The sequence below is a fragment of the Mixophyes fleayi genome, chromosome 5, assembly GCF_038048845.1.
Source record: "Mixophyes fleayi isolate aMixFle1 chromosome 5, aMixFle1.hap1, whole genome shotgun sequence".
NCBI classification, from domain to species: domain Eukaryota; kingdom Metazoa; phylum Chordata; class Amphibia; order Anura; family Limnodynastidae; genus Mixophyes; species Mixophyes fleayi.
In genome coordinates, this window is record NC_134406.1 from 40,895,214 (window position 1) to 40,967,302 (window position 72,089).

The following is a 72,089-nucleotide window of genomic DNA, read 5'->3' on the forward strand; positions in this document are numbered from 1 at the left end:
AGTATATATATATAGTAGTATACTATAATATTATTATTTATAAAAACCTTTGGCCACTACTTACTCTAAACTCTCTGACAATCTAAGTCTATTGATCATCAGCACACAATTCTAGCAGACTGATCTCTACATAAATAAAGTGCAGTAAAATAACAGCTTGCTTGATATCTAAATTGGCAATTTCACCCTGTCTAACCCTCTCCTCATGCGATTTTAAGAGCGAAGCACTGTAGCCAACTACCCCCCTATACGATAGCTCTCCAATAATGGCAGATGAGAACACGAGGAGGGCTATATGCGAAACATATTGATTAAAAACTCGCAACATCCAACATTTTCCCTGAAATTATGTTTTGCCTCATGTTGAGATCCGAAATTGATGCACGAAACCGAGGCCGGCTCGCTAACGGCTTCAAATTCCAAAACTTAGATCTGTCAGATTAGACAGAATCTGAACCGCTTATCTCTAGTTTCTGTTAATGGAAATTCTAAGCTGGGAGCATTTAGGTAACTTTTATAGCCTTCCCCTGCTCTGTAACAGTCAATTACTGTATCCTTATGTTCAAGTCCTCAGTTAGCTGTTTAGAGGATCCCGTTGCTGTCGAGAGTAGGCAGGTTAGAAGAAGGGTCAGAATCCTTATTCAATTTGTAATTGTGTTCACCTGGCTTCATTTGACCCTAAAAAGTATTAACAAATCAACTGTAAGGGAGTTCAAACTTTTGTATCTGCCATTAAATGTTTTTTATTTTTCTGGCCTTCTATTTTCAGATCTATATGTCCTGCAAACAATATCTCAAGAATCCAGAATTCCTTCCTTGGCTATTACTAAATTAGTACATCTCTGTTATTATTTATTTACACCACCATATTACACAGTGCTATTCAGAGATTATTAGATCATTCACATCAGTCCCTGTCCCATTGGACTATACAGTCAAAGTCCACTAACAAACATATACGCAAGGGCCAATTTTGTCTGAAACTCCACATAGTTAGTGCTCTGGTCAGAATCCAACCCGTGACCATAGCCCTCTGAAGCAGCGATGCTAACACTTGTGGCAATGGCATATAGTAGAAGAGGGGGCTATTGAAATCTAATGCCATGTAATTAATGCCTGCATTTGGCCAAACATTGACAAATTTTGGTTTGCAACACCAAAATTCCTAGCAACAAAACACTTACCTAATCATTATGTTAATTTTATTAGTTACCTTCTGATTTGCTTAATAATTTTGTATATTTTAGAAATTACATTAATAGTTTAAATTGGTATTTCTTAAACGCGTTAACAATTTCATAACAAATATAAAAATAATAATTGCACAATTTAATTTTGCCAATTTTAATGCCGAAAGATCTTTCATGCCTGATTAATTTTAAACCATTTTATTTTGCACATCATGAAGTAGTCTGTCAAGAAATAATGCCAATTTAAGTCCTGATTATTTATATGAGCGCTACAAGGATAGACGTGATGGTAAATTAATCTTCAAGCAGCACAAACCTTCTTAAAATAGATTTTCAATATGCTTTGGTAATGAACTACCGCTATCTCCACTGAACAGACCTATTTAAATAACTAGTTACAAAGTTGGTTAAAACATTTCTTTAAATTCCACTTCCAGGGAGTGAGTTTTTCCTTGTAGTAGAAAACAAGACACCCACTTTTATCCTTAGCTCAATAAACGGAAGTCATAAATCACTTTTGACTTATACATGCTTCCCTTTCGACCTTCGTCCTGATAATCATAATAACAAGCTTCCAGGAATCAATCACTTTTCATAAAGGCATTAGTCATCAAATTAATCTCACAATATTAATGCTACCAGTTGAAAAGACAAGAGGATCCACACCATGGATTTTAACACTATTTACGTCTCCAAAATAGTTCCCATGGATAATAAACAAATTTCCAATCTGATGAAGCCATAAATGTGTAGTCTTGATAAAAATGAATTTAAATGAATATGACTGTGAGGTTGGGATTGTAAAGATTAGAGAGACTCCTGTAGTTATAATTGCCTGTTCAGTTCATCTGCTGCTCTGTCACTCAACAGTGGCACAGCTGCATTAACTACTCTAATCATAATCTAATTCTCACATCAAATTCCCATCTTCAGAACATCCTTTAATAAAGCCCCTGCCCCCTGTCTTTTAGCATTAATTGTGGCTTCCTGTCTATTTCAATGACCAAAAGAATAAACAAAGAAATTATTTCTTTCTTGCTTAGCAACCACCTGTTAGAAGTAACTATACTCAAATGTTTCTGGTACATGTTAGAATGCAATGAGTTTGACATGTGGCTGTGTTTGCATGGAGAACCTATTACTTTCAATGCAGTCCAGTTTATCATCATCAACATTTATTTATATAGTATAGCGGCAGCAAATTCCGTAGTGCTTTACAATTGGATTATAAATGTTTGTGCTTAGCCTGCTAACAAGCAAAGATCAACACAGTATGTTCTTATATGGGTTTTTCACACATATTTGTGAATGTTACTTCAAGGCTTTTTGAATTTGTATTCATTTGTATTTTAGCTTTGCTGCTTCAATTAAATAAATAACAATATGTATGTATATTTGTATATACGGTTACTGTTACTCTGTCTAACCTCTCCCTTGCCCTCCTTTTCCCCTCTTCATGGTCCTTTTTCACTATCGTAGTATACCTCACCCTCATTCTTTTCCCGCTCCTCTTACTACCCGCTCCAAGGCAACCAATCAGACATTTGCGTTCATTGTCTAACTTGCACTAATTGCTGATAGTGTGCTGTAGTTCGGTGCATGTTGCACCTTTCACATACAATGTTAGTATTTGATATTTTTTTTTTATTATTTGTACGTGAGCTACCAGGCTGTTTGCTAAGGAAAATTAAATAGCATACATTGGGGTACATTTATCAACCTTTCACTAATGCAGATAGAACTAAAGAATATTATTTTGTTACTAATGTAAGCATAATATTTTAATAAGCATCACTCCCAGAAAATTTTAGATACAAATTGATTGTTACTTAAGAGTTCTAGGCCTATTCACCTAGCTGTGGGAAATTTCTTCGGCTGGTCTGTGACTTACAAAACAACTCATCTGGCTGAGTGCACAAGTGCATCAGCAAAATTGCCGTGTGTAATGTCAGCACACTTCCCTTACTTGCTGGTTGCTAATCATGTGGCATCAATTTCAGTAGGCTGTAAGCTTGTGGTTACATTCTTTCTGGCATTAGACTTGTGGGATCCAGATCAGACATCAGGCCTGTTACACAGTAGGAGTAACTTTCCAATTTTCTTTGCCACCATATCGTAGATGCAGTATCCACTAGACCACCAGGGAACTTGGTTTGGTGCTCCCAGGCCACCGAATCATGTACAGTGTTGTTTATGTCATCCTTGTTTTTCCCCATGGGTTTTTCTCTGCCCTATTTAATGTAACACTCCTTAGTCAGGTCCCCATTAAAGGTAGGCTTTTGATGTGCCCCTTTTTAGAGGACCCATTAGTCAGATCCTCAATAAAGGTAGCCTCTGATTTGTAATATATGTTTGTCTGAGTTGTTGTTGAATGGCTATTTTGTATTGTGAGTAGCCCATTGTCCCATAGATTGTAAGCTTGCGAGCAGGGCCTTCTCACCTCTTTGTCTGTTTTGCCCAGTTTGTTTATTAGTTTATTATGTTTGTCCCCAATTGTAAGGCGCTACGGAATATGTTGGCGCTATATAAATAAATGAAGATGATGATAGAGTAATATACTACACCAAGTGCTAGGAGTAATTGTTGTGCGACATTCCAGGCACATCGTACATTGATAGGATCAGGGTGCTGCTATTATTTTTATATGGTAGCTAGTGGGTGGTCAATATTACGAGAGCAATAGCTAGTCCTCTGGGAGTGCTGTTATTGTGTCACCAGATGGGTTTTGTACCAGCAAACAAAATTGGTAGTAATAAGCATACCAGATAGTCAAGGGTAAGATGTGAGTTTACAACTCTCGTCTTATCTGGATAGATTCTGGGTGAATTTCAGAAAGATTAGGGATGTACAAGGCTGGAATTAGTATAGTTTTATTCCAATCTCCAAGCCAGACACAGTCAATATAACAATATTTTTTTGGTATGAAGCAGTGCCCCCTCAGGACATTGTGATCAGGCTCAGGAGTCATTGTGATCTAGTGTCAGAAGAATTAAGTTAATGATGGTGTCTGGACTGGTGGTTGGAGGGTTTTGGTAAAACTGCGGCAGAATAACCATGTAACCCCACATCTGCCAAATCAATATTTATGGAAACCAGATAGTGCCAAAAAGAGTCAGTTTATTCCATGAAGTTAAGCAGTATATTTTTACATCTATTACAGTGGTTATGAATGACGGATGTAATGTTGTTAGGGTGTCAAGTGACTGATTCTTTGGCAAAATGTTGAATAGAGATTCCAAGGTCCTGAACAGGATTATTTTGCAAGTCGGTTTATGTGATGTTTTTGAACAGGATGGTAGAAAACCAGGCTTCCCTTACTCTTGTGCTGGAAGAAGTAGTAGAACATACCTAACTTTTGTGAGTCCTGCAGAAGATGTTAAGAAGATGAGTGAAAAATGATTTATTTTTTCTGATCATGTGGCCCTGTATTTCTGCCTGGGTCATAGAAAGCACCAGATGTGGGTAGAGGATTGTGGAGACTTAATGCTGGTCTGTTAGAGTATTCTGATGTAAAGGATCAGGTAAAATCCCTCTTTGAGCGACAGCAGGAAAGGCTGGATGTTTATGAGAGCACTGCAGATTGTAGGGAGGATGTCAAGAAGGATATTGTTTCTCTATTAAAGAGATTGTAAGTTAAATAGGGGAAAGAGTAAGTATAGTCATTATCTTAGACTTCATAAGGAATTGGAGTCACTTTATTCGGAGGGGAGGGATGCTGGACAAAAGACTAACTGGCTGAAGTCTGAGATAAGGCAGCAGCAGTACAGCAGATACAAATCTTTGATTATGGAAAGAGAATAGGGGTCCCCAAGGGCCCCTGATCCTTTTAAAACTTGCAGAAAGAGAGTGGCAAAAAATATAATAGCAGGTTTCATTGACTCCCAGGGTCATTTATAAGAGTCTTGAGTGGATATGTTGGGAATGGTAAAGTTATACTACGACTTATTTAAGTGAAAAGGTTTTGGATAAGGAAAAAATGGCCCAATTCTTGAAGGCCACTCCTAAACCTAATACTAAGAATTAGGATTTCTCCCCCAAAATTAATTGTGGAAGATGTTGCGTCAAAACATGGCACCAGGACCAGATGGTATAACAGCCGAGTTTTAATAAAAATGTATAGACCTCCTTGCTCCAATTCTGGTGGATGTGTATAAATGTTGTTTTGAAAAGTGCTGGATACCTCAGTCCATGAGAGTGTCATCGTTGATTCTGTTGTCCAAAGGTAAAGAGCCTGGTGACATCAAGAATTGGAGGCCAATAACCCTCTTGAATGCTGATAAGAATATTGTTGCAAAGATCTTGTTTTCAAGATTAGTGTGTTTGTCCCCAGCACTATTATCAGGCTGACACTTTGGCAGAGTAAAAAGGTGGAACTTTTTCTGGAGCAGTTATCTCAATAAGAAAGATGTTTGAGACATGCAAAACCTTGGGTGTGGGAAGTATGTTGTTGGTCTAGACCAGGCTTTATGGTTTTGGGCATTTTTTTTTATCACATTTGGAATAGAGTTTTGGCCTTATTTTTATTTTTTTCCCTCTACTTTGTAATATGTTGTGTACATTTTTTTCTAATTTATTTATGGTTTCTGGCTTTTTTTCTATACATTTGGAATAGGGTATGGACTTTTTTTTGGGTGCAACACTTGAAAGATTTTTTGGTTTAACTTTTTTAGGGGGAAGTATCACAGTGGGATCGTAAGCTTACATGACTGGATGGACCATTCAGAAGAAGAAAAGCAGACTTTTTAAGAAGTAGCATTGTTTTTTATTTTTAATTAAATGTTGTGGTATTAAAGAGGGTTGTGTGGTTTATTTACATTTTGGATTGTAATAACTTCATGGGTCTGCGGGCCCTGGGTGTCAGGGCATGGTGGCACTTGTGGATCTCCAAGTGCCAGCATGCTCTGGCTGCCATGGGTATGCTGGTGCTTGTAGTTCTACAAGCACCAGCATGCCTAGACTGTTAATGGTAGCCTGACCTGTTCCACAAGTCAAAATAGTGTTGTACACATTTTATACACACTTAATTAACAACCACCCACTGCTCCAGGGGGTGAGCCCTAGCACTGTCATCATGGGGCTGGGTATTTCTAGAAGGAGGCCCGCACATTTTTTTTGCAGACCCCACTCCCTAGGGAATCCAGCCCCGTGCTGACCAGCCTGGGGTTGGTTGTCATCATGGCAGGGGTCCCCCCTGCAGCAGGTTCTTCTGCTAATGCCAGCAATGTGATTATTGGCATTTTTACTGTCGGCAATCACACTGTCAGTATTTAATATGTGTCGGGATTTCTTCACTGTCAGTATTTGCAACTTTACATGTTTTCTGCTGTCAGTATTTTCCTTGTCAGCATTTCTTCCATGTCATTATTTATAACATTAGGCATATCCTCCTTTTCATGATTTTCATTGTCTTCATTTTCGTGTCAGTCATGTTTCCGTCTGTGTTTTCAGCATAGAAAATTCATACCCAACTCTGGAGGACATATATATGACAAAATAATAGTAGAGTCAGATTTAACGTACATATTTCGAAGTGGTTTAAAAGAATCTCTTTCCACAGCTAGCAGCCAGCTGACAGGATGTGCATGCAAACAAACAGAACACCTGCAGAGGACCCCTTTTTAAAGTGAAAGGTGGAAATGTCATCTGTCCATCAAATTAGGATTGTGGGAAGAGGTTAAACTATTTAAACCTGTCTTTTTCTTTTTTATAGCGTGACCAACACCAGACAGTGGCTGGTGTCTAAGGAGCTGGTCTCTGTTACTTTAGCGTTAGGGTTACAATTACTTTGCCATCTTGTTAATAAAAAGCAAAGTAAAAGCAAAAAGGGGTTTGTATGGGCATCACCAGAAGTGTGCTCGTGTCACAACATGTTATATTATAATGTAGTGATCTGTGTTATGTAATATGGTCACTTATTGCTCGGCTTTCCATATTTGATGTACCCTTACATTCTCCAAACAGGCCCCAAAATTCCATGATCCAGACAATACTGGCTGCTTTTTCATTTTGCTTTATTTTTGTACACAAAGGGGAGATTTCAATTGGCCGCTTTACTGCCGAAACGAACGCGGTCTGCATCACATTACTTTACGGAAATAGTGCGCATTATTACTGTTAATAAATACGGTAATATTTAACGCTGGCTTTTGCTCACTGCTCAGGTAGCCGCGAGCAGAAATCAGGGTTAAAATTTCTGTATGAATGGTAATGAATTTAGAGCCGCGTTACTCGCAGCAGAATTGAATTCCCCCCAAATACTTGATAGCTTTATTTTTACACTGAAATTTAAAATTGATCTATCTCAATTATAAATCTGTCCCCACATTTTAAATTTACCTCCCCCTCCAATGGAACATGTTTTTGCCAAGTTGCAAATTTGCTCCTTTTATATGCTCTGCTCCCCTTAATGACTCAGGCTCTAAGTGTACTAGATTACCCTGCAATAGCCTGGTGCTGGTCAGCGCTTTTATGGAGGAATACCAAGCTTGTCCCACCGTATTAGTGGTTAGCAGCTAAGGCAATAAGCTCTGGTGCTGATTCCACTTTTTAGGGGGCATGACTGCTTTAAAAAAATATTTATTTACTACTTCTTTTTTTACAACAGTAAAGAAACATGCTAATGATGATTCTCATTTGTATGTTTCTTTACACCGGGGGTAAATTTATCAAGCTGCAGGTTTGAAAAAGTGGAGATGTTGCCTATAGAAACCAATCAGATTCTAGCTGTCATTTTGTAGAATGTACTAAATAAATGATAACTAGGGGCCTGATTCATAAAGGATCTCAACTTGAGAAACTTCTTATTTCAGTCTCCTGGACAAAACCATGTTACAATGCAAGGGGTGCAAATTAGCATTCTGTTTTGCACATAAGTTAAATACTGACTGTTTTTTCATGTAGCACACAAATATCAACTTTAAATTTCAGTGTACAAATAAGCTATCAAGTATTTGTGTGCTACATGGAAAAACAGTCAGTATTTAACTTATGTGCAAAACAGAATGCTAATTTGCACCCCTTGCATTGTAACATGGTTTTGTCCAGGAGACTGAAATAAGAAGTTTCTCAAGTTAAGATCCTTAATGAATCAGGCCCTAGAATCTGATTGGTTGCTATAGACATCATCTCCACTTTTTGAAACACACAGCTTGATAAATTTACCCCATGGTCTCAAGTAGCTGTAAAAAATAGGCACCTTTCATATAGATATACACATTTACATGTGCATGCCCTTATTGTAGATCAGTTGCCTCTCCAACAGTAGGGGACCACACGCGCTGCTTACTCTAAACTGAAAATTCCATGTTTTTTTACTGCACATGTGCTGTAAAACACAGTGGAATTGTATACATTAAATTGAACTATCGTCCCACTCTAAACGATGCCTTATGTTTGTTGAACTACAGACATTAATTGAATTCCTATTTTAACCATTTTGTATTTGATCATTCATTTTTTTTACGTTACAACTACATTTTTGCTTAATTCCAAATTCATATTGTAATTGAAATGACTTTGTATAAAGAGACATGTCCTGTGACATTGCTGTTGCTTGAGACTCTAATAATTTCACATACTTTGTTCCTGTTTTTCTAGAAATTCAATCACAAACTGATTGAATAATATTGTGAAAGTTTAATTTATTAATAACTGCCCAGCTGTTAGGGATGTATGCTATGGCAACATTTTCTTGACCCCCTTCACCTATTTACATATCACATCTTAAAAATTATAGATCATTTTTTAAGTTAATTTTATAGCACAGTCATCCTTTTTGATTCAAATTAGGGCAGCCACCAATTTGCAAAAGCTGAGAGTGTGCAATTATATTAACTGGTTATTTCTTTTATACAAATGGATTAATATCTATTACAGATTACAAAAAGTTTAAAACATATCTTTTGGTTTGCCATTACATTGTCATTTTAGGACATTAAAGAGTCAATAAAAGTTTTTTGTGCTGTAACATAAAGTTATGTTTTTTTATTCATTGTCTTGCTATGTTTAGAAATATAGTCAAATACACGTATAGCTTAATAAGTTGTGAAGTTGCAATGCATGTTCTTTATTGCAGACACTATAACAAACTTAATTTTAATAAAATGAAAATAAGTTTTCTGGCTCCCCATGTCACCATTGTATATGCTTCCATGAAGTTTTCTTTTGCTAACTCCATATAATCATCTCAATCATATTGGGATTAACTCCTTAATTACCTGTGTATACTTTATTTGATGGGGGCGTTTTTCATTAACGCTGATTTTGAAAACAAATTAAAAATGCAATAAAGGAGCCAGAGAAAAAAAATTAATTAAAACGATCATCAACAGAGAATCCGCTTTTTAGCCTTGAACTTCATCAACTTTTCATACATTCACTCATTGCTTCCTTTTAATTTAAACATGCCAACAAGTGAAAGTTAGCTTAGCAAAGTAGGACATGTTTGTATGGTTTTCACACCTCATTTGGAAAGGAAATGTTACCCTGGCATGTTATAGTGCAAGGGTGGCCACTAGGCAAAAAATATCTATAGATACCCCAAAGAGTAATGCCATTCAGACTCTTCATAACTCCCCTCATCTGACTTCACCACATGCCCTGTATATGCCCATCAGGCCTCACATGTCATCAGACCTCACCATATGCCATCAGAGCTCTCCACATGCTATCCAACCTCACCATATGTCCCTTACATGATCATTGGACCTCCTCATGTGCCATAAGAGCTCCCCACAATACCATTACATGCCCATCAGACCTTACCCACATGCCTCTCACACCTCACCCATATGCTATTTCACACCTCCCACACTTAGATTCCGGCTGAAGCAAAGTGAAAGAGCACACTGCATCCCTCCTTCTAAGTATGCTCATGACCTCCCCGCATTGTGCAGAGGAGTTTGCGTGAGTCAGAAGTCGACTTTATAACAAATTAGAGAATAAATCAGTTAACGAGCAGCCGGCTGGGAACTGGAGCATCTGCAGATGTGAGTCATATTTACAAATGCAAATATGAGTCAAGCGTCGCCCACTGCTGTTAGAGTGTGTCTGACTAGCTGTTATTTACATGACATGATATGTCCTGGTAGTAAGGTCTCTGTTTCAACATATATGACCAAACCAATTTTCACATTTTATGTATTAGCTAGTTTCACTGGGAATAAAGTTTTAGTAGTCTGCACAACTGAATTTTCAACTTTTTTTTAATCCAAGGCAAAATGAACTTTCTGTTGCTAGCACATATACAGAGGAACCTGCCAAAAATAGGAAGCATAAAATGCACGTAACCGTTGTATTATTTAAATATATCTTTATTTAACTAGCGTAGCCTTGCAGATTCAACAAATGGTCAAGAAACTGTATTGCTTTGCTAGGATGAGTAAGCAAAAATACATTTGGGAGAATGGTAAAAGAAACTCACATGACATTTATACATTGTTGAGATTTTGCACATAATAGCAAAACAGAACAAGGAGATGAAGGAGTAATTTCTTTAAAACAGCATAGAGGAGTAGTTGAAAGAGTGTAATCCTGTTAAGGATCATTTAGAAGACCGAAAAAGATTTTTTGTATTAGGGTTAATATCCAAATTATATCCAAGGGTGCCAAAAGTTTCTAGCTAACCTTAACTTTCTAGTTTACACTTTTGTCAGTTTCATGTGTTTTTGGAATCCCGAGATATTAAGCACAAGCTTAGAGGATAGCTAAACTTTATATGCACAAATCTTTTCAGGCACATTGAGTGTCAAATGTTACAAAAGACAGACAAGGACAAAAATGTATAATAAAGAACCTAGGGATAAATGTATCAAACTGCGAGTTTCTTGTGAGCTTGAAAAGTGGAGATGTTGTTAGAGCAACCAATTAGTTTCTAGTTATCATTTGTTTAATACATTCTACAAATGATAGCTAGAATCTGATTGGTTGCTATAGGCAACATCTCCACTTTTCAAATCTGTCACAAACTCATAGCTTGATACAGTTACTTCCTACAGTATGACTATTCGTACAACAAATGTTAGAAATTGGAGGGTACATCGTGTTAAGTAACTACATCATCATCTTACTGTTTGGCCGTGGAAAGAAGAGCTCTACGTGGTTTTATTTTTTTCAAAATTGGTTGCAGCTATGCTTAGAATAGTGCACAGAATCTGATGGTGGTTGTGTCAGGTTGTTTAGTTTGTTTAAAGCTACGGAAAACAATCAGACCACCCAACACCAGTAAATTTTAGAATATATGTTTTTGTTAGCTGCAGGTATGAAATCAGCACACAGGAATTAAGGAGGAGGGACTTCCATATCAGTATGAGATATCCTATAAATGAAGAGCAGATGTTTAGTGGGATGTTGCGACAAAGGTAGACACCTGTCAGGAGGCTATTCTGTTGCTGTTGCTAGAGGACTGGTGCAATGAGGATGCACTGATGATGATTAGCAGCACTATCTAGTCCCTTCTGATTGGCTAATTTCGTCTTGACCCCACAGTTTTATTTAAAGATTGTATTAATTGTTAAATGAAAGCAAATATCAGTTGTATAAATAACACTCACAAAGTAAGTGTCATGCTTAAACTCTGGATATCAAATTGTATATCCCATTTTAACACATTCCATCGTGGAGAGCTGAAGTGTGCTAACGGCTCCTTGCAGGCTGCAACACTGACCTGGTTGATTGACAAGAACCCAAATAAAGAGGGTCCGCTGCCTCCCTCTGCCTCCATGACCCTCCTCTGTTTTGCCCACGACCTCCAAAGCAAGCTTCAGCCATGGTTCACCATGTAATTCTTTAAAAGGACAATACACGTCATTAGCTCCAACCTTATCTTGCAGCAAGTCCAATCAACCCTTCAGCAACTTTTATTGCAATCTACTTGCGAGCTTCCCCTGCACCACCTAGGTCTCTGCACCCCCTTGGCCACCACGCAACCTAGGCCTCTGCACCCCGCTTGGGCACTGCACTACCTAGGCTTCTGCACCACCTAGGCCTTATATTTTGGCCTGCTTAATGTCGCCCAATGGCCTAAGATTGGTGCCACTGCCCACTTGAATCTCCTCCTACCACACCACCATGGATTGTACCTTAGGTACCATATAAATAAAAAATATTATGATGATATGACAGTGAATTTTATGACAATTCACAGACATAGTCCTCATTGGAAGTTCGGAAGAATATAAACAAATAGTGAAATGAATACTAGAACATGCCTAATAAGAATGTATATTTTACTCCTCTTATATCTCTTCTAGACAGTTTTGTTTTGGTAAAAATGTTTCATTGTCTATAGCTTTATGTGAGCCAGACTTGGGTGCCCTGGAGTGAATAAGTAATGCCAGCTATGTAGCGCCTGCAGGACAGGGCAGACGCAACCCAAAAGAACTTACTTTGTAAACGATGGTCACCTCCAGTCCGCTTCCAATATCCCAGCTGCGATTCGATCCCAGCAGATCAGCAGCCGCAACCCTTGTCACCTCCAACCACGTCCCTCTAAGAAAGAGACAGAGATTACGGCCGTGCCTACCAGGAAAGGGCTGTCCGAGAATACGGCAATGAACAAGGACACTCTCAGTCCAAGCTCACTTGCCGCCTCCTCACTTTGCTCTCGCCAAGGCACGGGGGACTACAGGCACTTGAGAGCAGGAACAGTCCCACCTCAAGTACCTCCCACACCTCCCGGTGAGGGCCCAACCGAAAGGGGGAATCGAGCGTGATACTCACCGGGACACTCCCACTTCTGATCCTGCTCTCCTGCACCTCCCCGACACCTGTGGATGACAAAGAACACACACAGCCTCCCTCTGCGCTGTCAGTGAGACTAAAGCTGTGCACCCACAATGCTAAACTGACTACAACAGCGACCCGACCCTAACAACGCTCTAATGGTCGGCAACGCAACTAAGTCAAACAACTATGACTAACTAGGTGTGTTGCACTAACGGAACTGCTCACTAAGCACTACGGGGAACACCAGTCGGTGTTCACGGACTATACCGGAGGGTGGTTCCTAACCCCCTCACCCAGGTCTAACCAAGTAGACTGTCTCCTTACGATGGGGTCACCCACGGACCCTAAGGACCGGCTGCACCAGGCCCGACTGAGGCTCGCTGGAACAGCACACCAACCCGCGGGCCGACTGCCGCACGGAACAGCGGATCGAAACTGAACCGCCCGACTGCCTGTACTCGGGTATCGAACACGTATCCTTACACCCGGAACTACAGGATAACCTGCACTGAACCGGCCTTGGGGACCCTCAACCAGAACCACGGGCCGCCCCTGGAACTTCCTCAAGGTGTGCTGCACTGCCACCGACTCACTCAGTCACCCCCTCTGGGAACCAGTGTGACCCCAGGGACCTAAGGGACGGGAAAACTACGTATGTTCTTCCCTGACTATGTGTAAGCTGGTAACCACACTTGTCCCCACAGCACGGGTTAGTACAGGAAAACACAGGAAACAAGAGCCTACCTTTAATGGGGGCCTGACGTCTTGCCCCTGGATACAATTATGTAGCACACCCAAAGATACAGTAATACAGACAATACTCGCCACACAGACAGAATAAATACAGTATACAGTACTTTGCACGCTACTCACCAAAGCACACAGCTGCTAGCCAACCAGCCAGTTGCTACAGCACCCACAGGAGCCTCCGCTCTACTGTACCTCCTAACTCCATGTGCTCACCTCACACAGGTCCATGCCCTATGCTCACAAGGCTCTCATGCCTCTATCACACCACCAGGGCCTTATGCCCTACACACCATGGGCCTCTGCCCAGCTATACACAGAGCCTTGTGCTCTGTTTATGGGCCTTGGCCCCCTCTCTGACTCAGGGCTCTGAGCCCACTAACTAGAGCCTTGGGCCCTGCTACCTAGGGGCACTAGTCCCTCCCTACTTAGGCCTTGTGGCCTCCCTAGCAATCTACTAGGGCCTTGTGCCCTTCTCAGCCTATGGGCTACCAGCCCCTACTAAGGCCCTGTGGCCTTCCTATGTCCTCTAGGCCACTAACTACCTAAGGGCTTTGTGCCCTTATACCACTGGGGCTCTGAGCCCCCTGCCTAGCTAGCTAACAGGGCCTTGTGCCCATTTACCACTTACTGGCCTACTGGCCCACTACTTATCAGGGGCCTATTGCCCAGTGCCCTGGGCCTTGCGCCCCTAATGTACTGCTCCACAGGCCTTGTGACCGACAATGGCCACGGGCCTAATGCCCAATGCTGAGGCTACTTACCTGCTCCGGGCAGGAATCTCAGCTTGTCACGTCGTCTTCCTTCTTCTTTTCCGGGTCTTCCAGACCCTTCAGCCGGCGGCGCCTCTTCTCTGGTTCGGCGCTGGCTCCTCTGCTGCTCTGGAGGTGGGGGCGCTCTCAGCCCTTACAAGGGCTCCCCGCCAACGATCTCTGCTCCGGCGGCTTCTTCTATTCTTGGTCCGCCGCTTCGGACGTCCCAGGACGTCCTTCTCTCTCCGCCACCGACTAACTTCTGGCAAAATGGTGCCGGCTCGCGTCGGCGCCAATCTTTTAAACGGCCGGGCGCGAGTCGCGATTGGCTCGCGTATCCGGCTGCTGATTGGCCAGCGGGGAAATATGAGCCCTGATTGGCTCATCCTTCCTCAGCGGCCAGAACCTGGAAAGAAGAAGATATACTTACCGCCGCGGGAGCGCTGGACGGGTAAGTCACTTCTTTCTTCTTTCTTTCTGCTGGGCACCATCAGGGAACTCTTCAGCCCCTCCATGGGCGCGGCAGCACCGGGCATCTTCGCCCACTTCTCGGGCAGCATCTTTACAGCTACTTATTACTCAAGTTCAGGCAAAAGGTTACAAAGAGCAAGTAGACTAAATAAATATAAAATATAATGTATATTTCAACACTATATAGGCAAAAGGGTATGGCTGCCACATATATAAGTGATTGTCCCTGGGGAGCTTTCCCCCATTTTTTCTAATAAAAAATGTTAAAGTATGGAATGAACAAGAAGAGGAGAAAAATTGAATGTGCTAGGATGTAAAAAAAATATATTCATGACTTTTAATGCACTTAAATACACCACTTTAGCAAAGTAATCCTTTCACACTTGTCATTTTCAACAAACCACAAATAGGCTGCATAATTTTCAAGTGAATAAGAAATGGAAGCTGTAATTAAAAAGATGATGTTTAGAAGGTTAAATTATTTCCCCATACCACTTGTACTCATCATGAGGATAGACTTTAATTAACAAGTCTGTCATATTAGTAATGATGTTTAGTGTATGGCAGATCCAAATCGAAATAGGTTTTAAAATTATTTTAGTTTTGCTTTTTACTGTCCCATAGGGATTACACTTTAGAAATATAATTAATTTTGAATGTTTTGCTAGCATCTGCCATTTGTGATTGAATATTTTTAAGTGAATGTCATAAACAAATTTATGCCTTTCCTGTTGTGAAAAATGAAAGTTGAAGAATAAGATCAGCTTTGTCTTTTAAATTTATTTATTTAACATATTGTTTTTGCTGTAAACTGTCAATCTCTCCCGTATCTGCATGTGAGTAACCGTGAGTCATTACCATACAGTAAGGCTTCTCTGATGGAGCCTTGTGGTGACAGCCGCTTGATATGCACTGTATATTTAGAGTGCACCTGGCAATATAAACCACCATACCTAGGAGCCCTAGAAGAGGAGTGACTATTCAAACTTGGGCAGCTGAGTGTGCATTTGATCGCTTGATTGCCGAACTGAAGTTGGGCTTCAAGTGTAAAACAGAGGTGGGGAAAGTAAGAAATGAAAGTGACGTAGCTGGGAAATAAAATTCAATTTAAAGTTTAGTGGTCCTTTTAAATAGAAGAACAAGACATTGGGGGTCATTTATGCAAATGTTTTTCAGGTAACTAGCCAAGTCTTATTCCTGTTTGGAGCATTTTCATCAGACATAGTTAAAGTATCTGGATCTCTGTAACTTTGACTCTGTCTGTGAATTTGACTATGTATTGTTGCCTGTGATTCATGACCTTGGCTTAAAACTCTGACTGCTCTCTTAAAGGGCCAGTGGAAGGTCTGTGCCCACCTTAGGGCTCCTTTTGTCCGATCCTCCATGAGTGCTAAACCTCTATCACTGCTTCTTACCATAAAGCAGGAGGGTTGACAATATTATCTGCGCCTTTCAGACTGAAACTGCTGGGCTGTGACATCATAGTGTCATATTCCCAATCCAGCAAAGACATGGAGGAGCAGGTAACAGGTAAGAAACTGCTTAGTGCGGGGGTACTGCTGGGATATTAAAAACACTTAATGGACGATCAATTGAGAAAAAAAGGTTGGTTAACTGCGTTTCCTTAGATTGATCTAAATGTTGCTGCCAATTCAAATCCTCCAATATTAGATTAGTTTCCTGTTGGGACCAGAGGACTCTTGCCATAAGAACGTACCTTGTTTTGAGAACAATAGCAGTGTCTTATTTTAGTATTGGGCTATCAAGTCCTAGATCCTTTTTATTACCAATACTTGCTGGTTCATAAAAGACTGGCTAATATATGATAGTTGTGTATACGAAACCTATTTCTATTGATATAAACATACGATCTATATGCACTATTTGAATTTGATATTTTTCATATCATAACCTAATTTTACGATTTTTGCTTTATAGAAACATATATGTACATTGTATACACTGCCTCCTGCTGTTCAACAATATGTGCTATTTTGTGCCGGGAAACTTCAATATTACTTAATGAATCGCCACCTACGTTCACCTATTGGTTACTCTGACCCTTATTCAATCTGTTGTGTGAACTTATACATCTAAATCACTAACAGGACCTATTTTCCCCAGTACTGTAGCAGGTCCCATTTCTGGTAACTCCTTGCCCAGCCATTTACTGTTTGCAGACCAGCCAGTCACCAGTGGCAGTTTTTGATTTAAGATGAAGGTTCTATATCAAGAATCAGGAGTTTTTCCAGTAAGCTGTAACCCCCAACATAATTATTTTAACTGAACACCATAATTTTTTAGCAGAGTCACCTTATAACTAAGTAGAACCCTTACATAGTGCACAGATACACAGCTAAAAGGTAAGCAAACTGCACATATGATTAGGCCCCAATATAACCAATCCCTTTTCGTCCCCTATAGTTACACTCAACAAACAAGCTTTAGGAATCTGAGAATTATTGACATTTTTGAAAGCATCGTGTTGAGATCTACGGTCATTGATTCAAATGATCTAACTGGTGGTGTTTTTATCTTTGACTAAGTTGATTGAAAAGCACTATTGACTATTTTGATTGCATTGTCAAACCATGGACATATGTAACCACTAAGCAACATTATGAAGGGTTCCCACCCTACCAAACCACTCTCTAGTGGCCAAAGTCAGACCCATCAAAATAATTTCCATCAAAATATGTAACCCAGAACTGGAATGCAAGCCTCTAACTGGTCACCAAGTTGACATTGGTGACCAGTGACTGAAGTATACATTTATTTTATCACCGTTAGCTGTTATTATTATTGTTGTTATTATTATTATTATTATTATTATTACTATTATTATTACTTTCTTTATTTATATTACTCCAACATATTATGCAGAGCTTATAGACAATATTTAATCATTCACATTAATCAGTGGGGCTTACAGTCTAAATTCTCAACAGACACCAGTGCATGTACCATGTGGTCATTTTTTAGAAGCCAATTAACATGAAATAAGTTTTTTGACTTTGGGAAGAAACAGAACCACCCATGGGAGCCCACGTGAACATCTGGACAACATACAAACTCCAGACATTATTGAATACCATTAGAAACGCATTTCATTCTCTAGATCCCGCGTCACTTATGTTGTCAGCAACACACAACAGTTCCTATGTGATTACTGCCGTGTGTCATACCACTGAACCATTGTCCTACAAATAGGTTTTGTTTTTTTCCTTCCATCACCCTCCTCTTCTATGATAACAATATTCAGTGTTCAAAGTCAACATTCAAGCTTCATTTATTCAAGTACTTTATTTGAATTACTATTTGCTCTAAATATTTAAATATTGCAACCTCTGTTTGATCATAAAAATATCATGTAGGATAATGTTTGAATTTTATCCTATTTCCTGTCTTTCAAATGAACACAAAAATAAATGCATAACACATATTACAATTATTAATCTTTTAGTTCTTTTTGCTGCATTTCTTTGTATGTGTTAATAGTTACCATTTTAATAAGTTGTTGCTTGGTTTAAAATCCATTGGAAGATTTATGAAGCAATTTGAAACGGGTCACTGCCAGTTCCACCATTCATAAGTGCATATACATACTCTTAATAGACTTAATACTGAAGAGAAAAAGACATAAAAAAGCTGCATGAAATATTTATGTAACTACAAACATTTTCTTGTAATGTCTAACTGAGGAACCGTTGCCAACAGCAAAAACATGAGGTTATTCCTTTTTCTTCTCTGCAGGGCATAATATGTACACTGATGGTGATTTTTTTTTGCCTCTGCTCAGCCCTCTGCAATGATTTTTATACAACCAACAGATTGCTAGGCTTTAGATTGGCACATAAGAATCTCTTGCTAATAATCTGACCTTCTGGCTATTGTTATAAAACAAGACTTCTAAATATCTAACACATTCTAAAGTAAGAGATTTTCAATATTTTAAAATATATTTCACTTCTACACAGTATACAGTGAGACATATGCCTGAAGATAGTCTTGTGTTTGACGGAATAGTGAAGACAGGAACTTGTTGTGAGCCTGGAAAGTTTTACATTTTAGGAAGTTTGACAAACTACTTTGAAAATAGGTCTTAAAATAGATGACTATACTTTAAATAGAGCTAAAAAAAATACATTCTGCAGTTTTGTAGATGAGAAAGGAGACAGTAAAAGGAAGACTTTAAAAAAATGATTGCAAATGGTATGGTAGACTGAAGGTATTATGAAGAAAAACATATCTACCTGGATGTAGCACATTGATATGATATCAATAAAAGAACTCTGATGCTTCACATTGTTTTGTCAGGATACATTTTCACCTCTGCAGTCAGTAAAGTTAACATTAATAATGTGACACGCAGGAAGTATTGATTGGTCAATTTGGGACAGAATTGTATGAAGTTGAACAATGAACAATTTTTTTACAATCCATTTAAACTAGAGAAAAATAGCACACATCATGAGTAATATTACAAACTAAGAACGTAACCCTGAATTTAGTACTCAAACTCCATTTTGTGCTCTTTACCGCTAATATAGATTCCTTATAATTATTGCAGTGGTGAGCTAGATATAAGCCCCTATACCTGGGAGGTTAGTGCGCCTGATTTTAACTAAATTTAAATTGTTTTTGCAGCATATAGGTAAATGTAGGTACAAAATGTACACTGAGGTACTCTTGATGCTGGAATGCAGGCCTAAATATTTTGATCAAAATATGAACCAATACTTAATTTTTCGTTTTGCTAAATACCCATCATTATATAGTGTTTAGAACAAGCGCTGTCTTTTTGGTCTGCATTAGAGATGTGAGCTGACCCCGTGTTTTGGTTTTGGAAGTGGTTTTGGTTCTAAAACATCTTCGTGTTTTGGTTTTGTTACAGGTTTTGCCCCAAAATCATGACATGTTTTGGCTATCGATTTAATTGCAAATTGTGAAAAAAAAGTAAAATTATGTGATTATGAGCTGATTTTGTTTCAGAATATTGCCTTGTGTTATCTAAGCAGCTGTCTCTCAGGCCCTATATAAGGCCTTTTTTTGGGTGTAGCTCACAAGCCAACCCTTGATGAAATTTCTTATTCATGGTAGGTTAGTGAATCTGATATTAAATGCATGTTAATGGCATTTGAAGCATATTTTACAAAGATTTTACAAATATTGGACCAGCTTTGCTACTGCAGGGAATAGTGCATGCCCCTGACTTACCAAAGGCAATACTTGAATACAAAGTAAAACCATAGTTTTGAGGATGGCCAGACCGTTTAATATTAAAGTAAAAATAAACAACAAGGTAGACGTACTGTATAAACTTTGTTTAATATAGAGGCACATCAGACCTCACAAACATCTTCATCAGTTTAACAGGAGCCGCATATAACTACTCTATGCTATTTTGGTACCTTGAACTTTTCACCTTCAAACTCTTAGAGGTAGATTTACTAAACTTCTAAAAAAGAACAGTGGTGGTCAGGCGCGGGCTGGCATATTTCAGCCCGGGGGGGCGCACAGGCGGCCGCATCACATGATACGCGATGCGCCACATCCAAAGACGCGGCCGCATCGCGTGTTAGGTGATTTTCCATCCCAGCGGTGAAACTGAGCGGCCCGGGGAACTGATGCCCCCCTGCCCCCCGGGCCAGCCCGCCCCTGGTGGTGGTATTGCCCATAGCAATTAATCATATTCTAACTATTTTTTAACAAGCACGTTCTAGAAAATGACAGCTATAATCTGATTGGCTGCTATGGGCAACACTTCCACTTTTCCTTCTTGCTTGCCTCCACGCTACTCCTCTCTCCATAGCACTGCATTTGCAGACCTGCCCTCACTAACATAATCATTGCTGCACATACCACTGCTCCTCACAAGATCAGCACACTCATCATCTTCAGCTGTTAACATTCTGATGATCCGACTGATTGATGATTTGATTGGCTACAAGTTGTTCTATCCCATCTCACTTCAAAATATGAGACACAGACAAGAAGGACATGAAGATTACTAGCACAAGGTGCTAGTAATTTATATATTAATTAGAAGTTTGCGTTCCAAATCCTGAACTTCCTGTCAGTGGAAGTTAAGAGGTGAGGGACCGGACTCACTCGAGTATAAGTTATAATAATAATAATGTTATTATATAATGTTATATATTTTTTTCCCCTTTATTTTTTAAATTACACTCTCCGTGTCTGTCTGGCATCATTGGGGTCACCCCTGGTCTAAAGCGGGTGGCCCCAACAGTCACTATGCAGACACCGCCTGAATACGATGCAGTTGGCTGCCTGTCAGTACAGCCACAGATCTCTTAGTCATTACCACATCTCACGAGACTTGACTAAGGAGTCATTCATGTCAAGAGATCATACAACTAACCTGTGGGTGGAGCAATCCACACAACAAAAGTTGTCTCACAGCATTTATTATGTAGACAGAATCATATTCTACAACAGGTTTAACAACTCTTATGTACTAAAACTGAATCAAACATGTGATTTGAGATAACAAACATGAGACCTTGAGAGACCTACTGAAGTCTAGGATAGCCTCCAATGCACTCACTTAGTGGTATTCAGAATGGTCTAGCTTCAGGTAACAGGGGTGGGTAGGTCCGAGGTGAGGGGACCTCTTATCTGCTGAATAGGGCATGCATGATTTATTTAGAAGGAGTTAATAAATGGACAGTCTCAAAATCTGAATACAGTTTAGGCTTCTGGGACACATATCAGATGTAGACTAAGAATAGAATTACCTAAACCAAGTAAACCATATGACCCATTGCTGAAAATCTAATACTCAGCTCTTGTGTACATTGGGCCTGATTCATTAATGAAAGTAAAGCAAAAAAAAGGAGTAACTTTGCACCTTGGCAAAGCCATGTTGCATTGGAGGGGGAGAGAAATATAAAATGTGATGGCAGATTTAAAGTTGGGGTAGGGCATGTTCTAGATCAACTTTAAATTTCAGTGTACAAATAAAACTATAAAGTATTTGCTTGCTACATGAAAAAACAGCCCATATTTATCTTATGTGCAAAATAATAAACTAATTTGTAGCCCTTGCATTGTAACATGGTTTTGTCCAGGAGACAACTCATTGTTTGCCTTAATTTCCTTAATGAATCAGGCCCATTGTCTTTTGCCATTGTCTATTAAGACCCGAGGTTAAGCTCCATTACTAGGAAGATTGTCCCTCCATTTACTTCTAAATCTGGGTGCACAGTACACTGTTTTCAGCCAATAATCGAGCCAATCAGACGATAAACAACTGATTGACCCCATATCACAGTAGTGTGTACCCTGGAGCGATGAACGATCATCGTTCCAAAGCACAGACCCTCGTTTGAACGGATTGGTCGTACTGCTTAAAAAATCTTGTTCAGTCATGAACAATGTTGGTCCAATTCTGCAGTGTGTATGCAGAATTGGACAGACATTGCTTGAAACACCACTTATCTGCCACTGGAAGTGTCCGTGGCTCCGCTGTCATCTTCCCTCTGTATCCTCCTGCAGACGCTGCTGGTGCTTCTAGCTTTCACTTTCAGAATGCAGAGGCTGCACATATGGGATGGGGAGGGTGACCTTTTTGCTGATGGTGACCTTTGAGCTGTGTGTGCAGGACCAGACTTCCAGGCAGTAGCAGAACTCCCTGCAGGCTGAGCATGTCCAGAGTGCAGTGAAAGTGACAGGCCGATGGTCATGACAGATGAACAGCAGACATCTGAAGGTAATTGCTATAGTGTGTACACACACATCGGCATGCTGTTCAGATCTTTTTTTTTCTGTCGTTATCGAATTGCTAATCGTTACCTTTTCTTACAGTGAGTACCCAGCTGTAGCCCTGGGGAAATGCACCCTCTTCTTGCCTATTAAAATAGATACTAGCGATATGATATCAGCAGAGTACAGATTAAAATGTAAAAGTTGAAAATAACTTTAGAAGTAAAAAGATGCACTACTGACAGTAATAAAATGTCTTGAATTTCTCAATAGCACACAATGAAGTCTAAATAGCTGTGACTTAATAAAATATGTTTCTCTTAATTCCCAACTCACATATTCTGGGGAAAAATAAAAATTGCTAATACTCTTATGTAAACTTTGTAATGTTATATGGTAGCAGATGAAGGCTTCTGCTGGCTATGGGGAAATATTATAACGATGTATTAGTATGTGTAAGTTGTTATCCAACTATCTATTTTTCAGAAATGTAGCAACTTCTGCCGTATTTATTTTATTTTTTAATCACCTGTGTATAACAAGTATTTTCTAGCATTTAGCAAAGTTAAGTTAACAAAGTTCTGCTGTTTCTTATCATGGATTTCAGTAAAGCTATATTTGCTGTGAAGTAAATATAATAATTTATTTCAAAAGTTAAGTTCTAATCTTGGTTAAGATAAAAGTCTGTACTATGAAACATACACGTTATTAAGATAATTTAAGATCATTAATAAAAATGTATCTTAGTGTTTTGTATAACATATAATGCCCGGTTATTATATGTGAGGGTAGGGAGTGTATGTTATGCCTGATTATTATATGTAAGAGTAGGGAGTGTATGTAATGCCCAGTTATTATATGTAAGAGTATTGAGTGTACGCAAAGCCAGGTTATTATATGTAAGAGTAAGGAGTGTATGTCTTTGAATAAAGAATTTAAAAAAACGTGTGTGTGTGTATTATTGTACTTTAGATTAAAGGATCAGTTTTCGTATGCCTGTACTTTTTCATTTATTGTTGACTAGGGTGAAGATGATGAAGATGAAGATTGGGATGAGGGCTTGAAGGCATTTCTATATTTTTATATAAACGATGCTCAGTGCTTTGAATGTATTATTTTTATTAAATAATATAATAATAATTTTTGTGTTTGAATTAGAATGGGTAATGAGTATGTGTTTAATTGTTTCGGTGTGTATTTATGGGTAATGCATGTAATATAAAATGTAATCACAGCTGTACTCGTTATGATCTTGTCTGTTTACTAAGTTCCACTATACAGAAGAACTGCTGCTACAAGGGTAGATTTAAGGCTAGTATGTTTTGTGCTAGACCCACATTACAGAAGGACCTTCACTCCCCTTCCCTTATCCTCCTTCTCTCCCTCCCTCGTGTCTCTCTGTCTGTATACCCCACCCTTTAGATTGTACGCTCCTTTGAGCAGGGTCATCTCTCCTCCTGTCTTCACCACTTTTAACTCTGCTCTCCAGCTACCTTGCCCTCCTCCTCCCCATTCCCTCTTGCTCCCTCCTCTCCACTCTGGGGGTTTCCCTGCCTTCCGTGCCCTCTTGGGCTCCGCCGTATGCGGGACCTTCCCCTCTCCCCTCCCCCGCCCCTCTAGCTGTGCTTTGAGATCTCGGAGTTACTGTGCATTTTGTTTACTGTATCGTGCTGTCTCTCCTTTGTATTGTAACTTTGTTTGTCCCTGTACGGCGCTACGGATACCTAGTGGCGCCCTATAAATAAAAATTAATAATAATAAAAAAATAATAATAACCAATGGAAATTTTGGAACTAGCAGCCTCACAAGTGTCAAGTTACTTTCTGTACATTTTGGGGGCAATTCAATTGGCCGAAAGGTTCTTTAGTAGCCCTACCTGTTATGTTTCTGCGCAAATTACAGAAATGATAAAATCGCTCACATTTGTTTGTACTCCTATGAAGTGCAAGCAAAAGTGAGCGAAGATCATTGCCTACATATCACAAGGAAACATAACTTGGCTAATTGAATCACTCCACTGCCTGCATTTGTTTATGCGGCGAGTGTAAAGGGATTGCACTGGGTTGTAACAAACTGAAATACTGCAGCAGTATAATCCATAAAAAGATAGCAACAGTTTAATATTTAGTAGTTATCATTGCTACAGTATATCTGAACTTTCTTGTGATGTTCTTCGATGTACCTCCTAGTGTTTCTGTTGGAGGGAGAGAAAAATAGATCACAAACAGCAATAAAAACCATGAATTAGTAAACAAATGGACTGAACTGGTGACTGCCTGTAGCTATTTTATATCCTTACAAAAGATAGTTGAAGACTTGCAAAACGGACATAATTATAACTGTGTTTTTTGCCTCAATTAGACAACTTGAATGGGCAAATAAAATTGATTTACACATCACATTTCTAGTGAACTATGTTTTAAACAACTTCTTTACTCCAACAAATGTTCACAATATAAGACACATAAGCTCATTGATAGGACACTGAAAACAGTATATGCAGTATATGTGTAGAATACCTACAGTGCCGTAATATAATGTCTTAAATATATTTAAAAAAATAATTTTCAAAAGGATACTGCCATCAAGTATAGGTCTAGTAATTCTGTTATGGGTCAAATGTTAACATTTATCTTTACAACTTAAAACAGGTGTAATATTAGCATGCTACATATGTCTTTTTACCTGACTTATTGTATTATATTGTCAGCTATTGCAGCACATTTGCCATTTATGTATATGTCTTTCAAGTAAAAGCAGCAAGCAATTTACTTGTCAAAACAGTCTACAATGCACATATCATGCAGGCTGGAAAACTGATTTAATAAGGATGCCTGAGTGCTATAGAATAATAATAACGGTTAATATTTTAACTACAAATGTAACATGAATAGCTTGATTTTTAAATGACTTCAATGATTTGAGGCAAAGGTACACTTATATGAATCTGTCTTGCAGATATAAACGTGTGGCATATAGAATTATATAGAAATATCTCTTCTTTTAAAGAAAGTCTGTTTATTATATGCACTAATAATTCAAAGGCTCTGGGCCCCATTTACAAAGAGCACAATAGAGGAGCAGAAGTTAGAACTGTCCGATAAGAGGAGCTGGGTGGAGGGTGGGATTCCATGCTCAATACAAACCAGTTTTGTGGAGCAATCCAAAAATGAGATTTCAATTTAGGAGAATAGATTATGGAAATGAGATTGAGAGTTGGAGAGAATGCATTTTCAGGGGTGTGCGTACCTAGAGGCACACACAGCCACTTACACTCAGCAAAAGGACATGATTCTTCTACCAGCTGTAAGCTAGCGGAGATCTAATCTCATCCTGTTCTATTCATGAGTGCATTTTACACCTTCCTATTGTACTTTGACGGAGAGACACATTTCTAGACACACTTTGCCCAGTGTTAAAGAAAAGTTTCAAGTCTCTCCAAAAAGTAGTAGCCAAAATTCAATACAGCTTTGAGATGGAAGCGGTGGGAAAGCCATACTCTACTGCAACATCGTCCCCACTAATGAAGTGGTACAACTGGCACATCTATGTCACAGAGGTCGAAGGCGTGCCACGTGCTGACCTCATACCAATCTCCCCAGACCAAACATTTCCACTAATAGTGTCCCCTCAGTCTACACTACAAGTGGTGCCTAGGTTTCAATAAGTATCATCATCATCATCCATTTATATAGCGCCACTAATTCTGCAGCGCTGCACAGAGAACTCATTCACATCAGTCCCTGCCCCAGTGGAGCTTGCAATCTAAATCCCCTAACATACACACAGACAGACTGAGAGAGACTAAGGGCAATTTAATAGCAGTCAATTAACCTGCTAGTATGTTTTTGGAGTGTGGGAGGAAACCAGAGCACCTGGAGGAAACCCACGCAAACACGGGGAGAACCTACAAACTCCACATAGATAGGGCCATGATCAGGAATTGAACTCATGACCCCAGTGCTTTATGGAGTTTTCTTGATGATACAATGTATTATCTTGCTTTTTTATTATGGTCAATCAGTGCTGCTATATTGCATTATTCCTAACACACTATGTGCCCCCGGTTTTCTTCTTTTTATTCTGTCCTTCCCTTTTCCCCCTTTTATTTGCTTTTTGTATTCCTTAGTTACTTTTTAAAAATCAATAAAAAGACTATTGAAGTTAAAGAAAAGCTTCAAACACAAAAAATGCAATATGTAAACACAGTTCAAATGTTGCCTTACATTCAAGATTAGCTTAAGTTATAAATGAGGCAAAACTGAGCAGTATTTTAGTGGAAACATTTAGTTCAATGAAAGGAATGGTTCTAAAGTGGTTGGAGGTTGGTCTTTGCTGTTATAGTTACATTTTTGCATACTCTACAAATTTTTCACTTCCACGCAAACTTAGGGGAACGTTTAGTTTTCAGAGGCATAGTAGTATTAGTGCACCGTGCAGTATACTTGGTGGACCAACTAGTTGCACAAATGCTACTCATCTATTGTTTTTTGTAAATGAAGTATTAATCTTTTGATCTTTACAAAGACAAGCAGAATACTGCCTTGACCCTTCTCCTTCTCCTTGATGTGTGTTGATTTTCCACAACACCTTGCAGATGCTGAGAAAATGCAACAGATGGCTTTGTTTTAAGCCCCTTGTTTTCTAAATATCTGTATCTCATGACAACCTCATCATTTCTTACAGAAACACTTATGTTATGCTTTTCTCTAACACGTAATTGCACATTAACCCCCGTAACACAACGTAAAGGTTTGAAATGTCACATTTGGTGATACTACATCGAAGCTTGACATTAAAGTGATAATATAGATGGGAGATCGCTGCAACCCCTCCTTTCCTCCAGTTTACCTTGGAACTTGCGTAATACAAATAGAGGAGACCTATTAGAATATTTGACAACTTGTAAAGGTTTCCCCTGATTAAAAAAAAGTTAAAATACAAGTAAAAAAATTCAATTAAGACAAGTTTTTGCCACCTTCGTAACAAAGCAGAATAAGATCATTGTTTAAACTAGATATAGGATATTATTTTAATAGCATATTGGAAAAATGTCAGTTATAAAGGGAAAATAGTCAAAATTAGAGTAAAATAGAATTGGGATAACCTATTGGCTGAGGTATTGAATAGGTTATAGCGGAATGTGAGAAGGATGATGAACCCACACATTTATAAACTTAACCAGGAACATTGGTTTATTTAACAGGAGATACAGAACACAGGTTTGTAGCTGTTGCAGCTATACAGATATAAGCAGCAGGTCTTGTGGAAAACAGCATGTAAAGATATATACAGTCTCTATGAGGCACTATGTATTACACAGCTGTGTAGTACATCTGTTCTTTATATGCAAGGCAGACCTCTGCAGCTCTGTGCAGGATCCATTATGTACTCCTATTGTGCCCCCTAAACAGCTTCTAACTTGCTGCGTCATAACTCAGTGTAGGATACAAGAGCTGCGCATTACCACACAGCCGCGTGTCACAGACCTCTACGGAGCACATATGCTGTTTGCCTGGATAGACCTAACAGGGAGAGAGCTGAGAACTAAAGAAAGAAGCTGCGCATGCACAGGAGCGCAGCGCGGATGGGACTCGGCAGTAACCACCTTTCGGCCACTGGAGCGCTCCTCTCCCAACATATACAGTACCTAAAAATTTAATCAGTTACACCTCCTGGAAAGAATGGTATAAAATATGTTTGTTTTTGTTTTTTTAAATTGAAGGAGTAGGGCTATAGATACAAGCTCTATGAGAGGATGTATCAAAGTGCAGTTTTTCCAAAAAACAATTTAAAATTCATCTATTGGTGTTGTTTTTAAACTGTGCAATTATCAAAGTAAAAGAAATGGCAGATTGGAAACCATAATGCAACCTGGTTTTATTTAGATGGGGTTCTCTTTGGTTAGGTTGCTCAAATCGTATGTCTTTTGTTTATGAAGCCTATAACTCTGCAGGTGCTGTTACATACATCCAAACATTTCAAAACACAAAATCACAATACAATCAAACCCATCCTAGATCTACCACAACCATATTTTCATAAGACCATGCCAATTCAGGTGAAACACTTACACCATTGAATTGGCACAATGCTTTTAACATCCGGTTCTTTGGCTCCGGTTCTCTGGCTTACATATGTAAGGGGTCTGATTAGTGTAGCAGGTGCACTACCCTGTCATACCCACCATGTCTAGATGTTATTGTTTCTTTGGCAATAACATCTGGACATGCAATATTCCCTTTCCCCCTCTCCCGCCTCCCCCAACCATATGGAAATACACCTCAGGCAAAGGAGGTTAGCGGGTATGGAGGACATTGAAAATGGAGAACAATGGAGCATGGGAATTGTAATGGAGCCATGGGAACATGGGAATTGTAATGGAGCCATGGGAACATGGGAACTGTAATGGAGCCATGGGAACATGGGAATTGTAATGGAGCCATGGGAACATGGGAACTGTAATGGAGCCATGGGAACATGGGAATTTTAATGGAGCCATGGGAACATGGGAATTGCAATGGAGACATAGGAACATGGGAATTGTAATGGAGGCATGGGAACATGGGAATTGTAATGGAGTCAGGGGAACATGGGAATTGTTATGGACCCAAAGGAACATGGGACTTGTAATGGAGACATGGGAACATGGGAATTGTAATGGAGACATGGGAACATGAGAACTGTAATGGAGACATGGGAACATGGGAACTGTAATGGAGACATGGGAACATGAGAACTGTAATGGAGACATGGGAACATGGGAATTGTAATGGAGCCATGGGAACTATAATGGAGCCATGGGTACATGGGAATTGTAATGGAGCCATTTAAAATTACCACCTACAAATTATACACAGAAAAGTCCTGCAATTGTGCTGCCCTGGTAGTCCTGGAACATGGGAATTGTAATGGATACATGGGAGCTAGAATGGAGAACACACAAACTCTCACACACACATACAGACACAAGGAAAGTTCCTACACACATCAGCACACATATATTTAAAACAGGCACAGACTTCAGAACATTAGCAATGTATTGTATGATCTATGTCAAATTAATCTAATATATAAAAGAGAAAATTTGTCCTTCTGTCTGTCTTTCTATACAAATCCACATTTTTCAAGCGAAGATCATGAAATTTTGCATACAAGTGTATTAAAACATGATGGAGGCAACTAAAAAAATTTAAAATTTACATTCATTACGGGGTGGGGATGGCGAGGGGGGTAACACCTAAAAATCATCGAAAACGACCATAACTCTGGAATGTCTGGAACAATTTACACCAAACCTGGTACACATATGACTTACAGTCTGACAACAAATATTGTGGGGGCAAGACACCCCTAGCACTCCTAAGGGTGAGGGTGGCGAGGGGGGTAACACCTAAAAATAATCGAAAACGACCATAACTCTGGAATGTCTGGAACAATGACTTGGAAGAAGTTCCAAAAAAAAAGGGGAAATATATTTTTTCTGGATGCACCCGGAGGAACAGGTAAGACGTTTCTCATCAAGTTGTTACTTGCTAAAATTCGAGTACATTCCAAGATAGCTATTGCTGTGGCCTCTTCTGGAATTGCTGCAACTTTGCTCCCTGGTGGAAGAACAGCACATTCAGCTTTCAAGTTACCGCTTAATTTGGCCCGAAGTGAAACTCCTGTCTGCAATATCACTAAACGAACAGAAAAAACTCAGATTCTGCAGCAATGTCAGGTTATTGTATGGGATTAATGCACCATGTCACACAAAAATGCTTTACAGGCCCTCAATCAAACACTTCAATTTTTAAGAGGCAATGATTTACTAATGGGTGGAGTCACTGTTGTATTGGCTGCAGATTTTCGACAAACATTGCCGGTCATTCCAAAAGGAGCAATGGCGGATGAAATTAATGCATGCCTTAAATCATTACATCTTTGCAGGCATGTTCGCACTTTGCGACTAACCACAAATATGAGAGTTTCTCTGCATGGCAACACAATGGACGGTCAGTTTGCTGATCATTTCTTAAATATTGGGAATAGTTTAATGCCGCTTCATCCAGTAACTGGTCTCTTCAAACTCAGAGAAACTTTTTGTAACACAGTTGTCTTAAAATTCTTTAAATCCCGGGCAACGCCGGGTATTCTGCTAGTTTCTAATAAATGTACTGTGTGTAAGATTATGTTTCTGAATATTATATATTAAAGAGAATATAACCTGTTAAATGAAGCTCTCCATCTGCATGCAATCTTTTCTAATATAAGTATTATTGTCCTTGAAAAGTGTTATTTGTATCTTAGTTTATATGGATATCTATAAATGCAGCTAATACTTAGGGATGAGCGCGCTCGGATTTCTGAAATCCGAGCCCACCCGAACGTTGCGGATCCGAGTCGGATCCGAGACAGATCCGGGTATTGGCGCCAAATTCAAAAGTGAAACTGAGGCTCTGACTCATAATCCCGTTGTCGGATCTCGCGATACTCGGATCCTATAAATTCCCCGCTAGTCGCCGCCATCTTCACTCGGGCATTGATCAGGGTAGAGGGAGGGTGTGTTAGGTGGTCCTCTGTGCTGTTTAGTTCTGTGCTGTTTAGTTCTGTGCTGTTTAGTGCTGTGCTGTGCTGTGCTGTTTAGTGCTGTGCTGTGCTGTGCTGTGCTGTGCTGTGCTGTGCTGTGCTGTGTTCTGCAGTATCAGTCCAGTGGTGCTGTGTGCTGTGCTCTGTCCTTCTGAGGTCAGTGGTGCTGCTGGGTCCTGTGCTGTGTCCTGTTCAGTCCAGTGGTGCTGTGTCCTGTGCTCTGTGCTTCTAAGGGCATAGTTATTTCCCCAATATTCCCCTGTGTTTAAAAAAATAAAAAAAAGTTTTTTTAAAAAATACCAAAAACTACTTTAATATTTTTTAATTACCACAAAATTTTCACAACCAATCCTGCAGTATAAGCCCATTGGTACTGCAATATTACCAAGTTCACACATTCAGCAGTAAAAGTCCAGTGGTACTGCAATATTACAAAGTTTACACATTCTGCAGTATCAGTCCAGTGGTGCTGTGTCCTGTGCTCTGTCCTGCTGAGTTCCGTAGTGCTGCTGGGTCCTGTGCCGTGTCCTGTTCAGTCCAGTGGTGCTGTGTCCTGTGCTCTGTGCTTCTAAGGGCATAGTTATTTCCCCATTATTCCCAAGTTTTTAAAAAATAAAAAAAAAGTAAAAAATAATAAAAAATTAAAAAAAAAAAAAATATATAATAATTATAACCAAATTTGCAAAACCAATCCAGCATTATAAGTCCATTGGTACTGCAATATTACCAAGTTCACACATTCTGCAGTATCAGTCCAGTGGTGCTGTGTCCTGTGCTCTGTCCTGCTGAGTTCCGTAGTGCTGCTGGGTCCTGTGCCGTGTCCTGTTCAGTCCAGTGGTGCTGTGTCCTGTGCTCTGTGCTTCTAAGGGCATAGTTATTTCCCCACTATTCCCAAGTTTTTTAAAAATAAAAAAAAAGTAAAAAAAAATAAAAAATTAAAAAAAAAAAAAATATATAATAATTATAACCAAATTTGCAAAACCAATCCAGCAGTATAAGTCCATTGGTACTGCAATATTACCAAGTTCACACATTCTGCAGTATCTTGTGCTACATATAATGGAGACCAAAAATTTGGAGGATAAAGTAGGGAAAGATCAAGACCCACTTCCTCCTAATGCTGAAGCTGCTGCCACTAGTCATGACATAGACGATGAAATGCCATCAACGTCGTCTTCCAAGCCCGATGCCCAATCTCGTAGTACCGGGCATGTAAAATCCAAAAAGCCCAAGTTAAGAAAAAGTAGCAAAAAGAGAAACTTAAAATCATCTGAGGAGAAACGTAAAGTTGCCAATATGCCATTTACGACACGGAGTGGCAAGGAACGGCTTAGGCCCTGGCCCGCGTTCATGACTAGTGGTTCAGCTTCACCCACGGATCTTAGCCCTCCTCCTCCTCCCCCCCCCTACAAAAAATTTAAGAGAGTTATGCTGTCAGCAACAAAACAGCAAACAACTCTGCCTTCTAAAGAGAAATTATCACAAATCCACAAGGTGAGTCCAAGGATGTTGGTGGTTGTCAAGCCTGACCTTCCCATCACTGTACGGGAAGAGGTGGCTCCATCCAGCATTTGCAGCACGCCCTCTGCATATGCTGGAAGGATCACCCACAGTCCAGTTACAGATTTGGCTAATGAAGGTGTGAATGTTGTACAGCGGGAGGAGGATATTGATGTAGCTGGCGCTGAGGAGGATGTTGATGATTATGATGCAGACAGATACCAAATTGCCTTTCTCAATTTCTATTTATATTCTAGATTATATAACGGCTGAATAGTTTTCTATTTTACTCCTAGTGGAGAGGGGATCTGATGCAGATAGATAGCAAACTGCCTTTGTCCATTTTTTTGTATATTTGAATTTCTAGTTCTACAGTCTATGCAGGCTGCTTTTTTTATATTCAACTACAAGTGTAGGGCGGGGAGGGGGGGGGGCATAGATAGCCACCAAAGTAACGTGGTCCATTTAATTTCACTTTCTAGCTCCACAGTCTGTGCAGCCTGCTTTTTTTAGCTTCAAAGTATTTACAAGCCTTGCAATCTAAATTAACTAGAGGTAGTGACGTGGTAGAACTCCAAAAGGCAGTTTGGAAGCCCCTGTACAAACTGGCTCTATTTTACCTGAGTTGTCCCCCCTCCAGTGTGTACTCGGAAAGAGTTTTTAGTGCAGCAGGGAACCTAGTCAGTGAGCGGCGAAGGAGGTTGCTTCCTCACAACGTTGAAAAAATGATGTTTATAAAAATGAATAATCAATTCCTCAATGAAGTACAGCACTGCCCTCCAGATAGTACAGAGGGACCTGTGGTTGTGGAGTCCAGCGGGGACGAATTGATAATGTGTGAGGAGGAGGAAGTACACACTGTAGGGGGAGAGGAATCAGAGGTTGAGGATGAGGACGACATCTTTCCTCAGTAGAGCCTGTTTAGTTTGTACAGGGAGAGATGAATTGTTATTTTGGTGTGGGGGCCCAAACAAACCAATCATTTCAGTCAAAGTTGTTTGGTAGGCCCTGTCGCTGAAATGATTGGTTTGTTAAAGTGTGCATGTCCTATTTCAACAACAGACCTCTCAACTGCAGCTCATCCCTCCTCTGCGGGGATAATGTCTCCTGTGCTCTGACACGTCACTCTGTGTACTCTCAGCCTCAGGATCTGACACTACAGCTACCATGCCTCTTGTAGCAGCCCTCACTCCAGGGCCTCTTCCATGTGCAGTGTCCCCCTCTCTCTTGGGTTCACTATAGTGGCATGGAGTTCTCCCCCTCATCCAGGGCACACATTCCTTGCCCTGGCTCAGTCACCACGCTCAGACTTCCAGGCAATGCTGGGGGAGCCTGGGAGCTTCCACCCCAGGTCCCCAGCTACAACTCTCCTCTCCTGTGTCTTCTCTCTCTTTCTGACACTTTAAAGATCGTGCCTTTAAATGAAAAAGTCAGTCTTCATTGCACGACTATGTGCAACAGGGACATTTTTTTGGGTTTACAAAGTCAAACAATAACACTACGACCCTGTCTGTCTGGGGTCTGTCAATGACGAATTGTCTGGAGCATGTTTGGAGGAGGTATTGTGGCCCCGGTATCAAATTGGGTACCGGGGCCACCCCACTATGCAGTCCAGATACTTGTTTGGTGGAATTCCGACACGTGGAGGGTTTTTAAATTATATTGTGGCCTCGGTACCAAATTGTGTACCGGGGCCACCACACTACGCAGTCAAGATACTTGTTTGGTGGAATTCAGACCAGTTGAGGGTTTTATTATTATATTGTGTGGACCACTCTATCTATACCACACTACAACTCTATACCACTCTATTTCCTACTTTAATTCTATTTAATTCTATTTCCTACTTTAATTCTATTACTAATTAATTACCATAAAGAGGAACAAAAAAAACCAATTTTACCAAAAGTATAATATGACTTAGACTTACAAACACTACACTTTAAAGATCGTGCCTTTAAATGAAAAAGTCAGTCTTCATTGCACGACTATGTGCAACAGGGACATTTTTTTGGGTTTACAAAGTCAATCAATAACACTACGACCCTGTCTGTCTGGGGTCTGTCAATGACGAATTGTCTGGAGCATGTTTGGAGGAGGTATTGTGGCCCCGGTATCAAATTGGGTACCGGGGCCACCCCACTATGCAGTCCAGATACTTGTTTGGTGGAATTCCGACACGTGGAGGGTTTTTAAATTATATTGTGGCCTCGGTACCAAATTGTGTACCGGGGCCACCACACTACGCAGTCAAGATAGATAGATGCGTATTGCGTATCATAGATAAAGTACATTCAGTGGTGTGGGGCAAATTGAAAAATATTCCAAATGCACTGACATTATCAAAAACAAGAGGTTGTCACACGCTAAAACTCCAACATGTATATGATGGAGAGGATGGAGGAGCAGCCGTATGTGTAGTGTAATGCAGATCTGTTGAAGGTTTTTTATATATTTTATTGTGGTGCCCAGTGCCCACTCCTCTACGCAGTCCAGATACATTTATTGGTGCGAATCATAAAAGTTCAGGGTTTTTAATATATATTGTGGTGACCCACTCCTCTACGCAGTCCAGGTACATTTATTGGTGCGAATCATAAAAGTTCAGGGTTTTTAATATATATTGTGGTGACCCACTCCTCTACGCAGTCCAGGTACATTTATTGGTGCGAATCATAAAAGTTCAGGGTTTTTAATATATATTGTGGTGACCCACTCCTCTACGCAGTCCAGGTACATTTATTGGTGCGAATCATAAAAGTTCAGGGTTTTTAATAGATATTGTGGTGACCCACTCCTCTACGCAGTCCAGGTACATTTATTGGTGCGAATCATAAAAGTTCAGGGTTTTTAATATATATTGTGGTGACCCACTCCTCTACGCAGTCCAGGTACATTTATTGGTGCGATTCATAAAAGTTCAGGGTTTTTAATATATATTGTGGTGACCCACTCCTCTACGCAGTCCAGGTACATTTATTGGTGCGATTCATAAAAGTTCAGGGTTTTTAATATATATTGTGGTGACCCACTCCTCTACGCAGTCCAGGTACATTTATTGGTGCGAATCATAAAAGTTCAGGGTTTTTAATATATATTGTGGTGACCCACTCCTCTACGCAGTCCAGGTACATTTATTGGTGCGAATCATAAAAGTTCAGGGTTTTTAATAGATATTGTGGTGACCCACTCCTCTACGCAGTCCAGGTACATTTATTGGTGCGAATCATAAAAGTTCAGGGTTTTTAATAGATATTGTGGTGACCCACTCCTCTATGCAGTCCAGGTACAATTATTGGTGCGAATCATAAAAGTTCAGGGTTTTTAAGATATTGTGGTGACCCACTCCTCTACGCAGTCCAGGTACATTTATTGGTGCGAATCATAAAAGTTCAGGGTTTTTAATAGATATTGTGGTGACCCACTCCTCTACGCAGTCCAGGTACAATTATTGGTGCGAATCATAAAAGTTCAGGGTTTTTAAGATATTGTGGTGACCCACTCCTCTACGCAGTCCAGGTACAATTATTGGTGCGAATCATAAAAGTTCAGGGTTTTTAAGATATTGTGGTGACCCACTCCTCTACGCAGTCCAGGTACAATTATTGGTGCGAATCATAAAAGTTCAGGGTTTTTAATATATATTGTGGTGACCCACTCCTCTACGCAGTCCAGAAAGATACCTTGTTGCAACGTTTTGGACTAATAACTATATTGTGAGGTGTTCACAATACACTGTAAATTAGTGGAAATGCTTGTTATTGAATGTTATTGAGGTTAATAATAGCCTAGGAGTGAAAATAAGCCCAAAAACTTGATTTTTAAACTTTTTATGTTTTTTTAAAAAAAAAATCCGAATCCAATACCTTAAATCCGAACCGAGACCTTTCGTCAAGTGTTTTGCGAGACAAATCCGAACCTCAAAAATAACGAAAATCCGGATCCAAAACACAAAACACGAGACCTCAAAAGTCGCCGGTGCACATCCCTACTAATACTGCATAAATGCAGAATCTGTGTGTAAGTAGGCGGAAGGGAACATATGTGTACAGTGTACATGATTTTAAGTACAAGGTCTAGATGATTTTCTATGGTGTGTCTGTGACTACTACATAGGGATACATATGTCTAACCCAAAGAGTTAATTCAAAGCAGAAGAGGAACAGCATTTCTAGGTATGACATTGTAAATGTGGTAGGAAGGTTGCATAAAAAGATGCCTCTTAGAACATTCACTGGTCTGCTTATATGACGGTACTTAAGTTAAAATGGCATAAAATGTGCAACTTGTGTTAATTAATGAGTTCATTATTTATTTATTAATAATTATTTATGAATTTGCCTTAATTAGTCCACAAATCGGACCAGTACTGCCAAAATGGGGATTGTTGGGAGGTATGTTCCTATGAAACAGGGAATATGGATCATCAAAGTCATACTGAAATGTTCTCCCACACATAATTGAAATTAAAACCATTCAATACATAGTAAAATTTAATTACATTTCCATATATACAAACAATGCTCCTTAATCTTCATACTTATGCTGTACACCCATTGTTTTGTCCATACTCATCTATTACAAAAGCACTGAAGTGTAGTAGTTTTTACAAGTGTACGTACAATACACCCCCAGCTTCTTCTGCAAAGCATACAGCGTATATCATGTGATCGTAAACAAACCATGTTTCATGTACAATGGAAGCATGGGCAACAGCCATACTTCTGTTTGCACTATTTAGTAATTTAATTAAGAGGTAAGAAAAATTAGCACGGGACATTTATTTTTGGTGAAGGATTAAGGAATGACAATATTTTCATAGTAAGGGTAGAACATGTTGCTTATAACCCACTTTCCTTCACTGAGTAACCCAGCAACTCTATATAACAACATCACGATGCCCTCTACTTTATTTGGAAACACAAAGAAAACACTAGGGGCCTGAGTCATTAAGGCAAAAAAGGAGAAAATGTTCTCTGTGACAAACCATGCTACAATGCAAGGGGTGAAAATTAGTTTATTATTTTGAACATAAGTTAAATACTGGCTGTTTTTTCATCTAACACACAAATACTTAATAACTTTATTATTACACTGAAATTTAATGTTGAGCTAGGACATGCCTTACCCCAACTATAAATTTGTCCCCACATTTTAAATATACCTCTACCTCCAATGCAACATGGTTTCTTCCAGGTGCAAAGGATATTCCTTTTTATGCTTTGCTCTCCTTAATGACTCAGGCCCTAGTATTGCAGGTAACAGTGTACCTGGACAGTAGCTCAGCTCATCTAAGAGATTATATCATGGAATACGGTCCACTAAATTATATGGTCTCCTAATTGCATAATGTTTTAAATAGGCAATTTGCTTTATAAGACATACAAATACAGAATTATTTAAAAAACAAAACAAAATTCAATCTGTATCAAAAGTACAGTATGCATGAAAAACCCAGTGATACGTACTGTGTCTGAAACGTAACAGGTACACACGTCTAAGTAACAGTAATCTTATAACCTGTAAAGCATAGCAAGAGGTTTTAGAAAACCGATGTGGCTGCTTTCTCAGGTAGCTGAAAACCAGCTAGACATGGTCGAGAGGTTTCCGGATATACGAGCACAAATACAGCATTTTAATTGGTAAAATCCCATAATGTATAGGAAGACAATCCTGTTTTACATTTTTCTGATGTTGCTGTTGTTTTTTTTTATGTAAAACTTAGTAGAGAACTCAGTTTTCATTTTCATCTGGCTCAAATGTTCAATTTTATTCTGGGTTTTCTAACCACTGAAGGTCTTTAAGAAATCTGCTGCTACTTTCTAAATTGCATAAACAAATCTTGTAAGAATAAATTGTGAAAAATATGAGAGACAAAAAAAGGAAACAAAAGGAAAATAATCAACATCCGCTGATGGTGATAGAATGTTCCCAAACACCACTTTACTCAAATTTTCTAAAATGTTGCAATTGTGACTCATGTGCTAAATATATATATACATTTGCATATTGTATAATTACAATGCAAAGTGTAACATTAGATCGATTTGAAAAGAGAATATTACAGGGTGTTTTTTTTTTTTTTTACCAATCAATACATAGATATAGTCAGTGGTGGAAGTAGAAGTTTAGAAGTGACAGTATGGACAATGTAGGTGAATGAAAATTGTTAGTTTTACAATGAAGGCAGTAGGGGGAATATCACTTGTTATAGTGCAATATATTGCACTGTCTGTGAAATCAGCACCTGTGTGATTATGTGGCTCCTTACTGGATATCACAAGTCGATATTTGCAGTCACAGTGCAGAATTCACCACAATATTATATCTTTGTTCTTTATAACAGTCAATGTTTGTAAATATGTGGTTTGGTGTACTTACTTGAATTTGTCACCCAAGCCAAAACTTGTCATCTCTTCCCTGGCACATGGCCATCAACCATACCTATCAATTAACATTTTAAAGTAATTTTATAATGGACGTGTCTTGAATAAAAATATACCAGGAGGACCATCCTTATTTTTCTATTGCAGTGTTTGCTAATCTGTGACACTCCAGGTGTTGTGAAACTACAAGTCCCAGCATGCTTTGCAAATATATAGCAGCTTATTGCTGGAAAGGTATGCTGGGACTTGTAGTTTCACAACACCTGGAGTGTCACAGGTTTGCCAACACTGTTCTATTGCGTATTGAACATTTACTCCTTTTTTCCCTTACTTGCCTTGGTGACTCAGGCCCTCTGTGTTTTTCAGCCATGCCTTTATATGATCTTGTATGTACGTCTAGTCGCTATCCAATAACGATTGTCCACTTTCAGTGATGTGGTTCCAAAGCACAAAGTGATTTAATAGCCAAAAGTAGCAGAATAACAAGTCAGAATAAAATAAATACAGCCGTTACTTTTAGTAGGTGCCCTGGATCCAGTGTACAGTCATTCAGGTCTGAAGGCTGTGGTGAAGTAGACTGAACACTGGTCCCAGAGCTCCTACTTATATACAGTCAGTGATACAGTGAAAACAATACAGATAATGTGGCTTGCTTCCATAGGTTAAGGCTCCAGGAAGGTCCAGTGCTATGCAGGTCATTGGCCAGTTCAAACGATGCCATCCAAGGTTGGGGTTGGCTCTTCAGAAGATGCATACTTAATTTTTCCACCAAGAACTAGTTTAAACTGGTCTATTTGTATTACACAGACAATATCATTCTAATTATTTATTCTCTATAATCCATAACTAGCATACACAACATGCAATCCATTTGGTGATTAAACTGGACGTCTGCAAATAAATATGGGATTAGAATGATACCAGACATGATATGTTTCCTGTGACCTGAACCTTAGATCTCACTAACATGTATATAACATTATTGTGTTTAACCATAAACTCTGCTACATTTCAATACAAATAAATATGTGTTGCAACTACTTTTAATATGAGCTAATTACAGTTGTGTGTGTTCATGTAAATGTGTGCAGAAGTGTTTGCCACGTGTTGCGGTTGATTGCGCTCCTCCACGCCGTAGCGTCCTATTCGCATAATTTCAGACAAAGACAATCAAGTTGTTAGATATTAATTCAAATGACCATATCCAATTATCTGACTTTGACAGATCACACAAAGTTATTTTATACTTTATTTCCATTGTCCTAGGGAACTATACCATTTTATCCAATGAGGAGAGTGCTGCCAAAATGTTGTCACGCCCCAGGTCAATAAAAATAAACAACTCTGATGAAATAAATACTGGATATTACACTCATCTTAAGGTAGCAACCCATATATTTTGACACAATAACCATTTTGGCTGGAAGATATAGAAAATATAGCATAATATATAAGGTGTGTGTATAGTAAATTATATTCAAGTATATTCACTGCAGCAAGAAAGAAACATGTTTCCAGTAGGACAGCAATCTATTATAATATGAGCCATCAAACATGACAGATGAGGATGATTACAGGTTGAACATTAAGACGGGGGTGCCATTGCCGGAATCTGAACTGCTTGGCATGGTCTTTGATAAATCCACCTGCAAACAATTATTTTAGCCAGAGGACATATTTATCACTCCAATTAGGCAAAGCTTAGCACTGTATATATTACAGTATTTACAATGTTTTTGTAATTCTATGGACTTTTACACAACATATTATCACAATTTAGTTTAAGACAACAGTCCTTTATTATATGAAATTATTCTATTATACTATTAATTAGAGAATCCATAATGTTCTTACATGAAGTAATACTGACACTCAAGAGACATTTCTTGATATACTGTATCAATAATCTAGTAGCTGTAGTTCACCTTCTTATGTAGGCTGTAAATACAGGTTTGTGGGATGGAGGTGAGCTATGGTCTAAAAAAATCAATTCTAAAATGCTCCCACCATAATTATTAATGTATTCATTTAGATGTTTTTAAATTAATCATTATTTCATCTAGCTGCAAATGTAAAGGTTGTTGTTTTTAATTGTTTATGCATATATTGATAGATTTTTCTTTTTATCTACATAAAGTTCACAAATATCATATATGATTGATAGAAAGGCATAATTTAGTTTTATACTCCTGGATTGTAAGGGGAGAATCCTAGAACAATATCTAGCAGTTAGTGTACAAAAAGAGTACAAGTCATAGGTTTAACAACTAAAGTGGGATATTATAAAAATAATAATAAGCTAAACTTATAAGGTACCATAGCAGGAGCAGAAATCCAATTTACTTATCAGCAACAGGGGAATTGGGCAAAAGTACACAGTCCAATCATAAAAGTATTAAAAAATATTCTTATTTATATCTATAGAAAAAATGCGTGCATAATAGTATATGTGGTCCAGCAATACAGAGGACATGGCACAGAGAAAAAACACGTTTCTAATTTCTATAAAATGGTAGACAGTTTCAAAAAGGAATCCTCTCACTGGGCGGGGCAATTAAAAAAGTGCACATGCATAAATACAGAGGATATAAAAAGGGGATGGGAACACATTTACTGGCTAGTCCTATGGGCCAGCATCCTGGTTGATCTCTGGCCTGCTCGTTAGCTAATGCCAGATCCCCCATCTGATCCCGTACCCATTGGACCAGCTCCTGCACCATCTGTCCCCTCAACACCTTGGGACCACTACGTGCCATCCCACAACCCTCCTACCTCTCGCTTCCCAGCTTGACAGCTGCCCTTTGCTCCAGGTGCCTGACATTGAAATACAGGCCTTCTCCAGAGATCTTGTGGATACTAACTCAGCTCCCAGTCATGGTCTGCACTCTCTTCAAATGCACAATTCTGCCCATTTCTCAGCTGCTGCCTGTCACTATATTGGGCCTTCTTAGGGTTTTTAGCCAGCAACCTCCTTACCATTGAACTGACCTGCTGTGGAAGCTTGCTATGAACGACCACACACTTTACCTTCTCCTGCCTTCTTTCCAACACTTGCTGTCCGCACCTATCATTGCGACGTGACTGCTCCACCTCTTGTCTTATCCTGCCCACTCTCATCTGTGGACCCAAACACCACTTTCCACTGCTTGCATGGACCCCTTTGGCCTGGTACCTGACTACTGCTTCCCACTGCTTGCTTGGAACCTTTGGACCTTGTACCCAACTGCTTCTTCACACTCTGTGCTTAGACCCTACTGTAAGCTAGACTGCTCTACCTTTTTCTAACATCTGCTTACCTGTAACTGCCCACACATGACATACCCCTTGCTCCCTGTTGCTTTATTTTGGTAACCTCCTTTCCCCTTCTGAACCTCACCCCTGATTTGGCTGCCCTACTCCCCCTCTCCTACTCCTCAGGTTACATCACCTTCTGCCAATATTTTGGTCCCCCTCCCAATTTCTCGACAACTTTGCTGCTTGGGTTTCCTACTTCCAATCTGCTTATTTACCCACCCTTATTCTTGGGGACTTCAACAACCTCTCAGACATTCCTTTTTGTTCTGTTGCCATTAAACTCACTTGTCCCCCAACCACTGCAACAGCCGCTCCATAAACCTTGTCATTTCCCACCTCTGTGACATCTCTTATTTTTCTAATTCATTTCACGCACTCTGGGACTACTACCCATTCTTTCTACCTCTCCCATCATCTTGCACCTCCACTCCAAACCAAAGCAGTTAGTGTCACCTTACCCTCTTCTCTCCACCACCTCTCTTGAACCCCTCCTGTCTTCCATTTCTTCTCAGTCTTGCCTCAATGCTACCATCTCTTTCAGTATCCAAGGCCAATGAGGCTTCTGGCCTTTCCACCACATTTCACCTCCAGAGAACCAAATCCCAACCCTGGGATTCAAAGACTTGCTACCTTCAAAAGTGCCACAACTCCACTGAGCACTATTGGAGGAAATCCCACCCTGACATAGATTACATTAATTTAAAATTCATTAGCTCTTCCTCCTCCTACACTGTGTCAATGACATCTACTCTCTCAAATTTCTGCATTTTGTACTTTTGACCTGTATGTTTAGCTGTACAACACTAAGGAATCAGTGGCGCCATAAACTTTGATGATGATGATGACTACATAAGAGTTTCTATTCTAAGAATTATTTAGTTTAAGCTGATTTTTTTTTATATTATTTATATTATTATTTCTATAAAATGCTTGTTAATATGTTAACAGCAATATAAGGTCATTACGACATTAGGGAGGCAGAGGATATCAAAGGAAAATAAATGAATCATGACATCACAGAGTAATATATGAGCACTTCCCTTACAATATAATATACAATATATGGTTGGGTCTGCGCAAATACTTGCCGGCTGCCACCTATTTCCCTTACAATATACCTGATACCATAAGGATCGACATCACCCTTGACATAGAACATGTTTCATCATGTGAAGGTTACATTAGTAATATTGAATTTACTTGCCATTATGTGTCCCAATGTTCAAATGCCTAACTACAACTATACAGAAAAAGGGTAGCAAATAGCAATGCAAATCAGTATTAAGTCTTATTATCACTTGATGACATTTGGACACTTTATAATGCACTGTATATTTTTATATTGTAGTAGTGGCATTACTGTACAATACCCTCTGGATATGAAAGAGTTAGTTTAGCAAAATGTTTGGAAATATACAATGCTTTGTAAATATTCTATATATAGAAATGTAGTTTATTTACCACTTACAGAAAATATTGGTGCTAGTATATGGTGCTATGTACCTCTAAATGTACAGCAAATATTTATAACAGTATTTTGGCAAATAAAGGTGTTTCTGCATTATGTTAGACTGTTCTGGAATTGAAGGAATAAATTTGATTCTAAAGCAGCAGATTTGTGCTGTCTCCAGAGTCCAAACACAGCCCTCGGTTGTGCCTTTTGACATCCCTAATAGCTCTATGTGATTAAGTCATTCCCAGACAAATGATCTAGCAAAATATCATTTTGTGACCCCCTCTAGTGATCTCAAAGGCCACAGACACCAGACATCCGTTCTGCACAAAGATTCTTGCTAGGCGGAGGCAAGGTAAGTATAGTAAATCTCATAATGAAGAGATTAATTTCAAAGAATATAGCATCCAAAATGTACTTTTACACTATATAAATACTGAAAAGGAAGACTAAAAGCCACTACTCGAGGCTGCAAAAACAGATACATAGGATTCTAAAAAAGTAAAACCATAATAATTTACATGAAAGTAGTACAAATATGTATGCAAACTTTATGCGAAGAAAATTAAATTAAGAGTCAATAGAGTTTCACTATGCGTGTATCATTCAATGTTAAAACATAATATTTTATTTTTAAAAAGCCCTACATTGAAATATTTTTATTGTTTGAATATTTTGGCATGTTAGCATTTTGTGGTATTAGTTATGAACGATAAATTAATTTATGAACAGCTATAATGCCCAACATAGTAAAAAGAGAAGAAAAAAAGGGGGGGGGGGGGCTGACATTAAAAAAAGCCATAAATACAATGACTGTTGTCCTAATTTCTTGTGATTTGAATTTCATAATTTAATGTATTTAATTTTAAGTAACAAATTACATTATATTAATTATAATGTTTCTAACAATCTAGAAAACATAAACATAACAGTACATGAAGCATTTACAATGCAAATCTTCAACATTTCATAACCCAAATGCCCAACCTTGTCCTAAAGTAAAATATATCCATACGTTTGCATTCTATCAGCTGTTGGAATGTGGCTCGGAAAGTACAACTTCCTCAAGCCTCTACTTAAATGCATAGTAGAAATGCATATAAAAGTTCCCTCTTACCATTCTCTTTTTACTAGAGATTAATTGTCTAGCAAGGAGCATTTCTTTAATGTAGTTTACTGAAAAAGTAACTGCCCACCAAGCTGTTGAGATTAGTTTGCTTTCCTTTATTCATCTCAAGAGCAAACAAGTTCCATAGATTACCATAAATGGTGTATTAATGCTAACATCACGACATCTCATGAGGTGCTCCATACTCATAGTAAAATATAAACTCCTTTCTCCTAGCACTCGGAGGTGATGCAGTTATTTTATTGATCCTATTTTTTTGCTCTCACCACTCTGTAGTTGGCTAATGTTAACATATTCCATCCCATCTTCTCTTGTGGCCAGAACTACTGTTATTGGCTGGAGTTAAGAAACCCTACTAGGAAGTGTTTCCATTTCCAAAGGCTTTGTTGTTGCAGAGTGAGAAGTGTTTCTGACATATACAATGTTGTGCTTACTCATCTCCTGAAATAGTTTGTGCTGCTGTGAGAATTATACAGGTACACAAGGATGCACAGGACATGAAGGGGCAGATTCAATTGACCGCGTTACTCTCGCGAGTAGCGTGGTCTGCGCACTGTTACTGTTAATACGGTAATTTAAACCCAGAGTTCTGCTCGCAGCTCCCTGAGCAAAAATCAGCGACAAAATTGCTGTATTAACGGTACTAATGCGCACTATTACCCTACTATCAGTTATAGTACATGGGCCGTGTTACTTTCACAAGTAGAATTGAAGTCCTCCCCGAAGAATGATAACAAATAAATGTACCCTGACCCTGGTCAAACATTGATAAGCTGATGGAAAAGGGTCTTCTAATTATTATTATTATCCTTTATTTGTTAGGCGCCACAAGATTTCCGTAGCGCCATACACCATACAAACAGTACACTATACAGGGTGAAACAATACAAAACAATAAACAAAAAATACCAGTACTTCAGAAACTCCAGGCTGGTTAATGCAATAAACACGGAGTAGAGGAACAGGTAGGGAGACAGGAGGGAAGAGGGCCCTGCTCATGTGAGCTTACATCCTAAAAGAGGGAAAACAGAACAGGCACAAGGGGAGCCAGATGAGGCAAGGGAGAGAGCGGGTGGAGGAGATGAAGGGGTTATGCGGATAGTTGGTAGGCTTTAAGGAAGAGGTGGGTTTTCAGTGCACGTTTGAAGGAGCACAGAGTAGGAGAGAGGCGGATGGAACGAGGGAGGTCATTCCAGTGAAGGGGGGCTGCACGGGAAAATTCTTTGATTCTGGAGTGGGAAGAGGTGATAAGAGTGGAGAAGAGGCGGCGATCATTGGCTGAGCGCAGGGAGCTAGCAGGAGTGTGAATGAAGAGATGGTTAGAGATATAGGGGGCAGTAGAGTGGAGTAGAGTGTGCCTTCCTTTTTCTTACCTTAAACATAATGCCATCACTTGCTTAAGCTTTTCAAATATCTAGTCCATCCTGGCGCTCTCTACCATCCAGGGATTTATTCTCTGCTTTATAATTATATATTACAGAGTCCCTTTCTATGCAGTAGCACAAGTGCAGCTGAGTTTAGCCTATTTAACCGATCTCAATGTTCAGTTATCAGTCATCTCTGTATAGGAATAATACATTATTCTATATACTCTTACTTCACATGTCAACATAAAATGAAAATCGCATTTACTTTGTTTATATGTTTTCTCTCTTTCTGAACCTCCACAAGATATGTCTGCACCTTCATAAGGTGTCACTGTTCCTCAGTATGTTATTGATGACCTTTGTAGCAGCGCTCTTTAGTTCAGCAATGAATATTATTTCACACCTCTATGCTTACAGATGCTCACAGTGATGTCTGATCACTGCCGCACACAACAGATGTAACACAGTTTGAGGGAAATCATGTGCACACATCCTGTATTATAAACAAACAGGTTCTAATGTCCCGGATAAATAATACTTAGCTGTCGCCCATAAGTTGATACACTGAATATATAAAAAAATAAATATAAAGTAATACAAATATAAAAAGTTATAATATACAATAGAAATAAGTGCCCTGTGGATCACCAATTACTGCAAAACTGTAAGTTCCATCATGCCCTATCAGACTCTGGCTGGTAACCACCTCAGGTCCCTAGAGCACTCCGGTAAGCCTAGTTCTCATGTTAGCAATTTGTTACTTTATGTATTTACATTTTTATCTCTATTATTCATTTTATTTGCTGGCAGATTCTCACTAATATAATCCTGCTCTACGCCAATCACAGTGAGGAAACGGAACGAATAGGCCTCTATTGTAGTGTAAAAATCAATATTGTGCCTCTCGCTATAACTTTAGGGAGAGGAATAAACTGGAGACTGGAAGAAATTATTTCTTAGCGTAATACAGTCGACTATAATCTTATGAATCAATTGGTTTTAAGAGGTTATTCTATGAACATGGCAAATCAGTTTAAGGTGACCTTCACAGTAACAAAAATAACAGCTGATTAATACAGTAAATTATATTTGTGGAAAATTAACTCAGTTAATTTAATAAAATTAAATCCTATTTTTTGTTTTGTTTTTACTAATATGCTTTTACAAATGAGTACTGGATGTACGGCTCCATGTGTTCCACTGCACACTCTAAGTAGACTTAAGACAGTATACAAACATGACAGCAAGGTATGCTCATAATATATTATGAGATATGATATATATATATATATGTATATATATATATATATATATTTATCTTGACTTATTTGTAATAGAAGATAGTAGAATTCAATACAGAAAAAAAGCAATATGCTAATCTTCTGAAATATGAGTAGACAGAAAGAATTGCAAACAGAAATAAATAAATGGCTCTATGTCAGTGACATTCTAAAGGGCCGTACATCACCCTTATTCTTAGTAATAAGATAAAACAATACATTTAATCAAATCAGTGGTAGTCAGTTTAACGGTGCTGTAAACACCGACAGTGTTTACAGCGATAAAAATAACCCACCGACATGTCAAAAACACAGACTTACATATACACAGACAAACCACACTTCCGATGTGAGGAGAGCCCGACACTTGAAAATTACGTCACTTTGAACCGCAATTTGAATATTTAAAGCGGCAATGCAACGGACCCTACGCTGGGTCCGTTGCATTGCCACTTTAAATATGCAAGTCACGGTTCAAAGTGACGTCATTTTCAAGTTTCGGGCTCTCCTCACATTTGGAACTGTGGTGTGTCTGTGTATATGTAAGTCTGTGTTTTTGACATGACGCTGTGTTATGATTCAGATTGTTTATGTCTGTGTAAACACTGTCTGTGTTTAAAGCACCATTAATACGTAGTGCACCCAGTCATACAAAGCGACACCTATCTGTAATAACATATCAGCAGGCATTTAAAACATCTGTTACAAGATATTACAAACAAATCTAATAATAAAGCAGAAAGGAACTGGGGGGCACAGGTGAAGTCTCAGACGGCTACCGGTTGCCCACCTGTATTAAAAAACAGTTATAAAAAATGAGTGAGTGCCGCTAGTAGATGGAAACTATATTAAGTCTATGAGAAACAGTATTTTGCACCTTGATATTGTGTGAACAGCAAATTAATGTAACATATTAGTCTTTCTTTTTTCTTATATCATTGACCATTTTCACAACAAACTTCTTTATATGATCAAGTGGTATTATGCTCCAGGCGGTGATAAACAAAGTCAACAAATGCCTCTTAAGTCATTTTTTATTTTTGATAAAGAGATTTTGATAAATGAAAAAGTACAATATTTGCAGTCTATGCCTGTAAGCAAGAAGCAATGAGACCTGATGTGAAAATAACAAGAATGATCTTCATCAACATGAGGGGAAGAAAGACATTGATCGAGACTAGTTTGAATATAATTAACATTGTGTGCAATGAAAAAAGTCTTGTTAAACTAATAAATGAAGAAACATAGTTGTAAATAATTAATAAAATAATAAACGGAATACAAACTATAGTGTTCACGTGGATAATAATAGGCATTCCAGCTGTTTCTAAGTACAGTTCTCAGCAATCCTTCTGTTGTTGTAGTTTTAAGAAATTAACTTTATTAATATATTTCCAGCCTTCACTAAATGCATATTTTGTACTGTATGTAATATAATTTGTATCACTGTATTACTTGTGTAGACTATTGCTTTCTTTTCCCCTTTGGCATACTTGTTCAGATCTGTAATGATATGCTAACAACTTTGCTATAGGGATTTTCCATTTTAACTCATTTATAATTGTCAAATCATCCTAAAATTACCATAGAAGTTCCAGAAAAACTAATTTAAAAACAAGTGCACATAACAAGCAGTCACAGACACAAAAGATAAACACTCTATGGGGCCTTTTTTTTAAGTCATAAACCATGCGGAAACGGGTTTTTCCTTATGGCTAAGGCATTTTTAAGTAGCACCTCTACTTAACAAAAGCCTAATGCAGGAGGTATCATAGATATCTAGATAAATAGTTTAACATTTAACCGTAGTCCCCATAATTTTCAATGGGGACTACGGAATGGGGCAATTTAGCAAGCTCAAAAAAGTCTAGCTCTTCGGAACTTGACCACGATGGCTGAAGTTGGCGTTAGCCATTCCACTCTATGGGAAGAGTATCGCAGGAGAGATATCTATGCATTCATAAATAGGTCCCTATATAATTTTAGAATACTCTGTAAATTGGAGACTAGTCAATTTTCAACAGCTGTCATAAGCAAAATCCAGATGTAAATGGTGAAAAAAATAGATAACGGATTGTAAATCACAAATTGAAGCGTCCTCATAGGCTGTAGCACCCTAATGACATAGCTATGTGTGTATCAGATATCCAGTGCAAAGTTATGGGTGCATGCGAAAAAAAAATTCCAATCAATAACGTTGGTACTTATCAGTTCCTCCAGCCTTTCCAATGAGGTGTGTATACATCCGTCCCTTGGTATGCCAAAAAGCGAATAACTTGCCCCTGCAGCTTCTGATTAGATTAAATAACTCCGGGGTTTGAGCGACATCGATTCCCACTCACAAGAACGCAAATGGACTGACGCGTTTCTCGGCTTCACTCCAGTCATCATATATACTTACAGCAAAATCAACCCCGAATGTATAGGTGCATTAGGTGCCTCATAAATAAAAAGGGCTACTTACCTACATTAGCCATGAATACAGTATTACTTCAGTAACAGTGCGTATGTCTTATGTACTGTGACATCTCAATTATTAATTTATTTCCCTTTAACTATTTCCACCTTTTGCATTTAGAATATTTTGTGACTGCCCCAAGTGTAAACAAAAAACGCTTTTTTTTTTCTATTACCAGCTTATTATTTATGTGTATAGTGTACTGATATTGTATCACTTATATCTCACACTAATCACACTGTTTAATTAGAATTTATTGCCTTCATTATACTTAAATTATCAAATTTTATTCAATGAAACAAGTAGGTTGAAACAACAACTTTATTTGTAATATTTCTTAATTGTTTAAAAACTAAAACTAAATAATTTAAATAAATTCATAATTAAATATTATAACCCATGGACTGGCCCAGGGCAAAACACATAACAGCCATCTGTCAAGGGTTCCATTCTCTCATCAATGGTAAACAATTCTTCCTTGTGTGCAGCACCTGTTGAGGAGGAAAAGATAAAATGTGTGACAATATCAAATTTTTTGTAAAGACAAATGTAATCATACCCTAAATATAGAGTTCATCCATCATTGCAAAAAATTTGGTTTTGAACATCGGTTTACTATTTCATTTTTTTTTTGTCATAATGTTTTGATTATATGGAATATAGGTTTTCTTAATTTATATACTTATGGTCAAAATCAAGAATTAAACATAGGTCTGTATATCAGAAAGCATAATATTCTGAAACTTCTATGGATAACTACTTTTTCACATTTCAATTATTACATTTTTGGCAAATAATATATCTCTTTTAGAGTGCCATAGTTTTGAAAGCACTACAATATTTAGCTTATTGCTGATTTGTGTCTGTAAGCATATACAGCCACTGCCTTTTTTTTCACAAGGTTCAAACCAAAGAAATCTACACATAGGCAATCATTTTGATTGGACAACATTGAGCCATATTAGGCCTGTAGTGTTATGCCTACAAAATTTGTCTTTTAGCTAGGATAAAACTTTGAATTTTGACATCCACTGTGGTTGAATCTGAATGCGCTGACAGTGCGCAACTGAGAAAGTGTGCCAAAAATGCGGAAAAACAGACCTGCAAATATTATGTGTGTGTGCATGTATGTATATATATATATATATATATATATATATATATATATATATATATAAAATACAATTCCGGAAATTATAAACAAGGAGAATAGTCTAAGCACATCAGACCAGTGTTTTATGCAGAAGAGTAGTGCACCTGTAGACATGTCAAGTGTGAAAAATTCAGGTTTTAAAAATAGGAATGTGTTCAGAATAAAACGTAGCTATTGTTGATTCTATTAAATGTGCAAGGACTCATGCATGTGCATGGCTGCGAATCGGATGTACACTATGTTATACATAGCTGGACATATGAATATTAAAGAATACCACATCCATATACTCAATAAATTTAATAACGGATTTGGTTTACTTGCACATTTAATACAATCAACAATATTTCACTACTAAAAATATTGATCAGGTGATAGGGGCAGGTAACATGACACAAGTGGTTCTGGTTCCAAAGCAATAAGATCCTGCAGTCCCACAAGTTGAGGTTAGGAGCTGTTACACAGCAGTTTTAGTACTGGGTGTAGTGATGCCCCCAGTAATTTAACACAATGTTACAGGTGTTTTTAATTCAAATTATTAACAGATCAATCAATTGTAGGATGAAAAATACAGAACCAGACAGGTTGGGTCAGAAAGCCAACAATTAGACAAAACAGTAAAAGATCAGCAGGAAAAAGGGAGCTTTTGTGTAGAGGCAAGTGATGCTGAGGAGTTTAAAAAGCATTAATGTCTACATGCATGTGTTTAAGACTGCAAAGTTAGGAGAGATCCTTAGGAAATGTATGGAATTCCAGCTAAATGTAAACATTAATTCCTAGGCCAGAGTTTGGGGTATTAGGAAGTCATTTGTCTCTTAGTCTCTGATGTAATGTTTCAGCAGATTACTAAAAAAAAATACACTGTGACCTGATGCTGAAATATTGGCAGTTCCTAAGATAATGTGAAAATCTTTATCACAGTTATCAAACAGTTTGTTTTCCATATTATTCTTTCTTGTGTTTTGAGATCAATAATTAGGTTTATGGTTTTGGTCTCTTCTATAAACCTTCTACACAGGGAGCCATTAGCTAGCTAACACTTTGTAAAAATTAGAATTTTAATTTTGCACTTCAGTAAACAAGAAGTGGGTATTTGTTTTAAGAAATATTAAATGATGCCGATCTTATTTGTACCATTGCTCTAGGCTATACATATGTCTGTGTAATATACATTTTAAAACATACGATTGGTGCGGAGGCATTTAAGGTGTTTGTCTCACTGAGGGGCCTATTTATCAAACATAAATTCCCACTTAAATCCCTGGAAACAGAGGTTTTCGGGGATTAACCGCAAACTTCAGATTTATTATCACAGCATCGTAGCAGATATCGTAGATATCTGCATCTCTCTTCGTTGTACTGAGCACTCCCCATAACAGTGTATGGGGAGTGCTCAGTAACGATATGTACCAATGACCGAAATTAAGTTTTCAATCAAAACTTTCACTGAAGACAGTTCCGCTCCGAAGAGCAGAACTGCACAGAGCATGTGTGGAGGGATCATGTGATCCCTCCCTGTCACATGAATCCACTTTGTTTACTGCAGTATGGTAGGTTTCTCTGTGCGCATGCCCGAGCTTTTCAGCGCATGCGCACAGGATTCAATCAAGCTTGCAAAAGTGTAAAGTAAGTGATACACTTCACAGGAACAGCCGCTTTCAAAAAATAAATAATAAATATGAGATATCTTTCGATCCTCATCTATGCGATGAGGATTGAAAAGTATCTCGTATAATATGCGGTGCTACTTAAATAGACCCCTGAATCCTTGCAGTGTTCTAGCAACATCCTGTATATCACAGACAGTAAACCTGATTGGACAGCAGCACAATTTTCCTTTGCTCATTAAATAAGGCACAGTTTTTTTAAATTCTGGCAAACTAAGGTCACAGTCTTAATTGTGTAAATGATAATGATGAATTATGATAGACCAATCAAATGAGGCAGCAGGGAGGGGATGGAAGAGGGGCTGCAGTGCAGCGGGAGGGGGGGACTGAGCGGCGAGTGTGGGAGATGTTGGGTTAAGAGGCAGGTGTCAAGTGTGACAAGTAAGAGTAAGAATGACAAGAGTGATGCAGATGAAAAGGACAAAAGAGGATAGTAAAACAGCAGATGAAGGAGCATGGGACAGATGCTGGGACACCTATGAAATATCAGAGCTACATAAGTCTTAGAGACAAATAATGATCCCTTTGATTTTGTGAAGCAATGTTGGGAGCACTTCCTGTTCTTGGATGCTGTAGATGCTGCAGGCTATTGGATATAAATTCAAAGCAAGCCAGGGGAAAATGTAACCCCCAATGGTAAGGGCAATAGGAGCCAACAAGACTGACGTTTAAGTGCATTCATCCCTATGCAGGTCTTCATTTATCATAATTAGAGGAACAGGATAAGACCTCAGCTAGGATAGTTTTAGGGCTAGGTTTATGGTTAGGCTTTGATTAGGGATAGTAGTAGGGATATAGATTAAGGGCCTGAGTCATTAAGGAGAGCAAAGCATAAAAGACGAGTAACTTTGCACCTGGGCAAAACCATGTTGCATTGGAGGGGGAGGTAAGTTTAAAATGCGGGGACAGATTTATAGTTGGGGTAGGGCATGTCCTAGATCAACTTTATATTTCAGTGTAAAAATAAAGTTATGAAGTATTTGTGTGCTACATGAAAAAACATACAGTATTTACCTTATGTGTAAAATAATAAACTAATTTGCACCCCTTGCATTGTAACATGGTTTGTCCTAGAAAACATTTACTCCTTTATTTGCCTTACTTTCCTTAATGACTCAGGCCCTAAAAGTCTAAGTTTAAGCTTAGTATGTATATGTTTTTTTCCACTAGTTTACATTACTGTTGAAATGGGGTCTCTCATCTTCATAGGACACCAGGGTGCTGAGACAGAAGCTCTTAAGGCCTCTCCACTCCAGACTGTATTACTGGGAAGTCTAATGGTGGCCACCTAGCAAAAAACAGTTTTGATACTTCATTAAAATTGCATTATGGACAGAGCACACCAACTGGGTTTCCATTTGTTCTGCAGAAGATCAAGAATGACCACTTTCAGGTACCGCCAGAGGTGAGTCCATCTCCAGAATAACCTCATTCCAGTCTTATTGTACTAGAGTTGGATCTGTTTGTGCTGACTGAGCTGAATAGTCCTGTTTTCTGTCGATAGAAATGTATAACTCATGCTGCTTATGTTCCTAGAATCCAGGTGCACCTAGATTAATAGGATCAGTGAAAATACTGTGGATTCCTAGCATTCATTTATTACACTTGACAGCTATAAAGAAGGATTATTTGGCTTTTAGGAACTAACCCAGTCTCAGTTTCCATTATAAAATAATCAACGGTCATTTTTAAATAGCTATTACCAATATTTCCCCACTTAATTCATGAATTGTTTTCAATTATTTCTTACAGCGTGCTGGGCTGCAACTCCATCTGGCCTATTTTTCAACACATAGGGGCCTTTTTGTCTAAAATCAATCATGTGAATTCCTACAATACAGAGCTGTGATTTTGTAGCAAGAGTCACACAACATCCCCTGCATTAGACCTGCTATAGGTCTAGTTATTTTTGACCTCCAAGAGTCAATGAGGGATGAAATATGAAAAAGCTTATGCCTAGTTTTTCCATAAACCACATTTTAAATTCTCTATGCGGTCAATGAGCTGCAGCTTGCACTGATGTGTCAGTATATAAACTATTTTAGAACGAGGTAATCAATCAAGTGTATCATTATTCTGCAAACGCGATAATAACTTAACAGTCCACAGGCTGATAAACCCTCTAGAAAAGTGGACTTGGCCAAGGTAATGTAGATGCATATATTCTTTTTTGGGTAGTATCACTGTGGAATGAAAATTGTTAAGAAGCACTTTAATAATGCACCCTTATAATGTAATATTTGTTTTTAAAAAAAGATGTTTACTGTTAGTTTGTCCTGTATCATTTATATTGGTTTTTATTAACAACTGTGGATTTTTTTGTTGTATTTTTCTTGCTTCCAATTTTTTTTTTATCAATAGTGTATTAGAAACAATATCATCATCATCATTTATTTATATAGCGCCACTAATTTCGCAGCGCTGTACAGAGAACTCATTCACATTAGTCCCTGCCCCATTGGGGCTTACAGTCCAAATTCCCTAACAAATACACACACAGACTAAGGTCAATTTTGATAGCAGCCAATTAACCTACCAGTATGTTTGAAGAGTGTGGGAGGAAACCGGAGTACCCGGAGGAAACCCACACAAACACGTGGAGAACATACAAACTCCACACAGATAAGGCCATGGTCTGGAATTGAACTCATGACCCCAGTGCTGTGAGGCAGAAGTGCTAACCACTTAGCCACCGTGTTGCTCTGCAGATGTGGTTTTAAACTATATTTCCACAATCAAACCAAGGGTGTAACTATAGTTATCAGGGTCCATGTTGCTGAAAAGCTCCCCAGCAACATAAGTGAATCAGGGAAAATCCCAGTGCAGAACATCTTCAAAGGATATGTCCAATATTGTAAAATTTTTTTAAAACAAATGCAGGGGCAAACCATGCATATAATTAATCTCAGTAGTTCACAGCCTTTGATATTTATTTATTTGAAAGAGTGAGTCTGCTTGCACAGTGGCTCCCAGGACCATTTCTCCCATAAGGTGAGGTGAGAACCGTGTCTCACTCTAGTGTATTTTTCCTTTGCAGCTTCCACCCCTCTGTAGGTGTCAATAACCATCCTCACTGCTACAGCAATTAGAGTGAGAGAGCATAAGTTTAACATTACCACCTCAGACTGCAAAAGGAGACAGGAATGCCCCTTGCAATCCTTGCCCATTTATAGGTTTCTATGTCTAAATTGCTGCAGTTTTTTATTTATGCAGTTTGATCCCTGGTGTTGACCACTGATAAGGCAAATCTTTTCAAAGTCAGTCTGTAGTAAATATGAAGTCTTTATTGCATTCACGAGATGTGGACACTTCTTAAGCAGAGATAGAAGGTGTTCTTATGCAGGCAAATACAAGCTTTTATACCTTTTAACAACATCTCTTACACAGTGTAATCATCACCATCATCATCATCACCTTTTATTTATATAGCACCACTAATTCCGCAGCGCTGTACAGAGAACTCATTCACATCAGTCCCTGCCCCATTGGAGCTTACAGTCTAAATTCCCTAACACACAGACAGACAGACAGAGAGAGACTGACCAGGGTCAATTTTTGATAGCAGCCAATAAACCTAGTAGTATGTTTTTGGAGCGTGGGAGGAAACAGGAGCACCCGGAGGAAACCCACGCAAACACGGGGACAACATACAAACTGCACACAGATAAGGCCATGGTTGGGAATTGAACTCATGACCCCAGCGCTGTGAGGCAGAAGATCTTTACTCTTAATTACAGTTTCCTAATATGGTAAAAATAAAAATAAATTTCTAATTCACATTAGCTACCTTGAGATAAAAATCAACTTTCATCAAGGCATATATGAAGTACATCTCACTTCACCTTATTTTGTTTGATCGTTTTCATTAACCCTTTTTAAGCCTAAAGGTAAACACATTTTGTCCAGTTTTCACTTAAGCTGTGTACACACTACACGGTTTTCGTCCAATAATCGGCTCAATCAGCCGACATATGACCGCTCGTTCAAAAGTCAGGTCAGTGTGTGCAGTGACACGATGGTCGAAAGTCTGCCCAAATGGACGATTGTCGCCTCATTTGGTTGGTCGTACCGTTTAATATTTTCGTTTCAATCTCGTTTCCGCTGTGTAGTGTGTATAAACTTCCGACCGATCCACGACAATCCTCCAATACTTCCTCGACCTGGGGGGCGTGTGTATGTAAATTTTTTGATGTCTGTCCCAGTCCCACGTGGTGTGGAATCCGCACATCACTAACTTGTGTTTTGTATCTATGTGTATTGCACCTGTCTGGCTGCAGACCGTTACACGTGTATACAGCACGTGTGTAATTACCCTTTGCATCTATGTTGGCAATCATTTCTCATTTACCCTTTATAAAGTTTAAAAACTATTAAAGTTATAAAGTCATATTAACCTTTATTAAATAATATTTATAAAATACTCTGAATAAACCACACAGTGTTAATGCAACAGTTTTATTGCAGGTAAAAAAAATAACAATATAAAATTTGTATAGTACAATATGAAACGTGAAAAAAAAAATAGTATTACACTGAAATGGTGCTACTGGTTTGTGGCACAACAATTGCAAACAGCATATACATGTCATCAAAAGAATTATCAAGGTTTTTAATTTTTTTCTTGATGTTGGCAATATTTCCTTTCATTTCTTTAAAATAATCGTTGAGCTTGGCAACATTTTTTCTTCTTCCGAACTTTCATTGGCTATGACCGATGGTATCTATGAAGCAAGAAAATAAAAAATGTTTACCATTACACTTCTATATCTGTAATAAAGTTAATAAAAGTCTTAATCTAACACCTGAAATGTGCTCACCTTGCACACTACTCGAGATCAGTTTGTGTTGTGGCCCCTCTGGCACATTTATTTTTTCTTGTTTGATAACAGGTGTTATTACATCAGTGGTATCTACACTGGTCTTCTCACCGTTAATTCTTGCTTCTGACAAAACAATAATCATGCGTTTGCATTGGTTCGTGTGACAGTAGAATGAAATACATAAAGTCCTTCAAACAGGTACACTACACGACTACACGTGCTACTCACTTTTTTTAATATTTCTACGGATTCGCTCCAGTCTCCTAGCCTCTTTATTTTTAAGGTCCGACCACCTCTTCTGCATTTGGAATTTATTTCTTTTCTTTCCAAGTTTTTCCTTCAGTAAATGCAGTAGTTTTTGCATTATCAATTCCTTTCTATTATTAACTTTTCTGTACTTTTGCTTTTGACAGTCGTAGTCGTACTGGTCCAGTACTTTTACCATCATCTCCATCTCTCTTGGGCTCATTGACTTTGCTCTTTTAACTGCAGTACATTCTTCTTGAGCATCTCCATCCCCACCTTAACTTTCCCAACATTTGTTGGCCCTTCCAGCACCATTTGTGACTGCGTCTCCGTCTCCATTGCTTCAACCCCCACTAGCACCTTCTCTTCATTCGCCATCTTCTCACGTTCCTCGGTGCCAGACAGGCTCCTCTATAATTTTATACACTCAGACATGGGCGTTTGTTTATGCTGTGTACCAATCAGTGATGATACCCGCGGAGAATGGAGCAATGTTGGAGCAATGTGGTTGATGCGTATTCGTGTATAATAACCTCGTGTATGGATTTTTTTTTCTATAACTGTAACCCGTTCATGACCATTACATACGAAGGGATTTTACAATTCTTCTGACCTCATCATTCGTTCACATATACGGTAAGTTCTTTCTGATTGGCGCATACATGTGTACTTGCATTGGTTTATTGTACAGCACAGATGGGACATATGTTTCTTTTTATTATACCCAAACAGAACACAATGGCTTACGAAAGAAATGCTGACCTAATGAAGAATTTTATTGAGACCTACAGGGCTCACCCATGTTTGTGGAAAGCCAAATCCAAAGAGTATTCTAACAGAATGATGCGAAACATGGCGATGCAAGAGCTTGTAAAAGCATGTCTGCCATATCACCCTGGAGCAACTGTTGAATGGGCAAAAAGCAAGATCCAGAACCTTAGGACTGTGTATAAAAAAAGAATTAAATAAAGTTGAAGCAGCCAAAAAATCAGGAGCTGCAGCTGAAGACGTGTATGTGCCAAAGCTATGGTACTTTGATCTGTTACACTTTGTGAGGGACCAAGAAACACCACGTACGTCCACTAGCAGCATGCCCACAGGCAGCAGTTCATCCACAGAGGTAGAGCAAGCATATGATATACCTGCAAGCGGCACAGTATGTACATTACATTATAATGTTGCCATGTAACAGATTTTTTCATGTTCAAAGAATCAACAACACAATAACAATACATAACATGTATAAAAACGGTTGTCATAAGCAATCATTCTGCGATGGCACGACACCATCACCAGTGAAATACGTAAGGTACGCTTCCCGATTTAATTTTGCCAATGGACTACTATTTTTAGAGTGTCCACACTCTAATGGTGTCAAGCCCACTACCTCCATGTCCTCTGCGTTAGTGTCCACATAGGCCTGAGTGGTACGTCCACTGTTGCTTTTACGCCGCAGATAGTTATGCAGAACACAACAGGCTATCACTACTTTGTCCAAACACAGGTTTATTGTAGAATGAAAAACTCAGAACCTGTTACTTAGAATCCCAAAGGCATTTTCAACTACACGCCGAGCATGTGACATTCTGTAATTAAATATACGCCTTTCAATGCTCAGATTTCTTTGTGGGTATGGTTTTAAAACATTGTTGTGCAATGCAAAGGCGTCATCTGCCACAAACACAAAGTTTAGTCCATATTTTGTGCTACTCCGCGATGGAAGGTTTAGGGCATTGTTTTGTAGTTTGTTATGGAAGGTAGTATGCTCCAATACACCTCCATCTGAGACTCTTCCATCTTTTCCAAAGAGAGAAACTGGCATTTAACAAACACATTCCCACAATTATAGGATCATTTCTATTCTATGTCTAGTGGCTAAGCACCTTATTTCATTTTATGGTATTGTGTCCCATTTTAAATATACATATAGATCAAGTCTGTAGTACTTTATTAGATGAGATGAATATAATTGTATGACAAACTGATATAAAATAAAGCAATAAAGCAGAGAACAGAGAATACAGCCAAATGTATCAAAGTAAATATATTTACATCAGCCTAATTTTGCACAGTACAACTGTAGCAATGATTAGTCCAACAGTGATTTATGCACAGTACAACTGCAGCAATGATTAGTCCAACAGCTATTTATGCACAGTACAACTGCAGCAATGATTAGTCCAACAGCGATTTATCCACAGTACAACTGCAGCAATGATTAGTCCAACAGCGATTTATGCACAGTACAACTGCAGCAAGGATTAGTCCAACAGTGATTTATGCACAGTACAACTGCAGCAATGATTAGTCCAACAGCTATTTATGCACAGTACAACTGCAGCAATGATTAGTCCAACAGCGATTTATCCACAGTACAACTGCAGCAAGGATTAGTCCAACAGTGATTTATGCACAGTACAACTGCAGCAATGATTAGTCCAACAGCGATTTATCCACAGTACAACTGCAGCAAGGATTAGTCCAACAGTGATTTATGCACAGTACAACTGCAGCAATGATTAGTCCAACAGCAATTTATGCACAGTCCAACAGCAACAATCCTACTTTATAAACATCCAATTACATACCTGGGTTTCATTTCTAAATTTAGAAGGAGGAGAAACATGAAAGTGGAATTGCCATAAACTCCATACTTTGAAATATCTATTTAAATACATAAAAGTAGAAGAGGTGCATTTTACACAGATTTAAACCAGTTTTTCAATCTCAGCCTCGCCTTACTGGTGACTGTAACGATGAGCTCTGTCAGAGTCGGTGGAGCTGTCCCTAATATAGGGCATTGTTTTGTAGTTTGTTATGGAAGGTAGTATGCTCCAATGCACCTCCATCTGAGACTCTTCCATCTTTTCCAAAGTCCCCAAATTGGAATTCATAGTTCGCATCCACTATGGCCATTAAAATAATGCTAAAAAACCCTTTGTAATTTTAGTAGAAAGATCCACTGTTTGATGGTGGCATAATTCGGACATGTTTGCCATCACTAATAGCACCACCGCAATTTGGGAAATTCCATAGTCTCTCAAAGTCTTCCGCTATCACTTTCCAGTCTTCCTCTGTCGATGGAAACTGAAACATAAAGATGTGTAAATAGTTTACATTTGAACATGCATGCAATTGCATTCCCTTATTCGTTTGCTCTTTTTCAGCCTGCACTACTGTCTGATGGGCTCTTGCTGGAAGTTGAAGACCAGGATGCTACAACAAATAATAGTACTGCACGTGAAAGCCAGCTAACTGCTGACAGCCAGGACGTGACCCAAGCTGGTACACTAGCAAAAAACAATCAGAAGCGAAAGAGTCGCAAAATAAAGGAAATACAAGAAAGTGATGCACTAGCAGAAAAGATGATTGATTGCGCTAACAGTTTGATAACAAAAACAAAGGAACAGGACACATTTGATTTCCTGGGAGCAACAATAGCTAGAAAAATGAGAAGTAGTAGCAAGCGCATACAAGCTGAAATGGAGCGGCTGCTGTGCGACCTCATGTGTAGGGCTACCGCTGAAGATTTGTGGCCAGACACATTTATTTCCCCATCTAACCACAGACACAAACAATCATACACATTTCAGACAGCACAGTTGCAGCATGGTACCATGGGTGGACAAAGCGTAATGTCTCAACCTTGTATGACATCCACACCAATAGCATCAGGAAGGATGCCACATTACGCAGGAGACACATCTGGTATGGACACAAGCGAAATTTTGCACTACAAACAATTATAAACGGTTGCTCTGGTCCAAATAATTTATGCATTGCACATTCCAAGTTAAATGTATTTTTACAATGTTATATATGGTAATATGTATGTAGATAACAAGATGTAAACACTGGCGTTCAATGCAGTATTGTATATATGAAGTGGTATATTCAAACCCACAAGTACACCTCTTCCACGTGAGGAGGCAGCCTTCCTTCAAAACTCTGGCTGGTAAGGCCGAAAATGGATATAATAGGTACAACAGAGGGAGGGCGCAATGGTGATGTTAACAGATTATACTTAACAAGGTGGGTGCAGAATAAATTGGCATAAGGATGTGATGCAAGTCTCTGGGTTGGTGTCCAACAGTAATGCAATTAAACCAGTTCTCAAATCCAAATGCTAGACAGAGTGACCAAACGTATCAAACACTGATGTGCAGAGAGTCAATTATGATGCCGCAATAATGAGATGCAATTGCTACCCATGTGGAGCTTGCTAGACAAAAGTAACACAGCTTACAATTCTCCAATCATGTGTCAACAGAAGGACAGGGATAAATGGGAGATGTGTGTAGTAGTACAGTTCACCAGATACCAAATCAAATAGGTGGGAGCATACTAGAAAGTAATATAAAACCAGCTAATCTGTATCAGGGTCTCCGAAAGGAAATCTCGGCTCCGTTTGGTGTGTCAGGAACAGGCAAGACAGCAAATGCAGTATACAGTGGTTCTTAGCCTCGGGCAGCCGTCCCCATGCAATCACAGCTATCAAACTCCAATCAACCGAAAAAGTAGAGATAGAGGAGCCATATAGTGTAGTAATTTATGTACAAAGAATTTATTCAGAAATCATATAAAATACACACTCACATATTGCAAAATAATTATAAGCTCATCTCTATTAGGCAGTAGGTCAGCTTGTACCAGTATGGATCCCTGGAGAGCTTTACAGGTATTACCAACGAACTCCACACAGAAATATCAGGGTATATACAATAAATGTCCAGGATGGTAGTGTGACCTACATAGGCATATACATAGGTAATAGGGCCCCAAGGTACAAGGAAAATACTTAAAGGATTGGGCCAAGTGCTTGTATTTTTCATACAGAACTACAAGGAACCACTCATCCTCCTGTTTTCTCAAATTCCCCAGCATATACGTATATATAAGGGATGTATCTGCCTGTTTTGAGAGTATCCCCTGCAAAATCATTCTGATTTTTTTTTTAAAAGGTTTACTACAGCCACGTTTTAAGGGAGTGAACAGGATGGGGAATGAGTGGATGAACGTTTGCAATATACAGTAACGGCGTTCCCGTGCAGGAAATGTCCAAGTCAGCTTCCAGCGCTGATTTAACCCATATCTCCTGCACCAGCAAGGGGTCTAGGCTAAGTGCCGGGTCTGGCGGCCTTATATCCCCCGTACCTGTAGCACTAGATAAATGTAAAAGATAGATCTAAAAAAAAAAAGTTGGAGCAAAATCGGAGAAGATAAAAGCATGGAGTTCCCCTGACTTTACTTTAACCAGCACCAGGTAAGCCAGCCAGGGCTTTTGGCACGATAGCAGGAGAACCCACAGCATGTATTCCCCCTGCCATAATGACAAATCAGCCCCAGGCTGGTCAGCACAGGGAGTTGGGCTCTCCAATATAAAAGTAAAGGCCCCCTCCCTAGGGCTACCCAGCCCTGAGCTAAAAGCACTGGGGCTCTTCCGACATCCCTGGGTGGGGGATGTGGGTATAAAATGATTAATGGTCGGAGGGAAATCAGAATGTCAAACAGCATTGGGTTCCCCTAACTCACCTCCAACCAGCCCTAGGCCGTGCCAACCAGGGTTGGTGACACTACTGCAGGTGAACTCACAGCAAGGGGCCCCTGTCATGACGCCAACCAGCCCCAGGCTGATCAGCACAGGGTTGGATTTCCTAGGGAGTTGGAGTCTGCAAAATAAAAAGTGCAGCCCCCTTAACAATGGCTGGCTTGTAAGCCACACCCAAATGTGCCTTAAAAAGGCTCAAGACCTGTAAGCCCCTATAACTGAGAGGTGAGTGCATCTGATTTTAACTGCATTGTAATGGTGTTTGAAGCATATAGGTCTGTGTAAGACCTGCATACAATGAGGTACCCTTGACGCTGGGATGCAGGCTTAAATGTTTTGATCAAAATATGAAGTAATATATCATGTTTTGCTAGATACACACATATATGCAGTGTTAGGGATAAGCGCTGACAATAACTGTCTTTTTGTTTTATATACAGATATGGGCATTTATATCGCCATGCAGCTGATACCTTATATAACATGGGATATACCGAGCGCAGGCTTATTTCTTCTCTAGCATGAGGAACTAACGCCATTAAATGATGGCCTAGAACAATGTCTGATTACTTTTTTTTACTAGTAATGATGCTGCTGCTACAGTCCTAAGACATCTGGGTAGCCTTGCAGCTACTAGGTCTAGAGGAGAGTTGTAGTATGCAACAGGACTCTGTTTGTCACATTTCTGTGTAAAAACTCCTTTGGCATGTTCCTGTTGTCCATGACAGTATAATTTGAATATCTTTGTGTAGTCAGGTAGGCCCAAAGCAGGGGCCTGTGTGAGACATTCTTTGATCTATTAAAAAGATTTTGTTGTTAGTTCATCCCATTGCAAGGAATCTGCATAAGTTTGTGTAGTCATGGAAAAAGTGGTGCTACCAGTATCAAATAATTAGGTACCCATTGTCTGCAATAACCTGTCATGCCTAAGCAATTACCTAGTTGTTTCTTTGTCTGTAGTAAATTATGTTGCTGTGTAGTGGACACTCTAGAGTCTAACAGATGCCTGGACCCTTGTGATATGCAATGACCAATATACACAACGTGTGTTTTGCACAGCTGTAATTTGTCTTTGGATACCAAATTGTCTACATATTGAATTAGAGTAGAGCCAAACTTAGGGAGAAAGTTTTGCAATTGGCTGAGTACTAAATAGTTATGGACTTTCACAGTAGCCTTGCGATAGGTATGTCCAGCACTACTGTTGACCTTTATATGTAAAAGCAAAAAGGTATTGGCTAGCTGGATGTACTGGTATACTAAAAAGGCCTCAAAGGGTATTGTGATATCTGGGGTAGATGCTTTGAAGTGTCAATCTTAATTTCAATGGGGTTAATGTGCAACATTTCACCTACATCATTTGACCCTGTGACCACAGAATAAAAGAAAAAAGAAAAAAAAAACTTTGAAAATGGTGCACAAATAATACAAAAAATAAATATATTGTGAATAAATGGGAAAACAAAGATCATGCAGCTATAGAGAGACTGCAAACCTTCCCAATTAAATACAAAGGAAAAAATACATAAAATTACAATGCTAAAAACCAATGTACAATTATATATAAACAAATTCACTAATGGTTAACAATAAAATCTCTCACAGATCACCAGATGGTGATTGTTTTCCACATTACTTTTCATCATGGGCTCCCACCGATGACATCATCCTCCAGAGACAGGCAGACAGCCAATCAGCTTGTTTTCTGTGCAACCCGGGTTGAAAAACCCGGGTTGCACCATTCATAGTGCAGGCAACCCGGGTCCGACCCGGGAATTACCCCTCGATAAATCCCGGGTTGAAGACCCAGGTTTTTAGACCCTGGATTTTTGACTTGTACCATTCATACTGCACCAAGACCCGGGTCGTTTGAGCTCGCCCCGGCAAAAACCCGGGATTTTGGTGCAGTATGAATGGGGTATTATAAAGACACATACTGTGTATTGCGCAAGGTCTTTTTCACTTACTCTTGGACAACTAAATATACTAAACCCATCCATTAACAGGAACAGTATTATAACAATAGCAAAAACAACATAAAAACTACAACAGTTACACAACTTATCTAATAACTAGGTTATAACTAATAATTTTAGCACATAACTTACTTCATGCTCAAGATTTCATAACTACAATCATCTGATTATTTATACCTTCAACCCCAAAAAGAAAATTGGTAAAAGCTTGCCTTCTAGCTAGTAAATGTTATCCAATGGCCACCATTGGATGACATTGGAGGGAGAGTGATTCAGATGAGATGTAGATTATTGGAATCCTGGACGAAAAAGCCCCCAACTGATGACGCAAATCTTTTTCAAAGCCTTCTGAAGTTAATATGAGGTCTTTATTGCATTCACATCAGATGTGGACACTTATAGTATATTGTATAGCTTAATTGATGCAATATTAACCATAAACATTCAATATTGTGTCAATCAGTTTGGCTTCCACACAGATGCGGAACTAGTGAGATATGGGCAGGGAGGTGGAGAGGAGGGAACTGGACCTCCCGACCCTTAGCATCTACCATGCAGCGGGCCTCATTATCTCCATGGGTCCTAGTGCACTGCACCTGCCGCATTAATGGTAGTTCCGCCACTGCTTCCACATCACCACACTCTGACGGACTGTTGCCGGTCTCTAGCAGGATTTAGGCTGGCAATTTTGCCACTGTTGTTCTGTGTGATCCAGTCCCTTATAAGTCAAATAGTTTTACTAGTCTGTAGATTTTCTTTTGCCTTTAAAACTGTTTTGCAAGGGTTTGTGCTATTTAGCATGTTAATAGAATACCATATAGAGAGTATATGAGCTTGTGACACTGCAACTTCCCATGCGCTATTTTGTACTTGAGAACCCTGCTGATACAGAAAAATGAATCATAAAGATTAAGCTGGCTTCTTCAAAAAAACTACCATAAAAATGACAAACTTGGGAGAAACTGGGAGCCAACATCTTTTATTGCAAGCAAATGTAATAAATTAAATGACAGAGTGCTCACTTTTCTTCCCACAAATGACTAGGATAACAGAATTTATAATTCATAGCATGCATGCTATCCTCATTACCTCATTGCTTACTTGTATATTCTATACAGAGGTTTTTCAGGGTTATTTCATGATCTTAATATTAATCTACTGTATATAAACAAAATAAGATCTACTTTAGGTACAGCACCCAAAAAATAAATAAATAAATAAATATTGTCAGTAAAATAAAAATATATCTAATAAAAAAATTATGGCATCTAGCTAATACTACTAAACTAGATGTAACTTCCCCAATAACTTACACTCATTTCTTCTTTCTGCAGAATTTGCTCAAGTACATCAATTTCATCCTCGCTAAACGTGTCATGGTGACTATGAACCTGGATCACCCCGTCCCCCATCGCTCAGATTTGCTGAAAACTAAATAAGGCACTTCTAGTAAAAATATAAATAATTACAGAAACTGAGAGTGCTCTTGATGAATTCTTTTTGCTTAACATGATGTCTGACCTCCCCCTTCCAATAATTTGGGATGCCCATAAGCAGACATTTAATAAGTTTAGCCAAAGCTGAGAATAATAATAAGGGCTTTGAATCACCAGCCTCAAAGTGCAAAAAAATGAACATTGGCAAACATGATCTCTTCCTCAAGTGTTAGCTGTATGAGAAACTCCTTGCACTCAGGGTATATTGCATCCCAACAATATACTGCCAGCGAGAAGACCAAAGATGCTTCACTGGTTTCAAAAAAGTTTTTGCCAGCAGGGTGACAGGGCAAATGCAGTGTTAGCTTCCAAACTCAACAGAATCTTGTCAATCAAAGAAGCAAAAACTCACGTACCTTTTGATCTGTCTCCTCTCGCTTCTCTCCGCTCCCCTCAGTGACTCTCAACCTGTCATCCGTGCCCACCCTCTTGGGCCATAGTTACCTGCCTATACTCACTTTTCCCCTCCCTCCCTCTCTTTCATGCTGTGCCTGAGCCCCCAGAGTTATAGTGCTTACTGTTACTTGTACTGTGCTGTTTCACATTGTACTGTGCCATTGTTTGTCCTTGTACGGCGCTACGGATACTTTGTGGCGCCCTATAAATAAAAATTAATAATAATAATAATAATAATCTGAGCAAAATTGAGAAAGGTTTTCCAGGAACTTTATGTGACCTTATATAACCTTCCCTCCCAATGCCAGGATCCAACCAACTACACTCCAAATTACCACAATATATTGTTCCATGGGCATAATAATGGATTCACAAAGAATTAGACTCAACAAGGATGCACAAGCAATTAAGGACCTCAAAAAAGACCAGGGGGTAAATGTATCATCTTCCGATTTATGCATGTTGCTGGAAATTGGCGACTTTGTAGAGAAAATTTAAAGCGGCGATGGTTTTAAACGCCAGTTTAAATTGTCACTGCAAAGTTGCCGATTTCCAGCGACATGCAGAAATTGGATGTTACACTTACCCCCAGATGGCCTTCCTGCATCTTACTAAAAGAAATTCCAAAACTCCTTGTATTAGTGGACTCAATTTAATAGTACAGGGAGTTATATTTAAGAGGGCTACCAGGACAGGGATAATAGTCATACCCAAAGTGGGCAATGACCCTAATTCGTGCAGTTGCTACCAGCCCATTTCACTGCTGAATGTCTCCCTTAAATTTTTCACTAAAATCTTGGCATATGGGCTTGGAGGCTTATTCCTTCTCTGGTTTACCTGGACCAGGTAGGCTTTAACGCAGGTCTGATAGCTCTAGATGCTGAGAAGGAATTTGACCTAATTACTTGGTCATCAATATGGAGAATGCTGCCCCCCCCTTATATATGTTTAAAATATCATTTTCTACCACAAGAATGCAATGAAATTATCTTAAATCTGATGTGCATGGATCATTTTGGAATACCGCTGATATATCAAATAGGTATTAGCAGTTTTTTTATTTTTGTTTTATGCTTTGACATTGCTGCCTAGATAAGAGATATTCAAATGAACACAATAGACGAAAGAACCCTTTAGTGACACACCAACCTCCATGATCTAAGAATTTTCTTTATATGCCAATACTACTAAGCATTTTATTAATAATGGAGGAGTAATTTTTACTTTATTACTAATGGGGACTTATGTACTTTATTACTCTTTTACCCAAAGTCCAAGAGTACCAGGAGTTGTCCAGTGCTTTTCAATATAGTGCTTTCACTCTCTAAGTGCGTGATCCCAATCGTTTGTTCGAGCCTCCCGTTCCTAGAGGACTGGTCCGATGCTGAGTAGTGCTGAGCTTTTTTATAACTTTATTGATCAATTTTTTCTCCCGTTCTGATGTTCAAGATATCTCAAACAGCATGCGATTTGAGCTAACTCCCCTGTCGGAACCATGGCTAAAATACCTGTCTTTTTCTGATGGTTTGATCTGTGGTTTTGCCAATGGCAGCTTAATAAATCACACCATTTATATACTTGTCATTTAAAAAATCAGGATGACGGCTTCAAATTGTGCAGTTTGTAGACATGCTATTTCATTTGCGGTTTGGCCTTTAATAAATCTCAGGGTTTTCAAATCACACATAAAATTGCCAAAACAAAGCATGTAGTTTGGCAAAAGAGCACTTTATAAAATCTCTGCTTAGACTTAAAAGCATGTAGATTTACCATAGGAGACTCCTGAATTTTTGAGAGGTCTGCCGGACTCCCGTGAGAGCTGCGTAATCTCCCGCATGCTGACCGCTTCCTTGGGAAAGTGGGGCTAATTGTGTCATCGTGACCATGTCCTCTGCTGTAATAGGCCAAAAATTGACAGAGGGTAGGGGCCAGGTTGTTGCAATTGGCATTAATAGGGATAATCAATTCACACAAATGGAAATTCAATTAAAGCTGGTTTTAAAACAATAGTATGATTCATAAGAGTTAACAAAGTTACAGTTTATATATGTTGACAAATTAAGTTGTTTTTCTGCCTCTTGGCCAGTGTTGCTCAAAGTATATGAGGAAACATGTCTATAATATTTTATATATTGCAACTTATCTAAAATGAAATGTGCCCTCCATTGTCCATGATGGGAAACAGGGAAGTTGTGGTGAGCAAGTCTACACCAGATAAGATATGGCAAGGTCTACTTGGATTTATGCCTGTATCTGGGGAATGTTGGGTGATGTTGAGTGGTCCTGTCAAATGGAGTGATATAATTGGTTCAAAGTCTTATATGATGCTTTATCTGCGTATCAGTTTGTGGTTTTAGGGCTTAAAAGGCTTGCAAAATTAATATGTAATCACCATTGATCTGCTTGAATTGAATGGTCTGTATTGTGCATACAAAAATAAACAGCATATTCTGAAGAGACTTCGTCTTTGAATTATTCCTGAAAACTTCCATAACAGACATGGCCACACCCCCAGGATGCAGCAGCTTTAGAGATCTCCAAAGTTGGCAAGTATGAGATTTACAAGTTAAAAAGTTGTTCACCTAACTATGCATCATGTAACTGGATTAGAGATGAGCGCACTCGGATTTCTGAAATCCGAGCCTACCCAAATGTTGCGGATCCGAGCCGGATCCGAGACAGATCCGGGTATTCCCGCCAATTGCAAAACTGAAAGCGAGGCTCTGAGTCATAATCCCGCTGTCGGATCTCGCGATACTCGGATCCTATAAATTCCCCGCTAGTCACCGCCATCTTCACTCGGGCATTGATCAGGGTAGAGGGAGGGTGTGTTAGGTGGTCCTCTGCCCTGCTATATCTCGTGCTGTTCAGTTCTGTGCTGTGCTGTGCTCTGTGTTCTGCTCAGTCCAGTCGTGCTGTGTCCTGTGCTCTGTCCTTCTGAGTTCAGTGGTGCTGCTGGGTCCTGTGCTGTGTCCTGTTCAGACCAGTGGTGCTGTGTCCTGTGCTCTGTCCTTCTAAGGGCATTGTTATTTCCCCATTATTCCCAAAGTATAAAATTTTTTTAAAAAAGTTATAAAAAAAATAACAAAAAAAGTAATTATATAAAAAAAAAAATATCCCAAAACAATCCTGCAGTATAAGTCCATTGGTACTGCTATATTACAAAGTTCACTGATTCAGAAGTATAAGTCTAGTGGTACTGCTATATTACAAAGTTCACTGATTTTGCAGTATAAGTCCATTGGTACTGCTATATTACAAAGTTCACTCATTCTGCAGTATAAGTCCATTGGTACTGCAATATTACAAAGTTCATTAATTCTGCAGTATAAGTCCAGTGGTACTGCAATATTACAAAGTTCACTCATTCTGCAGTATAAGTCCAGTGGTACTGCAATATTACAAAGTTCACTCATTCTGCAGTATAAGTCCAGTGGTACTGCTATATTACAAAGTTCACTGATTCTGCAGTATAAGTCCAGTGGTACTGCAATATTACAAATTTCACTGATTCTGCAGTATAAGTCCATTGGTTCTGCTATATTACAAAGTTCACTGATTCTGCAGTATAAGTCCAGTGGAACTGCAATATTACAAAGTTCACTGATTCAGCAGTATAAGTCCAGTGGTACTGCTATGTTACTGGCAGGAAAAAAAGGCAGTTTGGAAGCCCCTGTACAAACTGGCTCTATTTTACCTGAGTTGACCCCCCTCCAGTGTGTACTCGGAAAGAGTTTTTAGTGCAGCGGGGAACCTGGTCAGTGAGCGGCGAAGGAGGTTGCTTCCTCAGAACGTTGAAAAAATGATGTTCATAAAAATGAATTATCAATTCCTCAATCAAGTACAGCACTGCCCTCCAGATAGTACAGAGGGACCTGTGGTTGTGGAGTCCAGCGGGGACGAATTGATAATGTGTGAGGAGGAGGAAGTACACACTGTAGGGGGAGAGGAATCAGAGGATGAGGACGACATCTTGCCTCAGTAGAGCCTGTTTAGTTTGTACAGGGAGAGATGAATAGCTTTTTTGGTGTGGGGGCCCAAACAAACCAATCATTTCAGCCACAGTTGTTTGGTAGGCCCTGTTGCTGAAATGATTGGTTTGTTAAAGTGTGCTTGTCCTATTTCAACAACATAAGGGTGGGTGGGAGGGCCCAAGGACAATTCCATCTTGCAACTCTTTTTTTGCCATTATGTGACCATTCAACAGTCGTTTGCCATGAGCACAAAGTAAAACAAAATTAAAACAAATTCAACAAATTAAACCAAAAGTAAAATGCCCGGTCATAATCAAAAACAAGAGGTATTGACGTGCTTGAACTACTGTAGTGTTTATAACTTATAAACACTACACTTGAAAGCTTGAGCCTTTAAATGAAAAAGTCACTCTTCATTGCACGAATATTTGCAACAGGGACAATTTTTTGGTTAACAAAGTCAACAAATAACACTTCGACGCTGTCTGTCTTTCACATACTTGATGGGATCTCAATGATGAATGCTCTGTACCATGGTCGTCTAAAACAAGAGTTATTGACGTGCTATAACTACTGTAGTTTTTATAAATTATAAACACTACACTTGAAAGTTGGAGGAGGTATTGTGGCCCCGGTACCAAATTGGGTACCGGGGCCACTCCACTATGCAGTCCAGATAGAGGCGTATCAGATATTAAACAACGTTGACTGTTGCTGCCAAATCATAAATTAATGCAAATGACCTGTCATCGTCAAAAACAAGAGG